General features: G+C 41.7%; 2 protein-coding genes across 2 annotated transcripts in view; both read right to left on the bottom strand.

Annotated features, from left to right (window-relative positions):
- The window catches only part of LOC111962705 (DDB1- and CUL4-associated factor 12), a 33,321-nt gene extending 16,185 nt beyond the window's left edge, over positions 1-17,136 (bottom strand). The window contains exons 1-4 of the mRNA XM_023985997.2: positions 16,224-17,136; positions 7,178-7,468; positions 6,727-6,999; positions 5,124-5,184 (exon numbers count right to left, since the gene is read on the bottom strand). Of these exons, the coding sequence (XP_023841765.1) occupies positions 5,124-5,184; positions 6,727-6,999; positions 7,178-7,468; positions 16,224-16,283 (685 nt within the window). The 5' untranslated portion in view covers positions 16,284-17,136. The remainder of the gene's footprint in view (positions 1-5,123; positions 5,185-6,726; positions 7,000-7,177; positions 7,469-16,223) is intronic.
- Positions 17,137-27,716: 10,580 nt separating this feature from the next.
- Positions 27,717-61,608, bottom strand: LOC111962696 (ubiquitin-associated protein 1). Its single transcript, XM_023985984.2, has 7 exons — positions 61,425-61,608; positions 39,510-39,550; positions 39,289-39,413; positions 35,903-36,679; positions 35,576-35,728; positions 28,365-28,466; positions 27,717-28,023 (listed from the first exon to the last, which is right to left on the bottom strand). Exons 2-7 carry the CDS (start codon positions 39,541-39,543, stop codon positions 27,883-27,885), a joined length of 1,332 nt encoding a protein of 443 aa, XP_023841752.1. The 5' UTR covers positions 39,544-39,550; positions 61,425-61,608; the 3' UTR covers positions 27,717-27,882.
- Positions 61,609-67,777: the final 6,169 nt, after the last annotated feature.

Below are 67,777 nucleotides of genomic sequence, written 5' to 3'. Positions count from 1 at the left end.
AATACTTGTGTACTATTGTTTGTACAGATGAACGTGGTACCTTCAAGCGTTTGGAAATTGCTCCCAAGGATGAACCAGACTTGTCAAGGTATACAATTTTTGCTTCTGAGGTCTTGGCTGATTTCTTTAGATTTTCCTATGATGTCAAGCAAAGATCCACTGAGTTTGAAGGTAGGCCTTGWAATACATCCACAGGTACACCTCCAATTGACTCAAATTATGTCAATTAGCCTATCAGAAGCGTCTAAAGCCATGATGACGTGGCACAGTCACAGAATGCCACCTCTCCAACAAGTCAGTTCGTCAAATTTCTACCCTGCTAGAGCTGCCCCAGTCAACTGTATGTGCTGTTATTGTGAAGTGGAAACCTCTAGGAGCAACAACGGCTCAGCAGTGAATTGATAGGCCACACAAGCTCACAGGACGGGTCCGCCAATCAACATTCAATAACAGTTCCAAAACTGCCTCTGAAGCAACTCAAGACAAGAACTTGTTAGTCGCGAGCTTCTAGAATGGTTTCCATGGCTGCACACTTCACACAGCCTAGAGATCATCATGTGCAATGCTAAGCGTTGGCTGGAGTGGTGCATCAACGCTTCACCATCTGGCCAGATCGGTGTTGGACGAACTTGACTGCCTGCACAAGCCCTGACCTCAAACTCCACATCAAACACCTTTGGATGAATTGGAACGCTGACTGGGAACCAGGCCCTATCGATAAACCTAAACTAATGCTCTTGTCCTGAATGGAAGCAAAGTCCCCGCAGCAATGTTCCATTCATCTAGTGGAAGCCTTCCCAGAGGAGTGGATGCCTGTTATAGCAGCAAAGGGGACCAACTCCATATTAATGCCCTTATTTTTTGCATGAGATTGTTGTATCGACTCAGGTGTCCCCATACTTTTGGTCATGTAGTGTAAGTGTTGTGAGTGTAGACTCACTGGCAAAGATAGGGTCAATGCAAATAGTCCATTGAACTATTTAGCAGTCTTTTGGCTTTCGGGGAGACAGCTGTCTCCGAGCCTGTGGCTCCGGAGCCGATGCTCCGGTACTGTTTTGCCAGACGTAGCAGAGTGACAGTCTGGTCTTGGTGGCGAAGTTCTTGGCAATTTTCCGGGCCTTCTCTTGAACCGGCCTAATAATGGAAGTCCGGGATGGCAAGAACTCGGGCCAAGTGATTTTGCTTTGAGGTTCGAGGGCAGTGCATTTGCCATACCAAGCGGTGATGCAGCCAGTCAGATGCTTCTTGATGGTGCAGTTAGAACTTTGAGGTCCGAGGGCCCATGCTCATTTTTCAGCCTCTGGGGGGGGGGGGGGGGGGGGGGGGCGGGGGGAGAGGCATTGTCGTGCGCGCTTTCATCAACAACCGTGCGGGTGTGTTGTGGACCATGTTAAGTCCTTAGTGATGTGGACGCCAAAGAACATGAAGCTCTCGACCCGCTCCTCTACAGCCCTGAATTTCTCTTGTTGTCCCCAATCAGCTMCAGGGTCTTACTCATGTTGAGGAGAGGTTGTTGTCCTGGCACCACACTTCCAAGTCTGACTACCTCCCTGTATACTGTTTCATGATCGGTGATCAGGCCTACCACCGCCGTGTCATCAGCAAAGTTGATGGTGTTGGAGTTGTGTGTGGCAACACAATCGTGGGTGAACAGGGAGTACAGGAGGGGACTAAGCACCCACCTCCTACCCTCACCAACTGGGGCCGGCCCGTCAGGTAGTCCAGGATCCAGTTGCAGAGGGAGGTGTTTAATCCCAGTGTCCCGAGCTTGGTGATGAGGTTGGAGGGGACTATGATGTTGAATGCTGAGCTTTAGTCTAWAAACAGCATTCTCACAAATACTGAACAAAAATATAAACGCAACATGTAAAGTGTTGGTCCCATGTTTTATCTATTTAACAGTCTGATTGCCTTGAGATAGAAGCCGTTTTTCAGTCTCTCGGTCCCAGCTTTGCTATACCTGTACTGACCTCGCCTTCTGGATGGTAGCAGGGTGAACAGGCTGTGGCTTGGGTGGCTGAGGTCCTTGATGATCTTCTTGGCKTTCCTGTTACACCGGGTCCAGTAGATGTCGTGGAGGGCAGGCAGTTTGCCACCAGTGATGAGTGGGCAGACCGCACCACCCTCTGGAGAGTCCTGCAGTTGCAGACGGTGCAGTTGCCGTACCAGGTGGTGACAGTCCGATAGGGTGCTCTCAATGGTGCATCTGTAAAATTTGTGGGTTTTAGGGGCCAAGACAAATTTCTTCAGCCTTCTTCACCGGGTGGACCATTTCAGATTGTCAGTGATGTGTATGCCAAGGAACTTTTCACCTTCTCCACTGTGGCCCTGTCAAAGTCCACGATCAGCTCTTTCGTTTTMTTGAGGGAGGTTATTTTCCTGGCACCACTCCACCAGGGTCCTCACCTCCTCCCTGTAGGCTGTCTCGTCGTTGTTGGTCATCAGACCTACCACTGTTGTGTCGTCTGCAAACTTGTCGATTGAGTTGGAGGCGTGCGTGGCCATGCAGTCATGGGTGAACAGGGAAAACAGTTGAGGGCTGAGCACACACCTTTTTTGAGCCCCTTGTGTTGAGGATCAGCATAGTGGAGGTGTTATTGCCCACCTTCACCACCTGGGGGCTGCCCGTGAGGAAGTCCAGGACCCAGTTGCACAGTTGGGGTTCAGACCCAGGGACCCAATGATACGCTTGGAGGGTACTATGGAGTTGAAGGCTGAGCTGTAGTAAATGAACAGCATTCTTACATAGGCAGTCCTCTTGTCCAGATGGGGTAGGGCAGCTTGCAGTGTGATTGCATCATCCGTGGACCTATTGGGGAGGTACTCAAACTGCAGTGGGCCTAGGGTGTCGGATAAGGTGAAGGTAATATGATCCTTAACTACCCTCTCAAAGCACTTCATGATGAAGTGAGTGCTATGAGGCGATAGTCATTTAGTTCAGTTACCAGGAACAACGGCGGACATCTTGAAGCAAGTGGGGACAGCAGACTGGGATAGGTAGAGATRGAATATCGCCTTAAATACTCCAGCCAGATGGTCTGCACATGCTCCGAGGACGCAGCTAGGGATGCCATGTTCTGGGATTGTCCCCTGGTATTCCATCTGGCCCGGAGGCCTTACGAGTGTTAACATGTTTAAAAGTTTTACTCACATTGTGATCTCGCTCTGTGGCCAGTCATTCGGATCAACKYGGGCTTTCATGCAGTACTCTGTGTTGTTTTCCTTGAGGCAAGTGTAAAAGGCATTTCACTCATTTGGGAGTTCTGTGCCACCGGGCATCTCACTGCTGAATTTCCCTTTGTAATCCGTTAAAGTCTTCAAGCCCTGCCACATCCGACAAGTGTCAGAGACGGTGTAATAGGATACCACCTTACTCCTGTATTTTTCTTTTGCATGTTTGATGTCTTGTCGGAGGTTGTAGCAGGCTTTCTTGTATGCGTCCATGTCTCGTTCTTTGTAAGTGGTAGCTCTAACCTTTAGCTCTAACCTGTTATGCAGGGTTTTTGGTTTGGATACGTTTGTTAAGTCACTGTGGGGACGACAGTCTCTGCACTTATTGAGGAAGCCMGTGACTGACGTGGTAAACTCCTCCATGCTATCAGATGAATCCCAAAACATATCCCAGTCTGTACTAGCAAAACAGTCTTTTAGCCTTGCATCTGCTTCATCGGACCACTTCCGTATTGAGCACATTACTGGTACTTCCTGTTTCAGCTTTTGTTTGTAAACAGGAAGCAGAACGATGGCGTTACGGTCTGATTTGCCGAATGGAGTGTGATGGCTTTCTATGCATTTCTGTGGGTAGAATAAAAGTGGTCTAGTTTTAGCACGCCTAGTGGCGCAGGAGGCATGTTGGTGGAAGTGAGGTAGAACGGTTTTAAGTCACCCCACGTTAAAGTCTCCGCCAACCAGAAATGCTGCCTCTGGGTGTGTGGTTTCTTGTTTGTTTATGGCCCCATACAGTTTGTTGAGTGACAAAGTGGTGTTGGCTTGTGGATGGATGTAGACAGCCATGATAATTATGGATGAGAACTCTCTTGGTAGATAATATGGTCTGCAGCTTACCATGAGGTATTCTATAATCAGGTGACTAAAAGCTTGAGTTCCTTCACACTGGAAGCAATGCACCAGTTGTTGTTTATGAAGAGGCACAGCCCTCCCCGCTTAGACTTGAGAATGGAGAAACCACTGAGTTTTATGTTCATAGATTGAGCCAGCCAAGTTTCTGCAAGGCATATAATATTGCAGTTTTTCAAGTCCCTCTGATAGGAGACTCTTGAACGAAGCTCATACATCTTATTCTTGAGTGACTGGACATTTGCCAATAAAATGGGAGTGCCGGTCGATCTTCTCTACGTCTCAGTCTCACAAGGATGCCAGCCTGTCTACGCCTGTGGCGTTTTGGTAGCCCATGAAGCAAAGGAATAGCGTCCTGTGTGAACAAGGGAACAGCTGAGTCTGAGTTGAAGTCAGATTTGAAGTCAAAATCGAGGATAGTAACTGTCGATGCGATGTCCAAAAGTTSTTGGTGGTCATACGTGATAATAGAATCAACTTTCTGTACAAAAAACATTAAGATAAACTTTTTTTAATGTCTCTAAATAGCATTTGCGTTGAAAATAGTAAGATGTCAGACTTCATTAAGCGCAATCTGTGCCATTTAAAGGCATAGTGTAGTCAACCAAGTCATTTTTACTGTGTMTCATATACATTTCCACACAGAGATTGGAGTAATAATGTGAAATTGTGAAAATTATGATAATGCCCTTTTAATTTWAGAGCTGTTCGAAAAGACCGCCTGAACCTACAGCCTGCTTTGGTGGGATGGAGTTTAGGCCTTCCATGGGAACATCACCATGCAGTAAATGAGTTAGACCAATAAGAAAGAAAATTCCAAACCTCTCTGGCAACAGCAGCTAATTTTCAGTTTTCCCCTGCCCAGTCAGACCACCCCCAGACAATCGTAGCAAAATTCTTGCTTGAGAAATTGCCCTTTGCTAAGAAGCTATTTGTTTATTATTTTTGACCATTTTAATTGAAAACAATCACAGTAAGGTACTTAATTACACAGAAAGTATTTGATATTGAGATAAAAACGGCTGCATTGGACCTTTAACACTTACCAGACACCGCCATGCTGTCGCTAATCCATGCAATGGAGAAGATCCAGTCATTATGGCCATCCTGAAAAATAGAGAACCCTCCCATGAAAAATATATATATATATGTTTTCATTGTATTCCAGGAATTGTATGACAGGGTCCAACATTAACTTTTTTRRCCCCTCACTGGTCCGTCAGGCCAGTTGGCCAAAAATCTACTAGCCKGAACAGAATTTCTACTGGCCAAGACATTGGGTGGTTTATAAATACATTCGTTGACATGCTTGTTTCATTCAGCTAGTAATAGGCTACATTTGGTTATTATGGTATATTAAAAAGCTGTGTAATATAATTTAGCAATGTAAGACATTACTCTATTCTTAAATAATTGTTGTATTAATTGGATTAACTTTTGTCTCTAAAGTATGTCATTTTAAAATAGGATGTTTCCCCTTTTAAGACAAGGGCTTTTCAAAAGAGATATCTGGCTAAATTACAGGGMTTTTTCTGGATCAAAAACGGGTTAGGTGGTGGGTGTGGCAATGAGCACGGTTGGACCGTCAAAATTTGAGAACATTTTAGAGGGCCCCATCTTGGCAGTGTAGAGAAATTGTAGCATGTTAAGCCAATTTCCTGCAATTCTACACATTTCTCCATGAAATGTTTGCTGTTTTAAAGCAAATTTCCTGCAATTTTACACAAATTTGCCTTGCAGCTGAGAGAAAATGTAGTAAATTTCCTGTGAGTCCATATTTTCCCATGGAGCTGAGAGAAAGTGTTGCCTTTTTAAAACTAGTTTCTGGCAATTCTATGCATTTTGCCATGGTGTTCTTTTGCTCAAACATAAAATGAATACTGCTAAATTGATTGTTTTTCTAATTTTAAATTCTCCCTGAAAGTCTAACATTTATTTTGGTGCTTGCTAGTTCTCAAAGATTATATTATTTAAAAACATAGGTCCATTATCTTTTCGGCATACTTTATATCTGGTTTTAGTCGTTTAAGTTTACACTCAAAGCATTTGTCCATCCAGAAAATTATTATAAWTWTWTWTWTTTTTTTTTTACACTGTTTGGATGTTGGCCCGGCCAAGGACTACAATGGCAGAAGAATCAATGCAATAGTCTCACCAAGAAGAATGCTAGGTGTCTTTTTTGTAGCTTATTTTTGCAGACTATCAACAGTAGCAACTCTTTTCTTTTTGTAAATCCCTTTCCATAAAATAAATAAGCTCAGCGAGTGGATTGATGAGCGCTTTTTATTTTATTTTTTACTCTGGACAGCTTGCGTATGCCGTGTGAATGCATCAATTCATGTAATGCTCAAGAAGGTGACTCGCGAGGAGTGTGGTTGAATAAACAGCCAATCATATTGCTCAAATACAAATAGCATGAGTTTTCCGCATTTAGTCTTCAATGTTTTTCATTGGCAGACTGCGACAGAGCAGGTAAATGTCGAACTGGAACGCCAAAATGCACTGAGAAATTACTGGCCCAATCGGGCCAGTGACTGACAAGATGGACTGCCCCAACATGTTTTTACTGGCCCCGGGCCAGCGGGCCATTGTTAATGTCGGACCCTGTATGATCAGACTTTCTTTTAGACTGTCTCAGCCACCACTCACATCTCCCACGCAGACMGGGTCCAGGGTGGGCAGCCGGTAGACAGCCAGGCTGTTGGGGTTGTCTCCACCCGTGGCCAGCAGAGTGCCTGAGGGGTTAAGCTCGATGGCGTGGATCCCACAGCCTTGCTGATCCAGCCCGGACACTGAGCCACTTCCGAGGAAGGGGGCCCCTATTGTCCCCCCAACACCCCCGGAGCCACCTCCTCGGCCCTGCCGGTCCTTCAGCATGGGGATGCGTGTAATCTGCCCTGTCAGAACATCTGCCACAAATAGCTGTGGATAGGAGGGAAGAAACCTTTCGTTAGAGAAATAACACAAGGTCTGGAATCATGTCCTTTTTTATTCATAATAGGTCAGTTCAAGGTTTTCCGGTTAACAGGAAATGTTTTTAAAGTTTGTCCATTTTGAAAGAAGAAAAAAAAGAGTAAAGTAAAAGAGGGCAGTCTCTCACCGTATTGCACTTGGTTCCACACACCACCTGGCGGTGGTTGAGCCACTGCGAGGCGAACACCTTGTTGAGGCGGCCCAGGGAGAACTCTCGCTCCTTCAGGATGCCCGGGAGGCGGCCGGCAGCAAAGCCCCGCAAGCTACGCTGGAGACGCCACTCATGCTGCTGCTGAGGCCGGATCTCCCGGCCCTGGAGTGCGTACACCACCGAGCGCAGACTACGCCACCACTGCTGGGCGTGCCGGGACGAGGAAGACACGCGTGTCCGCTTGCACGCAGACTGGCACCAGCCCACCTGACAGAGGAGAGAAAAAGATAAAAGGTTAACAAGGCTTAAATGAGACGAACAGCACCATGTAAATCAAGTACAGTAGCAAGATTTCCATCCAATTGGCGACAGATTTGTATCCATATTTTTCCCCCACCAGTGGTATGTTTCCACCAAATGGACTTGTTGCGGATTAAAATCAGTGCGAACGCTAGCGAACTGTTTCGGGTGGCAAGAATGCGGACGCCTTAAGATGAAGTTTTTTTGAAAACGGAGGAGACTGATTAGTTGCATTACTTCAGAGAATACAAACATCTTCCATAGTGAGCAAGAGACCGAGAGTGGAGGGGCACAGTATAGGCAGGTCGGCCACCATGCAGACAGTCAGAACTGTGCACTAGGCCTATCTATCGGCAATCAAAAACAGGAATCCCAATGTCTTGGCTTGTGATGTCTAGAAACTTCAGTAAAGCAGAAGCTTTCATCAATGAATAGGTTAGGATATTGAGATGAGCGAGATGCAACACTTATCTGCGCATGTGCATCGATTCAATTCAAGCTGTTCAGTGTGYTACCCAGGGTACCAAAACAGTGGAGAAGTTGTGGAAATTGACCCACTATTACTTTCTGAATCTATGTTTAAAAATATATAAAAACAATTCGGATACAGATTAAGGATCCCGAATCAGTTTATTATTTATTATTTATTTAAAAAAATATATAATAAAAAAAAAAAATTGCGTTCACACCCCTACTGGGAACTCTGAAATAAACAAGCTCCGACTGGGAAAAATATTTTTGAATGGTCATCCAACTAGGAATTACAAATCGGAAACTCGGCATGATCCTAGAGCTCCGACTTGTCAGTGATCTTCAGGTCTGAGGTCACGATTTTTCCCAGTCTGAGCTCGTTTTCTTCAGAGTTCGCAGATGTCTTGAACACACCAATAGGCCCTAGCTCAGCTGTCAGAAGACGATCAGGGAAGTGGAAGAAATTAGGCTCCAGCCTAGGTTAGGTTTATTTTTAATATAAAGAAATCAACTTAATGCGGTACATTTACCCTCTGCACCTTCTCGCGTTTAAAAAAAAAACGGAACCCTATCTCTCTGCCCAGTCTTAATCCCTCCTTACAATCATGACCCCCTCCCTCCCGCTGCACTCTCTCCCTTCCATGCACAGTACACTCATCCCCTTGAGGCTATGGTCATCACTCCCAGCCCACTGACCCAGATACAAGGAGYCAACTAGTTCAGGATCTAAGCGCACACACACCGTCAGAGACACTTTATAAAAAAGCAGGATCCGTACACACACACACCGATATTGTTTTTAAAAAGCCATTAAATAAATTGTTGCCGGCCAAATTCTCCGGGAGAAGAAAAAATAAAATCCATTGCAAAATAATGCTTTTTTATTAATTCATGGAAATACCAGTTGATGTGCTCCAACTTCAAAGGCAATTATATTTCATAAGCTAATAAATCCTCAAGCTGCCTGGAAATTAGTGTAGGGTGTGTGTTTCTATTTTTACTGACGCAAAATACTTAAATTGGTGTTTTGATTTTCCCCGTTTCCAGTGTGCCCGCTGAGAGGGGATTCTTTCTCCAAAACAGAGTAAAGACGGCCTCAAGATCACGCCTTCTTGAGGACAAAGTAACGAGGCTGATACGCATCGCAAGCAGCTCCAAGGAGTTGGACAGTTTTGACTTCCCAACAGTAGCAGCCACTTTGAGAAGGCCAAGGTCCGCCGCAAACGCTAGTAAATTAGAGGCAAACTGTGTTCGTCGGGCTCGGTCCTAGCAGTTCTGCTGCCGCCCTAGGCAATATCCACATATGCCGCCCGGGTGTCATGTACCCAATAAACAACATTTACTATAATCATCCAGTAGAACTGTAAAAAGAAAAAGAAAAAAAGAGTTTCGATATCATGTGAGCTTTGGAAACAAGTGCTTTTATAAATGCATGGCGAGGGCCTCGTTTCACAGGAGCAATGTAAAATAATCTCTCTCTCTCTTAATGAACCAGCCTTAATGAATTTTGTTTATTCACATATCAAATTTGACTGTCCAACATCAGTTTTACCAGTTCTTTATTTTGTGGCCGCCTAAAGTGGCCTTATTCCGCTGCTGTGGTGCTGAATCGCAGCGGGAATGGGGTGTGGGGAGGCCTGCCCTGGTGTTCGTAGACAGGCATGTTTTGTTATTTTTTAGGCCTAATTAAAATGTTCATGCCTAGGCTAAACTAAAGTTAGAGGCCTGGGTTGTATTTGAAAAGAGCTGTGTTTTCTTTATTAAAAATGTTCATACAAATAGCCTATAGGACAAGAGTTCACAAATATATTTTGAAGTTACTGTGTAGGCGACTTGCTCTTCTGGGTTAAATGTTTCTTAAATAAAAAATAAAAAAAGAGATTCATTTATGATTTATAGCAGGGATGAAGGCACAACTTTTCAATACAACCTGTCATGTTGGTATAGATCATTCTACTTTATTATTACAACTTTTAAGGCTAATTTCTATTCTGTTAAAATGAATTACAATAATCTAAATGTGATTTTGAGCACCGTAAGTGGATGCACCCAATGTGGATGCACGTAATGCTTTATGCACCCAATGTATATGCATGTCCGGTAAATTACAACAAAAAAAGTGTCTGAAAAGCTAGAGGAAAATGTTATGGATGTGACAGGGTCCCAAAAGACAGACAGCAAATGACACTGCACTCCATTTCAAATTTACAACGTTTTAGGAATTTCATTCCAGATCATTAATGACAGATGTTTCATTTCAAATATTAAATGTTATTATCAATCACTTGAGTAACAGAATAAACAAACAAGAACTCAAACTCAATTCCAAAAGTTTTTTTTATAAGCTCATGGCTTTGTATTCTCTCTCACCCTTTAATCTGCCAGCACAGGCTCTATGAAATGGTACCTCCTCCKCGTTGTCCACAAAAGGACCCAGAGTGTGGACAACTTGACCTGCAGCCACCCAAACCGTGTCTTCTTTGGCTGGCAAGATGTATTTAGGGGCGGCAGGTAGCCTAGTGGTTAGAGTGTTAAACCAGTAACCGAAAAGTTGCTGGACCAAATCCCCGAGCAGACAACGTAAAAATCTGTTGTCCTGGCCCTGAACAAGGCAGTTAACCCACTGTTCCCTGGTAGGCCGTCATTGTAAATAAGAATTTGTTCTTATATACATTTAACTTTTTTTTTTTTACACAAATCCTGTGTGGTTGGTTTCCCCTCAAGAACTGCATTTCAACAGCATCAGAGTCAGTTTTTATCTGTTACCAGTCCCACAAACTGCCTGTACTGTATATACACAGAGTATACCACAATCCATGTCTCAAGGCTTAAAAATCCTTCTTTAACCTTTCTCCCCTTCGTTCATCTACACTGATTTGAAGTCCATTTAATTAACAAGTTACATCAATAAGGGATCAAGGCTTTCACCTGGTCAGTGTGTCATGAAAATAGCTGGTGTTAATGTTTTGTAGACTCAGTGTGTACCTCTAGACTAACCCTAGACCCAGGGATTGATACACCCATTTGACTCCCTTGTTTATTTGAGCTAGCTGGACTCATTCCTCACTCATCCCTACAGTATATTTACCCGAAATAGATCACACACACAGATAAAAAATGGCCTGTTAACACTTCGGTGGCAGCAGGAAGGGCATGAACATTTTATCATGACCATGTTACGCAGTGATGCTGACTAATGATTACTGACAAAGAAAAGTGATATAGAATTGGTTTCCTAAGTCCTTGATGAAAGTTAGGTTGGCATAGAAAGTCTGCATACAATCATACTTGAAATGCGTCCACAATAAAAACCTTTAATCAAAAACTTTACGGATGTGACACTGCCTGTCCAAGTCAGCATTCTATCTTCACTAGATTGTAGAATTCTATACTAGCACTCAATGGACAAACATTTGAGGTAAATTAGCTAGCTAGCTTTCACTTACCAGTAGACAGAGCTGGCTTTCATGATTATTACCCAGTGTCCAGCATGCTGCTAGCACTGGTTGTGCTGAGAAGTCTGAAATATGGTCCAACTAGCAAAATGTTGCACTAGGAAGATATTCTCAATCCCTTGCTGAATGAAAATCGCCCACAATTCCAGTTCATTCAGAAGCTCAAGCTAGCAACATCAAAGCAAAATTAATGACAGACCCACAGGTGTTTCCAACTCTACACAAATGCATATCGTCAGCTGTCACACAGACAGACAACCAGGAATCAATTGTATTAACTGTTACGATATGCATTTGTCAGCTAAATTACACATTTATTCTATATCACTCAACTCTCATTTATGAGTCTTGTTTGTATTGAGAGGGATATAGCTAGGGATATAGATGTATTGTTGATGTGTTGCTGTAGTTGTGTATGGATCAGAGGGACAGATAAAGTGTGCGAGACAAATTATCAATAGGCATATGCGTCATAATTACCTGGTGAAATTTGACCTGCAATATGTAAACAAAGCTGCTGTACTTATAATTCATAAAACCTTAATGTGTATCACTTTGAAGTGATCCAAATGGCAAATTCATCTTTCATCTATATATACATACACACACACATACACAGTCCTWGTCAAAAGTTGACACACCTACTCATTCCAGGGTTTTTCATTAATTTTACTATTTTCTACGTTGTAGAATATTAGTGAAGACATCAAACCTACGAAATAACACATATGGCATCAGGTAATAACCAAAAAAGTGTTAAATTAAAATATATTTTTGATTCTTCAAACTTCGCCTTGATGACAGCTTTGCACACTCTTGGCATTCTCTCAACCAGCTTCATGAGGTAGTCACCTGGAATGCATTTCAATTAACAGGTGTGCCCTGTTAAAAGTTATTTTGTGTAATATATTTCCTTCTTAATGCGTTAGAGCCAATCAGTTGTGTTGTGACAAGGTAGGAATGGTATACAGAAGATGGTATTTTATCAAATAGGCTTTGTCCATATTATGGTATGAGCAGCTCAAATAAGCAGAGAAAACGACAGTCCATCATTACATTAAGACATGAAGGTCAGTCAATGCGGAACATTTATATATATTTATATATACACATATATATATATATACACACATACACGTATGTGGACACCCCGTCAACAAGTCAGTTCGTCAAATTTCTGCCCTGCCAGAGCTGCTCCGGCCAACTGTAAGTGCTGTTATTGTGAAGTGGAAAAATCTAGGTTCAACAATGGCTCAGCCACGAAGTGGTTGGCCACACAAGATCACAGAACGGGACCACCGAATGTTGAAGTGAGTATTGTGTAAAAATTGTCTGTCCTCGGTACCAACACTCACTACAGAGTTCCTAACTGCCTCTGGAAGCAACGTCAGCACAATAACTGTTCGTCGGGAGCTTCATAAAATGGGTTTCCATGGCCGAGCAGCCACACACATGCTAAGATCACCGTGCACAATACCGAGTGTCAGCGATGGTGGTGTAAAGTTCACCGCCATTGTACTCTGGAGCAGTGAAAATGCATTCTCTGGAGTGATGAATCACGCTCCACCATCTGGCAGTCCGATGGACAAATCTGGGTTTGGCGGATGCCAGGACAACACTACCTTCCCCCAATGCATAGTGCCAACTGTAAAGTTTGGTGGAGGAGGAATAATGGTCTGGGGCTGTTTTTCATGGTTTGTGCTAGGCCCTGTAGTTCCAGTGAAGGGAAATCTTAAAGTTACAGCATACAATGACAGTCTAGATGACTCTGCGCTTCCAACTTTATGGAAACAGTTTGGGAAAAGGCCCTTTCCTGTTTCAGCATGACCATGCCACAGTGCACAAAGTGAGGTCCATACAGAAATGGTTTGTCAAGATCAGTGTGGAAGAAGATGACTGGCCTGTAGAGAGCCCTGAACTCTACCCAATCAAACCCCTTTGGGATGAATTGGAATGACAAATGCGAGCCAGGCCTAATCGCCTAACATCAGTACCTAACCTCACTAACGCTCGTGACTAAATGGAAGCAAGTCCCTGCAGCAATGTTCTAACATCTAATGGAAAGCCTTCTACCAACTCCCATGATTTTGGAATGTGATGTTCGATGAGCAGGTGTCCACATACWTTTGGTCYTGTAGTGTATATTAAACCAGACCTAAAAAAAGTGACATTTTATTTGGGACTTARTCAGTGGCTTTAAAGGGCGAATTGGCTCTGGAAGCCAAAACAGCCAAATACTCCATCTAAATGTGAATCGATTCTTAATTGCAGTACGGTTCTAGAAACATAAATCCCTCTACTTTAATATGACAAAATACTTTCACAAATGCAAAATACACACTTAGGGTACACTGTTTTAACACAGTTTTTTCAATGACAACGTTTGTGGCCTCAGTCTTCCGTTTACACACAGGTGTTCGGAGACGCTGATAGCTTATTAGCACAAGTAGTCCACTGTCGTCCGTAACCAAGAGCTGTAACATGGAAATATGGCTTATAAGATCAACGTATCTTATTAAAAAAAAAATCAATCAATCATAATCACTAGTTATAACTACACATAGTTGATGATATTACTAGTTTATCTAGCTTGTCCTGCGTTGCATATAATCGATGCYGTGCGCCTTCGCGAAAAAGGACTGTCGTTGCTCCAACGTGTGTACCTAACCATAAACATCAATGCCTTTCTTAAAATCAATACACAGAAGTATATATTTTTAAACCTGCAAATTTAGCTAAAAGAAATCCAGGTTAGCAGGCAATATTAACCAGGTGAAATTGTGTCACTTCTCTTGCGTTCATTGCACGCAGAGTCAGGGTATATGCAACAGTTTGGGCCGCCTGGCTCATTGCGAACTAATTTGCCAGAATTTTACGTAATTATGACATAACATTGAAGGTTGTGCAATGTAACAGGAATATTTAGACTTATGGATGCCACCCGTTAAATAAAATACGGAACGGTTCCGTATTTCACTGAAAGAATAAACGTTTTGTTTCCGAGATGCTAGTTTCCAGATTTGACCATATTAATGACATAAGGCTCATATTTCTGTGTGTTATTATGTTATAATTAAGTCTATGATTTGATAGAGCAGTCTGACTGAGCGAATGGTAGGCACCAGCAGGCTCGTAAGCATTCATTCAAACAGCACTTTCGTGCGTTTTGCCAGCAGCTCTTCGCAATGCTTCAAGCATTGCGCTGTTATGACTTCAAGCTATCAACTCCGAGATTAGGCTGGTGTAACCGATGTGAAATGGGTAGCTAGTTAGCGGGATGCGCGCTATTAGCGTTTCAAACGTCACGTGTGGTCCCGTGTGGCTCAGTTGGTAGAGCATGGCGCTTGCAACGCCAGGGTTGTGGGTTCATTCCCCACGGGGGGACCAGGATGAATATGTATGAACTTTCCAATTTGTAAGTCGCTCTGGATAAGAGCGTCTGCTAAATGACTTAAATGTAAAATGTAAATGTCACTCGCTCTGAGACTTGGAGTAGTTGCTCCCCTTGCTCTGCATGGGTAACGCTGCTTCGAGGGTGTCTGTTGTCGATGTGTTCCTGTTTCGAGCCCAGGTAGCGGCGAGGAGAGGGATGGAAGCTATATTGTTACACTGGCAATACTAAAGTGCCTATAAGAACATCCAATAGTCAAAGGTATATGAAATACAAATCATATAGAGAGAAATAGTCCTATAATTCCTATAATAACTACAACCTAAAACATCTTGCCTGGGAATATTGAAGACTCATGTTAAAAGGAACCACCAGCTTTCATCTGTTCTCATGTTCTGAGCAAGGAACATAAACCTTAGGTTTCTTACATGGCACATATTGCACTTTTACTTTCTTCTCCAACACTTTGTTTTTAACAGCTTTAACAAAACCCACCCGCTACAAAATATGCCTTCCTCCAATGACTTACTTGTGTAATGTAATGGAACCAAGTCATGATCAAGGGCTAGAAAATACTCTGACTCTGGCTAGAAACTTGTTGCAGGTTTAGAAAAATCACTATTTTTATTACTTTTAATTCTACCCTGTGATGTCACAGAGAAGCATATTTTTTATCACTTTATCTTTTTATGACACTGGTATGGTGCTGGAGATTATGAAAATGACGTTTAAAAAGTGCCGGAATTGCCCATTAACATTACCATCCTAATAATAATTACAATAATACCTAACAACCTAGTCCAGTCTAAAATAATATAAGTTAGCTAACTAACTACAATAATTCCTATTATTTTACACTACTCTCAGATTTACTCTGGTATATCTCTATTGAATGACATGAAATCATATTTTTTCACCGTCCCCTACAACCCAATAGTTCATCCAATGCATAATTGCCTAATGTGGTACTGGTAGGCCTAACGCTAGGCCTAACCAACACGTCACAAGTATAGCTAAATGTATTGTTAAAAACAGTTAGTTAACAAGTTAGGGAAACTGTCAATGTAATAAAATAAAAAACAAAGGAGGGACAGTCAAAGGAAATCATGAAATACATACGCGAACTAACGTTAGCTAACTAGCCAGTGTGTGCTAGCTAGCTGTTACATTATTGGCTAACAAGCTAATTTAGCAACACAGATTGAGTTCCGGTAGCTACCTAGCTGTCTATGAAGCTACAGTTATTTTATTACATTTTCAAAAACAAATTGTGCATTTTAMCTGCGTGGCATGATCTATCAAGCTAGCTACCTTCCAACCTGTTAGCTAACGTTACTAAGTCAAACATTCAAAACAAAATGGTAACATTAGCTGGTTTGCCTGAATCGCCACTGTTTCCGCCTACCTGTTGTTGGTCCTTGGACTCCCCTGCCTTCCTTTTCCTGTTAACTGTTTTTCTCGCCATAATCTGACACACACAAGTCCCTCACCCACATGGAGGGTAATAATGACGCTAGGTACTGGGTCATATAATGGCGATTAGCTATTTTGTTGTCTGGCTCTGACCGTAACAGCATGCGGCGGGGAAGGAAGATCACATAGGGTGATGTTGACTAGCTAACGTTGGTTTCCCCTCCGGCTTCCAAAACTAAAACTATAGCTACGCGCGTAGGTTAGCTTTTAACCTAAGAAAATGTGCTTAAGTGGAGGGTAAATGTAAGGCTCTCCTCCATCTCTCTTTTTATATTTTCTCCACCCTTCTKTTTCTTTACAAATCGCGTCACCAACCGTAACAACATTGTGCCGCGCGCAACCGCAGTACAATTCAACAGCAACAAAAACGTCGAACGTGCACATACGCTAAAGCGTGCGCGTTCATGAACCATTTGTAATTGACGTCATACTTACGCTCCTCAGGTTTGAGGAGTTAGCGAGGTAACTTTGGTCAACTCTTAGTTCTTCTCAACTCAGGATAACCGCTCATTATATTGAGAACATTGACGTTTTTGTCATTTTTTTTATTTAATTTAACCTTGTTATCTAGATAAGTCAGTTAAGAACAACTTCTTATTTACAATGACAGCCTACCAAAAGGCCTCCTGCGGGTTAGGGCTGGGATTAAAAATATAGGACAAAACACACAACACGACAAGAGAGACACAAGATTCTCTCGTCTGATGAAACCAATATTGAACTCTTTGACCTGAATGCCAAGCGTCATGTCTGGAGGAAACCTTGCACCATCCCTACAGTGAAGCATGGTGGTGGCAGCATCATGCTGTGAGGATGTTTTTCAGCGGCAGGGACTGAGAGACAAGTCAGGGTCGAGGAAAAGATGAACGGAGCAAAGTACAGTGATATCCTTGATGAAAACCTGCTCCAGAGCGCTCAGGACATCAGACTAGGGCGAAGACATGACTACAACACCATTAAGTTTGCCGATGACACAACAGTCGTAGGCCTGATCACCGACAACGACGAGACAGCTATAGGGAGGAGGTCWGAGACCTGGTCGTGTGGTGCCAGGACAACAACCTCTCCCTCAACGTGATCAAGACAAAGGAGATGATTGTGGATTACAGGAAAAAGAGGACCGAGCACGCCCCCATTCTCATCGACGGGGCTGTAGTGGAGCAGGTTGAGAGCTTCAAGTTCCTTGGTGTCCACATCACCAACAAACTAACATGGTCCAAGCACACCAAGACAGCCGTGAAGAGAGCACGACAAAACCTATTCCCCCTCAGGAGACTGAAAAGATTTGGCATGGGTCCTCAGATCCTCAAAAGGTTCTAGAGCTGCACCATCGAGAGCATCCTGACTGGTTGCATCACTGCCTGGTATGGCAACTGCTCAGCCTGCGACGCAAGGCACTACAGAGGGTAGTGTGTAGGGCCTAGTACATCCCTGGGGCCAAGCTTCCTGCCATCCAGGACCTCTATACCAGGCGGTGTCAAGCCCTAAAAATTGTCAGACTCCAGCCACGCTAGTCATAGACTGTTCTCTCTGCTACTGCATGGCAAGTGGTACCGGAGCGCCAAGTCTAGGTCCAAGAGGCTTCTAAACAGCTTCTACCCCCAAGCCATAAGACTCCTGAACATCTAATCAAATGGCTACCCAGACTATTTGCATTTCCCCCCTCTTTTACACTGCTGCTACTCTCTTATCTAAGCATAGTCACTTTAATAACTCTACCTACATGTACATATTACCTCAACTAATCGCTGCCCCGGCACATTGACTCTGTACCGGTACCCCCGTATATAGCCTCGCTATTGTTATTTTACTACTGCTCTTTAATTATTTGTTACTTTAAAAAAAATCTTAAAACTACATTGTTGGTTAAGGGCTTGTAATTAAGTATTTCACTGTAAGATCTACACCTGTTGTGACAAATACAATTTGATTTGAGGTATACCTACCAACAGGACAATGACCCTAAGCACGCAGCCAAGACAACGCAGGAGTGGCTTTGGGACAAGTCTCTGAATGTCCTTGAGTGGCCCAGCCAGAGCCCGGACTTGAACCTGATTGAAAATCTTTGGAGAAACCTGAAAATAGCTGTGCAGCAACGCTCCCCATCCAACCTGACAGAGCTTGAGAGGATCTGCAGAGAAGAATGGGAGAAACTCCCCAAATACAGGTGTGCCAAGCTTGTAGCGTCCTACCCTAGAAAACTCAAGGCTGTAATCGCTGCCAAAGGTGCTTCAACAAAGTACTGAATAATTATGTAAATGTGTTTTTTTTTTGTTTAAAAAATAAATAATTTAGCAAACATTTCTAAAAACCTGTTTTTGCTTTGTCATTATGGGGTATTGTGTGTAGATTGAGGGGAAAAAAAACAATTTCATCAATTTTAGAATAAGGCTGCAACATAACAAAATGTGGAAAAAGCAAGTCAGTGTCCCAACCGCGGGACGGTTGAGCTAATGTGCGCTAATGCGATTAGCATGAGGTTGTAAGTAACAAGACCATTTCCCAGGACATAGACATATCTGATATTGGCAGGAAGCTTAAATTCTTGTTAATCTAACTGCACTGTCCAATTTACAGTAGCTATTACAGTGAAACAATACCATGCTATTGTTTGAGGAGAGTGCAGAGTTATGAACTTGAAAGTTATTAATAAACCAATTAGGCACATTTTGGCAGTCTTGATACAACATTTTGAACATAAATGCAATGGTTCATTGGATCAGTCTAAAGATTTACACATGCACTGCTGCCATCTAGTGGCCAATATCTAAATTGCGCATGGGCTGGAATAATACATTATGGCCTTTCTCTTGCATTTCAAAGATGGTCCAAAAAAATACCCAAAACTTTTTTTTCCCTTTGTTTTATCTTTTACCAGATCTAATGTGTTATTCTCCTACATTAATTTCACATTTCACAAACTTCAATGTGTATCAAGAATATGCATATTCTTGCTTCATGTCCTGAGCTACAGGCAGTTAGAAATGTCATTTCAGGCAAAAATTGGAAAAAGGGGCGGATCCTTAAGAGGTATTAAACAAATGTGGTTTCTACTGTCAATTATACTAACTATGGCATAAAGGAACGAGGAGCGGATAAGAGGCAATCCGGAATTTCGATTCAGACATGAATGAGCGAGCTAAGACAGACGCGGTCAATATAACTATTTGTTCAGCACTTTTGAAATGTACAGCGACAGAATTCAGAACATGGGCCGTCCTTACAGTATTCTCCCTGTACACCAAGTCAAAACCGTATAAAAAAATAAGGGGGGCATATAAGCAGACAGTAAAAGCTCTTACACTATTCAATGATTTCTCTAAAGCAGGCTACATGTGCACCACCAAGTCGAAACAGTAGTCTGAGCTATGAGGGCGAAAGGGACCAAATTATTAGAGCGAGGCACATGTGCTACTAACAGCTTACTACACAACATACACTTAGTATTACTTTCTTAGCTACAGTACAGTATACATATCTCCCTGGCATATTACATCATTTAACAATACAATACATGTTTTGCTCACTTGAACAGGAAGGTGGCGCCGCGGTCCTTCTTGTGGGCAAATTTTGTCATGAAACTTTGATTAAAGTGCTTTCAAGACAACTGGGAACTCAGAAGAAAATCATGACATCAGGGATCTTCAGGTCTGAGCTAGAAAGAGGTCTGAGTTCCCGACTTCCGAGTTGGATGATCGTTCAAAACTTATTTTCCCAGTTGGAGCTCGTTTTTTTTCTGAGTTATCAGTTGTCTTGAACTCACTGAAGTCTGAGATTTCCCACTTGTTTGACAGCATGGCCAACGTATTCAACCTTTTCTGGCACATGGRGTTGCGTGTGAATGTAAATCCTTTTAAGCTTGGAAAAGAAACCCTTAAACCCAGACTTGGACGACACACCCTCTCCACTGAATAGCAGGCAGGGGAAGTAAAATAGTGATTCCTTTGCAACACTTGCAGTTAGCCACAGATTCCTTCCAAATCTCTCATTGTTGAATTTGTGATTTCCAACATAATGTTTATGTTCAATAGCTGATGAGCACCGATACGTTTTCTCTATAATTTCTCTTCATATGACAAGGATTTGCTAGTAGAATGTCGACGTGATTCATGGTGATGGCTGCTTGTATAGTTTACTTGCTAAGATTTTGAAAGTATGACGTTGATATGATCAGTCCAATCAAAGCTACCGGTAGATATAACGTCATTTTATCTGTGGCGAATGACCTTGAGCCTTCTTGGATGGGCACTTCTAKTGTAAATCTATGGCAGCACCCAAGGGGGATTCAACTTTCTAGCTCTCCCTGTAGATTTTGCAGTGACCTAGTGTCCCCATGAGTGACAGTACACTGAGCTAATCGCGACGCAACTAGAGTAGATTACCAATCCCTACACTCTGTATTTTCGTCTGGTTTGCCCCTCCACCGCAGAACGCACTGGGCTAAACTGAAACGTCTACATTTTGGAGCTGGCTTAAGAAAGCAAAAGAGTGACCATGATTGTATMCGGGTTTATTAACACTTTATTTGTATTTTGTTTTACATTGTTTGCAAACGGATATTTGACACGTATTAAGGCTAAAATAACATGCAAAACAGGCAACAAAAAAAGGTGGGGCTAGCTAAATGGGGCTCAAAACAGGAGGGGTTCTGCCCCACCTGCCCTGAATGACGGGTGCTCCAATGCAGTCTTGTGACTTGATATCGAGTATTATGCATCCATTTCATGTTGCGCCATACAGGATGTGCCGTTCCACAAGTAAATTACTCAATTTATGAGGTTGAGTAGTGCTTTACGTCTTTGCACTTCTCCAAATACCATTTTAGAGATTTGAAATTGTGTAGAAATGCAATAAATGAGCTTCAACACCCCACCCCCAAATAAAATATCACCCACCCCACTTTGCCATACCCTAGGTTTAGCTGAACTGATGCCACTGACTTAATTGTCACGAGAATACATAAAACAGTTGCATTTGGTATGTTCGCTATGTAGCCCTAGTGAATTATTGTTGTATGTTCCTTGACTCACCTTATGTTCTAGGCGAGCCACTGTACCAGCCTGCTCTAAACAGTTGTTAGCTCACGTGCCGACAGTTGCAGGTAATACACGCTAGCAGTTTATAAAGAATTTAGCTAGTCTCGTTCTTTCTACACTGAACAAAAATATAAAGGCAATGTGTAAAATGTTGGTCCCAGGTTTCATGAGCTGAAATACAAGATCCCAGAAATGTTCCATACCCACAAAAGCTTCTCTCAAAATGTTGGGCACAGATTTGCTTACACCCATTTTAGTGAGCATTTCTCCTTTGCCAAGATAATCCATCCACCTGACAGGTGTGGCATATCAAGAAGATGATTAAACAGCATGATCATTACACAGGTGCCCCTTGTGCTGGGGACAATAAAATGCCACTCTAAAATGTGTAGTTGTGTCACACAACAAAATGCCATGGATATCTCAAGTTTATGGAGCGTGCAATTGGCATGCTGACTGTAGGAATGTCCACCAGGGCTGTTGCCAGAGAATTGAATGTTCATGTCTCTACCATTAGCCGCCTCCAATGTTTTAGAGAATATGGCAGTACGTCCAACCGGCCTCACAACCACAGACCATGTGTAACCACGCCAGCCCAAGATCTCTACATCCGGCTTCTTCACCTGGGAGATCGTCTGAGACCAGCCACCCGGACAGCTGAGGAAACTGTGGGTTTGCACAACAGAATAATTTCTGCAAACTGTCAGAAACCCTCTTAGGGAAGCTCATCTGCGTGCTCATCGTCCTCACCAGGGTCTTGACTTGACTGCAGTTTGGCGTTGTAACCGACTTCAGTGGAGAAATGCTCACCTTTGATGGCCACTGGCACACTGGAGAAGTGTGCTCTTCACGGATGAATCCCGTTTTCAACTCTACCGGGCAGATGGCAGACAGCGTCATATGGGCGAGCGGTTTTCTGATGTCAACATTGTGAACAGAGTGCCCCATGGTGGCGGTGGGGTTATGGTATGGGCAGGTATAAGCTACGGACAACAAACACAATTGCATTTTATCGATGGCTATTTGAATGCACAGAGATACCGTGATGAGATCCATTGCCCATTGTCGTGCCATTCATCCGCTGCCATCACCTGATATTAAAGTATGATAATGCACAGAGCCATGTCGCAAGGATCTGTACACAATTCCTGGAAGCTGAAAATGTCCCAGTTCTTTCATGGCCTGCATACTCACCAGACATGTCACCCATTGAGCATATTTGGAATGCTCTGGATCAACGTGTACGACAGGATGTTCCAGTTCCCYCCAATATCCAGCAACTTTGCACAGCCATTGAAGAGGAGTGGGACAACATTCCAAAAGGCCACAATCAACAGCCTGAACAACTCTATGCAAAGAATATGTGTCGTGCTGCATGAGCAAAATGGTCACTCCAGATACTGACTGGTTCTACCTTTTTTTTGAAGGTATCTGTGACCAACAAATGCATATCTGTATTCCCAGTACAGTATATTAGGGCCTAATGAATCTCTCAATTGACTGATTTCCTCATATGAACTGTAACTCAGTAAAATCTTTGAAATGATTGTGTTTATATTTTTGTTCATAACACAGTTCCTAGAGTTTCCCAGCCGTAGCCTGCCTWGGCTATAATACAATTTGATTTGATTTGTCTATGCCTGTGATCAAAATCACAGGTAGGCATAACGTATTTTTTTTCAAATATGTATTATTGGCTCTGGCAGTGTTATTATCAACACTAGACAGACACTTTTTAACTATACATATCAGAAGAAGGTAGTGGGAGGCCCCTAAATGGCAGGTAATCCAAAGAAAGACGAGTAGGCGYCCGGTACGTTGCAATAAACRTTTAGTTAACTATTAACAGAATATATTTACAAAGGAATAGATGTCGGAGTAGTCAGCATAGTACATCAAGATGCACAACTGCAACGCGTTTTGACTAGTCTTCCTCAAGCAGTGGAGATCCATAGCGCCCACTAGCGTTTACCCAGGCTAGCTAGCTTTATAAAAGCCTGATTAGATCTAGCTTCAATCGTAGTATACCACTCTGGTTTGAGTGCCAGTGTGCAGAATAATTGAAATTACAAACCTAGCACCAAGTTGTTATGACAGTAAACATTGGCTCAAAAACGGAAGTTGTTGCCAGTAACACAGTAACTTATTAACCATCGAGATAAACAGTATAGACAACTCTGCTAGGCCGAGTAAAATGATCGGAGTGAGGTGTTCTCTCATTTGTGTCTGAAAGTAACTAGCAAGCTAGCCAACGTTAMCCAGTTAATGGCAGTCAAGCGCCCAAGCTGAGGTCAGAAAGCTCAAATCAACCCTACTCCTCCGCCAGAGCATCCAGTGTGCGCTCTGAACGCTCCGAGAGCATATGGACAAACATTGGAGTTTGCAGCCAAGTGTACAAACAGATTTGAGGCCAGGCTACTTGTGGTGTTCACAGGTCCTAGAAGACTGGTTACTTAAGTAGTAGTAGGTGTAAGCAGCAGTGATGTAAAGTAACCAAGTAAACATACTTTTAAGTACTACTTAAGTCGTTTTGTGTGCTTTACTATTTATATTGGTTTACTTTTACTCCACTACATTCCTAAAGAAAATATATACTTTTACTACCATACATTTTCCAGAAGGTTGACATTTGTCATGAGTATTGTCCTGGAGGCAGAACGGAGCAATTTCCCCTTAGATAGGCCAGTTGCAATGTCAAAAATTGGCTATATTGTAAATATTCAGGAAAACTAAAAATGTGCTTTTTGGTCTTAATTCAAGGTTCGGGTTAGCAGTGTCGATAAGGTTAGGTTTTCAGATTTTATGACTTGGTGGCTGTGACAGATGGGGCAGCTCTGCAGTGGTCACTCACAACAAGATTCATGATGAAAAACGCTAACCTGCACATTTTCTCTGACACCCAAAAGTAATTGTTACATTTCAAATGCACAGGCAGAACAGCATTATGGTCCAATTTATGCACCTATCAATATAACGGGTTGTCACCCCTACTGCCTCCGATCTGGTGGACTCACTAAACACAAATACTGCGTTTGTAAATGTGGAGTGTTGGAGTTTGCCCCTGACCTGGCTGTCCTTAAAAAAAAGTAAACAAGAACATTGTGCCATCTGGTTTGCTTAATACAAGGAATTTGATGTATAGCATTTTTACTCAAGTATGAAAATGTAGTACTTTTCCCACCACTGTACTTAAGTACATTTTAAACCAGACACTTTTACTCAAGTAGTATTTGTCTTTTTTCCATTAAGGTATCTTTACTTTTGTTCAAGTATGACAACGGAGTACTTTTTCCACCACTGGTAAGCAGTGTGGTTATTGCTCTATGCAGCCCCTCAATAGGCAGCTGAGCTTCAATCATATTGCTTTCACCTATACAGCTCTTTGAGATCTGTGTGAACACAAAAAGGCATTTTTCACACTGGCAGTTTCAAAGGGTTCTAAAATGGAACTGGGCATGGAACAAAACGTAGGTAGATCATATAACAGTACAGGTCAGGCTCTGATGTCAAAGTTAGTAATAGAATATGAACAGAACAGCCCATCTGCTTTGACTCGGGCAGCAAAAAAAAAAAGGCACCAATTATTATTTTATTTTTTGCTGACCACTCCACAACACTGGAAGTTTCTCGCCTTTACCCACAATGCTCAGGGAACAATCATCTCTTTGCATGGTTGTTGATGTGTCTAACAATTGCTACCAAACCATTGTGCTGCTGTACAAACAAAGTGAAAAACATACCATAGCTAGAATTTGTATAATTATTTGTTTTCCAAACCATTGATAAAAACCACCAAGACACCTTATCAATAGTAACAGCCACACCATTGAAAAGATGTGCATGTTTAATCACATTGAAGAACTGCCAAATTATTCAGGAGGATACAGATAAAAATAAAAAAAATTATAAAAACTTTCAGGAGCTACCAGGAACACCACATATCATTAAGAAATCAAACTCCAGATTCGTCATATCAGACCAGCCCTTCCCAAGACTCTCATTGACTCACAAAAAAAAACAAAAAAAAATGTATTTTTGGGGGGTGGGGGGGGGGGGGGTTTAGACCCAATAATGTCCACAATGAAAAAAAGCAGGCTAGCACTTTTTGTTCTCCAACCATCAACGTGTTCTATGTGGCTTGGCTTCTTGTGCCCCCCTCCCCAAAGAAGTCTGTCGTGTTCAAAGGAAATGTACAAGTTATCAGGAGGCTGAAGTTCACCTTTAGTTCAGAACAAGGTCTGGAGGTGGCCTGGCGTTTAGACGCTATGCTCACAGTCTAATAACGCATAATGGGATCTGGGGTGTTTTAGTATCTGCAGGCAAGTGGATCCTTCTGGGTTAAGGGCACAGTCATATATGTATTGGCAATATACAATCAATAGAAAGATCAAACTCTACATATGTCCTCAATGCCAGATTGTTCTTACAATAGGCCGAAGTGATTTTTGTCAACCTGCAACAATTGTTCGTTCACGAACTAGAACTAGATACAACCTCTGAGCGAAGTGCCAATTTTCAGTCACGTTCCTATGTACTGCTTTTCAGACCATCTCATAATGTGTCACAAGAGCCACTTGATTACCCGAAGATCAAGAATGCATTCTAAAGAGATCTCCCCATGATTAACAGAGGAGATCAAGACTGTTGAATTCTATAAAAGAGATCTCCCCTTGATTACCAGAGCACGATCAAGACTGTTGTATTTTAAAGAAATCTTTTGTCATCTTCAAAAAGTAATCTTGAAGCGTGAATCGACTGGCTGCTTGGTTGGGAAAGGGCAGAGATACTTTTCTGTGCAAGATTCACACATGAAACGGAGAGCATCATCATGGCACTTCAAAAATACCTGTAGACTCATACACACAGATCAGTAGTCAAAAGGGTCGATGCAAGGTGAAAACATAGCTACAATGAAGTACAATTAGAACATAAAATATCACCATAACGAATTTGGTTCATATCTAACTGGTAAGACGTTTAATCTTCTGACCTGTTCTTGGAAGATTCCTATGCATGACACAAGGGGGAGGCCAAAACACACTCAGACCAGCATGAATGTGTGACGAGTCAGACAAACACTACTCATAGTTGATAGTGAAGCATGAACTCCAATAAATGAGGGGAGTAAAATGACCACAAACAACAAAATCAAATATTTTCTTCTACAGATTTCATCCTCCAGTGAGCCTGTCTCCAGCAAAGGCCATCCGTCATTTTGGGATTTGCTCATTGCTCAGGGACGCCAAAAGTACACTGGGTCTGAAAAAGGTGCCCATCTGTCACATAAAACATCTATTGCACAAACGTTTTGGTTGCAGAACAACCTAAAACTAACATTTCAATTTATCTCGTCTCTCTGTCCAGTCTATCGACCCCAATAGAGACCGTTTCAAAGCACCATCATTTTGCTTGCTTATAATTTTTTCTTCATATTGATCTCATTATTAAATATCACTGTACTTTTTAAATAAGTCAATATCTAATGTTGGTGTGTGTGCGTCTGTGCAGTTTGTCACATCTCTGTGCCATTGGGTGCTTGTATGCATTTGGACAGGTTTTATATTTCCTGCAAAATAATTTACAATCTCTTCTCCACTGGCCTTGCAGTCTGTTCCAGTGCAGGAGGAGCCAACAGGCAGTAGGAAGAGTTAATTACTGTTAATGCACTTCCTAAAACAGAAAGCAAAGAAAGAGAATTTTAAAAAAGCACACCAAGAAAAAATGAAATGAATGTGTGTCCTTTCTAACAGAGACAAATGAACAAGCAAAGTAACAGCATAGAAAATATGAGATCTGTGAAAGCCAGTCGCAGGAATAGGGCACTTCTTGGAGTCAGTTCTCTGTTCTGCGATGATGCGCATTTGCGTTTTTAGGTTCTGCCGCCGGTCGGTCAGTAAGTCACACATGGACCGCTTGGCATCCCCTCCCACCATTTTGTAGGCCTGCTCTAAATAGCAGATGATGGCAGCTTAGTTAGCTGGGAGCGTCAGTGTTAACTGTTAATCTGTAGAAAGTAGAGCCTGGCTAGTGGTTCCTTACAGTTCTGGGTCCATTGGTCCTTTGTCCCCTCCAAGTCCCACCCACAGAGTCACTGCACACTGCCAAAGTGCTGTTCAGCATCGAGTCACCTCTATATGTTCCTATGGGAAGTTCAAGCCTCCTTCAAACCACCACGGAGCACACACACACGGTGATCGACAGACAAGGTAAAACGGGCATGTGGTCAGCATAAACCAACCCCCTCAATTCACAGGTGCTCATTTGTGTCCATTTGCCCACTGCCCCACACTCTAGGAACACAAGGTCTTATTTCTCACTTATGGAAGTGTATGTGTTCACTATCTTTCTTGGAGTCTCTCTTTTGGAGTCACTGTGTGTGAGTGGGCCAGAGTGGGGTCATGAGCGGACGTCATAGCTACATTGGGAGGGGTGGGAGTTCTCCCCTCTGTGCTGTAACTAGGTTGGGGCATGGGGACTGTGTGTGTTTAGGGGTGGAGGGGCGGGTGGTACTGGAAGGAAGCAAGCCTGGGGCCAGAGGGTGGACGGTTGGGGGGCTCAACTGGCTGAGGCGTGGGACATGAGGTCCTCCAGAGCCTTGTCCTGGTCGTTGTTGTGCAGCAGCAGCACCTCCTTGATGGTGTCCTTCTCAAAGCCCATCTCACAGAACCGTGTCATCAGCGATAGGAACTCCAAGGCCTGAGGAAATCATGAAAAATATGCATTGTAATTGGGAATTCTTGTTACGGACTGTTTATGTACAATTTAACAAAAAAAAATCGAATAAACAAAGATTGTTAAAAACATTTCAAAAGAATGTTGGAGGAGGAGAGCAGTAGATGCTTGGTGTATCCAAGTTCAGAGAAAACTGGAAGTGAATCCTACCTTAGGCCACTCGACATTTGTGTTCAAACACATCACAGATAAGAGTCAATAGCTGGCTATCAGCATCTTTGTTTCTGCATGTTGAGTGCATCTGTATAAACATGCATATCTGTGTGTGTGTATGTGTGAGAGAGAGAGACTGTGGGTGGACTCACCTTCTCTTCAGAGTTCTGGAACATATCTAAGCACTCCTCTATGGCACTAGGATCAAATCCCCGCTCACAAAGACGCGCGTGAGTAAACAGGTACTCCAGCACCTGGGTCACAGGATGACAGATATTGTTGCTCTTTAGGTGTGGGCTTCCTGTGTAAGCCCAGACTTTATCTGCTAGCTAAGGGACGGATCGACATTTACAGAATGGTTACTTGAAGGAAAATGGGGGAGGGTCATGTAATTTGTAATTGATGAAATTTCTGTTTTAGGCTATATAGATGTGCGCCTGATTCCGCCCCTCATCTCTGATTCGCCGCTGGGTGCACAATACAAGTGTGCCTTTTGGCTATTTAATGTGGTCTCAATCAAATTATCCATAGCCTACTAGCTACAAAGTGTATGCTCAGAGAAGCACAGAACAAAGTTATAATATTTCTAAGATACAGTGCCTTCAGAAAGTATTCACACCCCTTGACTTATTTCACATTGTTGTTTTACAACCTAAATTGATTTTTTCCCCCTCACCCATCTACACACACAATATCCCGTAATGACAAAGTGAAAACATATTGAGAAATGTTTGCTAAATTAGAGAAAATTAAATACAGAAATGTCATTTAAATAAGCATTCAAACCCCTTTGCTATGACGCTCCAAATTGAGCTCAGGTGCATCCAATTTCCTTTGATGATCCTTGAGACGTCACTACAACTTGATTGGAATCCACCTGTGGCCAATTCAATTCTTTGGACATGATTTAGAAAGAAACACCTGTCTATTTAAGATCCCACAGTTGACAGTGCATGTCAGAGCAGAAACTATACCAAGTCCATACATATTCGAGATATAATTGTGATGAGGCATATTTGAGGAAGGGTATAAAACAATTGAGTGTTGAAAGTTTCAGTGGTCTCCATTTGGAAATGGGGAAAAAATATGGAACTACCCAGACTCTGCCAAGAGCTGGCCGTCTGACCAAACTGAGCAACTGTGCAAGGAGGACCTTGGTCAGCGAGGTGACCAAGAACCCAATGACCACTCTGACAGAACTACAGAGTTCCTTGGCTGAGATGTGAGAACCTGCCAGAAGAATGACAGTCTCTACAGCACTTCACCAATCTGGGCTTTATGGGAGTGGCCACTCATGAGAAAAAGACATATGACAGCACGCCTGGAGTTTGCAAAAAGGCACGTGGAAGACTCTGAGCATAAGACAAAAGATTGTGGTCTGATGAGACCAACATTTTACTCTTTGGCCTAAATGCAAAGCACTATGTCTGGACAAAACCAGGCACAGCTCATCACCTGTCTAACACCATCCCTATTGTGAAGCATGGTGGTGGCAGCATCATGCTATTGCAGGGTTTCCCATACTCTGTCCTCYGGACCCCAAGGGGTACTTTTTAGTATTTTTGTCCCAGGCATTTTTCTCACCCACGTACTATAAACCTTATTACTCACTTTTGAGACATGCTACTATTTAGCAATTTTTTCAGTGAACTTACATGCATTTGAAAAAAAGGACAGCCGAGTATAAAAAGTTGAATTGCCCATACCACTATTAAATATAAAAGGAACGTCAGTTTCACTCCTTTTAGTGGAATACTTATGGTTATCCCGAACCAAGTTAAAGTAGTTATAGGTACCATACTGTGGACAATCTTACGTACAAGACAATTTCATTTGAGAGACTCTCTCCTCCACTTTGAGCCATCTGAGGCATTCTAAGTGTGAATGGTCAAGAGTATGTGCTGGAAGTTTAAGAAGAATCCTGACTAATTTGATCGGAGAGATCTGAAGTTTATTTTTAATTATCTTGTGGGCACTATTGTACCAGAAAGAGCATGTATAGTTTTAGTGGCAATGAACAAGATCCACTGCCAATGCCACCATTACATTCTTATCCAGATATTTAGGTTCTTGGTTCTTGCCAAAAACCTAATTTTATGGTTCACTTTGGAGATAACCATCTGACAGTGGAGAGCATGGCACAAGAAGTTATTTAGCACACATCCAAGATAATTAACTGAGTATTTTGCTGTGACTATATCACCTACTACRCCCTGAAAATCAGGGGATTCCCTCAGTTTCACTTTGGACCCATACAAGATGGGTCCAATAAGTGACAGCTTATTGTAATATAGCCATTTACTGACATTCAGAAGTTAAGCACGGAGGGCTTCCTCAAACACATTTTTGTCAAACAGTGCAGAATCATCTGCATAGGGGAAAAGGTCACATGTACAAGCAGTTTTCAGATCATTTATATTGAACAGAAATGGACCCAGCACACTCCTTTCCGGCACACCGCAGTTCAAGATTTTGGGGTTTAGACAGGGTCCCATCCATATCCACCATCTGTTTTCTTCCTAGTAGAAACATATATCTACAATAACCATACCACAAAATTTCCAGCCAGATGTGGTCAGTTAGATACATTGCATTCGGACAGTATTCAGACCCCTTGACTTTTTCCACATTGTTACATTACAGCCTTATTCTAAAATATATGTTTTTATTCCCCTCAATCTACACACAATACCCCATAATGACAAAGCAAAAACAGGTTTAGAATTTTTTTGCAAATGTATTAAAAATGTAAAACTTAAATATCACATTTGCATAAGCATTCAGACCTTTTACTCTGTACTTCGTTGGAGAACCTTTGGCAGCGATTACAGCCTCAAGTCTTCTTGGGTATGACGCTACAAGCTTTGGACACCTGTATTTGGGGAGTTCCTCCCATTCTTCTCTCCAGATCCTCTCAATCTCTGTCAGGTTGGATGGGYAYKGTCGCTGCACASCTATTTTCAGGTCTCTGCAGAGATGTTTGATCGGGTTCAAGTCCGGGCTCTGGCTGGGCCGTTCAAGGACATTCAGAGACTTGTCCCGAAGCCACTCCTGCGTTGTCTTGGCTGTGTGCTTAGGGTCGTTGTACTGTTGGAACCGTCGCCCCAATCTGAGGTCCTTGGCCCCCTGGAGCAGGTTTTCATCAAGGATCTCTGTACTTTGCTCTGTTCATCTTTCCCTCAATCCTGACTAGTCTCCCAGTCTCCACAGCATGACGCTGCCACCATCATGCTTCACCGTAGGGATGGTGCTTGGTTTCCTGCAGACATGACGCTTGGCATTCAGGCCATAGAGTTCAATCTCTTCGGCCTGAATGTTTCATCAGTTTCATCAGACCAGAGAATCTTGTTGATCATGGTCTGAGAGTCTTTACCTGCCTTTTGACAAACTCCAAGTGGTCTGTCATATGCATTTTACTGAGGAGTGGCTTCCGTCTGGCCACTCTACCATAAAGGCCTGATTGGTGGAGTGCTGCAGCGATGATTGTGGAGATTGTACTTCTGGAAGATTCTCCAGAGGAACTCTGGAGCTCTGTCAAAGTGACCATCGGGTTCTTGGTCACCTCCCTGACCAAGGCCCTTCTCCCCCAATTGCTCAGTTTAGCTGGGCAGCCAGCTCTAGGAAGAGTCTTGGTGGTTCCAAACTTCTTCTATTTAAGAATGATGGAGGCACTGTGTTCTTGGGGACCTTCAATGCTGTTGAACATTTTTGCTACCCTTCCCCAGATATGTGCCGCTACACAATCCTGTCTCGGAGCTCTACGGACAATTCCTTTGACCTCATGGTTTGGTTTTTGCTCTGACATGCACTGTCAACTGTGGGACCTTATCTAGACAGTCTCATAGCAAAAYGTCTGAATAATTATGTAAATAAGGTTTGTTTTTTAATAGATTTTCAAATATTTCTAAAAAACTGTTTCCACTTTATGGGGATTTGTGTGTAGCATGATATTAAAAATATTTTTAAAAAAAAATCAATTTCAGAGTAAGGCTGTAACGTAGAAAAAGTCAAGGTGTATGAATACTTTCCGAATGCACTGTATAGTAGGCAAGTGTCGGTGGAATGGGATTTCCTGAAGCCAGATTGGAGCTCATATAGTAGGTATTGTAAAGAAATATGACTCAAATCTGCTCAAACAATCTTTTCCATGACCTTCGATAAAATACACAGGATTGAGACAGATCATAGGAACTAAAATCGGCCTAACTTACTCCCCAGAGAAGAATGACCCTTGCAAGTTTTAGTTCACTGGGGAAAATCCCTAGTTCAATAGACAGATTTACAAAATGTGAGTTACTCAGGGGATGATAATTACCATAGCATCCCTTAAATCTGTCAGGAATGTTGTCAAGGCTAGTTGCTTTGAAATAGTCAAGTTCTTTCAGCTTCTTTAGCACAGCTGACTCAGATGCTTTTTCATTTGAAAAAGTATCTACTTGAATCCCCTGCTGTGAGTAAAACTGCTGGACTTGACTCTCCCCATAACCGGATTGACTAGGTAACTTGCTAACTAATGTATTAGCTATACCCAAGACGACTCAAAGCGGTTATCACCGCCAAAGATGCTTCTTCAAAGTATTGACTCAGGGATGTGAATACTTACGTAAATTAGATATTTCTGTATTTCATTTTCAWTACATTTACAAAAATTTCTAAAAACAGTTTGCACTGTCATTATGGTGTAATGTGTGTGAATCCATTTAAGCCATTTGGAATTCAGGCTGTAACAAAATGTGGAATAAGTCGAGTATGAATACTTTCTGAAGGCACTGTATGTACTTAAAAAGGTAGGTATATAGTGACTAGGCAACACGATAGATGTGTGTTATTATTTACATTAGCCCAAAAACGTTTTTTTTTTGTGTGTTATTATATTACAGCCGGAAAGTATTTCGCTACACCCTCAATAACATCTGCTAAATATGTGACCAATAAAATTTGATTTGCATCTGTTATCCTGAAGTCTAAGAAGCAGCAGATCTGTTCTATGTACGCTATGCTTCCTGTTTTTAAGTTTTGTTTTTGCGTCTTTTACTTCCGGTCTTGTACATCAGGTCCAAACAGCTTAAAATACAATATTTTTGGTTAAGGAAAATATTTCCCACCGGTTTAGACTGTACAATGATTTTCTACACTATACTTGCTGTTTTCGTCACAAACTGAAATTAGGCAAACTATTAGAATTTTAGCAACCAGGAAATGGCGGCGCGATTTCTGCATAGTGCATCTTTAATCCATTTTGAATTCAGGCTGTAATACAACAAAATGTGGAATAAATCAAGGGGTGTGAATACTTTCTGAAGGCACTGTATGTGACTGAAACGTGCTTGTCCCACCTAGCCATCATAACTCCAGGTAAAAGAAAAACAATTAAACACCCTTCCAAACGTAAAAAATATATTTTCACATCACGATCCCCCCGGTACTGTAAAAAAAAGTGCACATTCTCCACCTACACTAAACTACCTCAACATGTTTATGACCACAAATAACAATAATTGTAGTGACCCTATGTTTATAAAACGCGGATATCGACTTTGCCCTTTTCAGCGTACTTTTGTGGCACAGTCGCAGGGCTACGGGCCAGAAAGTTGAGGGATTCGCAGACCACCAGACAAGCTCGCTGGCTCTCCCTGCTTGTCATTAAACTAGGATCAGAACCGGCTGCAGACAATGATCAGCTAGGGGGGGGGGGGGGGGGGAGGAATCACATTTTTGACCTTATAATGCTATATTTATATAACATCTATGCAACACATTTTCCACCAACAGGTTTCTGTGCCAATGCACCACACAACCAATAAGCAAAGCATACTGATTTCGGGTGCTTCAACATCAACGTTTTTTTCAACACCACAATCAAATAGATTACGTTAATCTCTACAGACAGAAAATACATCCCTCCCTACCTTGTATCCAGTATCGAAGGTTTGGCTAGAAAATTGTAACAGAGGTCCCTTTTCATTCATCAAATGGCATGACAGGTGCACAGTTTGGCTGCTGGAATTATATTTTGGACGAATGTGAGCAGATAGCCTACAGGAGACTTTTGAAATAGCCTAATCAGATTAAAACATTGTGACTGGTTGTGTTTATGACACATAAAAAGGTATACATTTTAAACATTAAAAATAAATATTTAGGCTATATTGAAGCGTTAGGTTCTAGGTGTGCGAGGAATAGCCGCTTGGATCGGAGGCAGAACAGAGAGTGCGTTGAGCTTTCCTGAATAATTGGGCATGCTGAGAGCATATGTGTCCACATTATTATAGGTTGACTTGGGAGAATAATCAGCTGCAACACAGCGGATCTCAGTATTAGAATTTAAAAAATAAACTGCCAAACTGGCCTGCTACTGTGCCTTTCCGTTATTCAAATGCAATTTCATTTCCGTTTACAGCTGTACTCACCTGAATACAACAACGCAACTATTCACTGCATTATGGTGTTGTAGGCTAGTCTACATAATTCTTTTGGGGGAAAAATAAAAGTATCAATGGGGGAGCTTTTTGAACTGCGCGTCTCATGTTTTCACTTTATATTGAAAATTGGTGCAGCTTTTAATGATTTTGTGTATAGTATGATTTCTAGTTAGCCTATTGCAGATCTGGACAACCGATCCACCTACACTATTGTCACTATGAATGGTGGATAGAGGGCAGGCTAAACCGTTAGACTACATTGAACTGTGGTATAGTTATAGCGCGCAGAAAAGTCAAACCTGCAAAAGGGCGAATGTAAACCATGGAAAAAAATGCACTATCCCATGCCCAATATATAAAGAAACACCACCCCCCCCCCCCCACCCAAAAAAGCTAAACAACCCTCTATTTTGGACCACTTCCCCCACCCGGTAATTTTCTGTACCTTAATATTCTTTGTTGATTAGAGGGATAGCTAAATCCACAATATTATACTCGAGTGATGCTTGAGGATGGGTATCCAAATAAAGCTAGCAGGAAAAGTACCATAAACATCCACTGCGTATATCATTACATTGTTAGCTAATGTTTATTCACCATTAACAAGCCCCTAACATGTCTGTTGTGTCTGATGCCATCATAGTGTTGAGGGTTGCATTAAACCAAGGTGGTGGATGGTGTCGAGACAAAAAATGCTACGTAAATTCAATTGATTTATTCACAACCACCATCCCCATTTTGTTGCCTGGTGGACTTCTAAAGCCACATGTTGTGAACACACACAATCACATAACGATAATGATTTCAGCGTCAACCATGGGCGCAATGGGCAGTGAGTGAGTGACATCAGAATCAAATAGAACATTTCTTTATAATAGATCTCTATGGAGAAATGGGCTTAGGCTGCTGTGGCCTGGAGGAGGGAGAGCGGAGGGGCGCACCTGCTCCACGTTCTGGCCTCGCCTCTGCATGGCCCGCAAGACCCCTTCGTAAGAGTAGCCCATGGCCACTATGGTCTCCACACATTGCCGTTCACTGGGGGACAGGCTGAGCAGCGCCCCGCTGCATGGGATAGGGGGAGGACCTGCATTTATCTATGGAGGGAGAGAGTTTTTGTAGCGTCATATCTGTATACGGGCAAAAAATATATATACACATCTTCCTCTTGTCCACAAAACCTTGAAGCCTTTGAGAAGTTTCAGAGAATTAAGCAAAGCATTCAGTAATTGAAACTAAGCAAGGCATGTGTGTGTGCGTGCAAAGCTCACCTGCTTTGGTGCCCCATTTTGGGTGTCTTGGGTATGACTGGGTGGCTCCTCCCTCTTCTGCTGGGGTGCCGGCGGGCTGCCGTTGGGTAGGCTACGTGGTACAGGGGCCAGACAGTAGGAGTCAAAGGTCGAGTCCCCGGGGTCTGACAGCTTGGGGAAAGTCAGCGAGCGGATGTTGCAGGGCCGGTCAGGGTCCATTGTCCGTCCCCGAGCCAGATCCCTGGCTCTGTCCATGTCCTGTAGCACCACAAGCCCGTTGGGTTTGTGGGCAAAGACCGTTTTGGCTGGAAGGCTAGTGGCGGGGAGCTGGGGTGGAGGGGTGCTGCCTCGAGATGCTGGCCTGGGTTGGGGTGCCTCAGGTGGGGATGGAGTTTGTGGCTGGGGCTGGCTCTGGAGGATGTTGCGTAGCTCTTCCCTATCGTCCAGTGTCTTGAGCTCCAGCTTGTCGAAGGGGTCCTCCTCGCGCTCAAAGTCAGCCAGGTTAAGGTACTGTGGGGTTGGGATGCTGGGAGCGGTCTGCCTGGCTGGAGCAGGCAGCGGGGTGAGAATAGCATTGTGGCGCAAGCTGGCCATCAGCGGGTTCATTGCGGGCGGGAGAGCGTCCTGCTCCTCGGCAGGGCATGGTCTCTTCCCCCCGCAGGCCGATCCCCCGTCAGGGTCCTGGGCAGGGGGCGAGTGCTCCCTGCTCTCTAGCTCCGCCCTGGCTGCCTCTGCAGCCCGGGCCTCAGCCAGCTCCACCCCCCAGCGCACGCTCCGCCTCTCCAGGGAGAAATCATACTGCAGTGCCCAGAGAAGAGGGAAGAGAGAACCGGCAGGACTAGTTAGTTGAGCAGCAGCAGACATGGGAGTTAAGGAATGGAGATTAATCAATCCAGCTGAATCTGGTCAAGTCATGAGCAGTGGTATAAAGTACTTAAGTAAAAATACTTTAAGGTACTACTTAAGTCGTTTTTGGGGTATCTGTACTTTACTATTTATATTTTTGCGAACTTCTACTTCACTACATTCCTAAAGAAAACAATGTACTTAACTCCATAGATTTCCCCTGACACACAAAAGTACTTGTTACATTTTGACAAGAAAATGGTCCAATTCACACACTTATCAAGAGAACATCCGTGGTCATCTACTACCTCTGATCTGGCGGACTCACCAAACACAAATGCTTAGTTTGTAAATTATGTCTGAGTGTTGGAGTGTGCCCCTGGCTATCTGTCAAAATTGTGCCGTCTGGTTTGCTTAATATAAGGAATTTGAAATGGTTTATTCTTTTACTTTTGATACTTAAGTACATTTTAGCAATTCCATTTAGTTTTGATACTTAAGTATATTTAAAACCAAACACTTTTACTCAAATAGTAGTTTACTGGGTGACCTTCACTCGAGTCATTTTTTATAAAGTTAACTTTACTTTTAAGTTTACTCAAGTATGACAATTGAGTACTTTCCACCCAATGGTGGAGTATGTGCACATAAGGAGCATGAGGAGTATGTGCACATTATTCAAATTATTGATGCAACCATGGTTTAAATGACACACTACCTTGAATTTTTGGAGAAATGTCCTCTGGTCTGATGAAACAAAAATAGAACTGTTTGGCCATAATGACCATCTATATATCTGGAGGAGAAAGGGGGAGGCTTGCAAGCCGAAGAACACCATCCCAACCGGGAAGCAAGGGGGTGGCAGCATCATGTTGTGGGGGTGCTTTGCTGCAGAAGGGACTGGTGCACTTCACAAAATAGATGGCATCATGAGGGAGGAAAATTATGTGGATATATTGAAGCAACATCTCAAGACATCAGTCAGGAAGTTAAAGCTTGGTCGCAAATGGGTCTTCCAAATGGACAATGACCCCAAGCATACTTCCAAAGTTGTGGCAAAATGGCTTTAAGGACAAAGTCAAGGTATTGGAATGGCCATCACAAAGCCCTGACCTCAATCCTATAGAACATTTGTGTGCATTACTGAAAAAGCCTACAAACCCGACTCAGTTACACCAGCTCTGTCAGGAGGAATGGGCCAAAATTCACCCAACTTATTGTGGGAAGCTTGTGGAAGGCTACCCAAAACGTTTGACCCAAGTTAAACAATTTAAAGGCAATGCTACCAAATACTAATTGAGTGTATGTAAACTTCTGACCCACTGGGAACGTGATGAAAGAAATAAAAGCTGAAATATATAATTCTCTACTATTATTCTGACATTTCACATTCTTAAAATAAAGTGGTGATCCTAACTGACCTAAGACAGAGAATTMTTACTAGGATAAAATGTCAGGAATTGTGAAAAACTGAGTTTATATGTATTTGGCTAAAGTGTATGTAAACTTCCGACTTCAACTGTATAAACTGGAAGTAGAAGCCTTAGTGTTATTGTCCATTAGGTTACTCCTATTAATGGAGGGGTGGTAGGGTTAGGGGGAAAATAAGAAAAGAAATGAGGATTGGAAATGATGCAGACAATTACATTGATAGAAGCCACAATCTATATGCAATATTAAAGCTGATCCACCCTCTTGCCTTTCTCTGCCATTTTTTAAACTGTTAACGACAATGACATAAGTGGTGGAGCATAGACTCCAAAATAATTGATTCGTTGACTCCCAATGTCGACTCCCATTTCTGAGTGTCAAGATTCCTAAGATTAAGTACTTTTGAAAACGGAGGAGACTAATTAGTTGCAGTACTTCCGAGAACAAAAACACTTGCATCTTTCATAGCGAACTAGCAAGGGACGGAGAGAAAGGGGCGGGGGCACAGACTGTCTGCCGCTAGGCAGACAGTCAGAACTGTGCACTAGTCCTATCTGCAATAGAATGCTGTATCTCACAATTTCTTGGCTTGCAATGTCTCGGAACTTCAGTAAAGCAGGGCATCATCAATGAATAGGTTAGGATATTGAGATGAGCGAGATGGAACACTTCGCTCTCACACAGTATCTGTGCATGTGCACGGGTACGCATCACGCTGTTCAGTGCGGTAGCGAGGTCACCAAAACGGCCTCGCGCTTCCAAAACGGCCTCGCGCTTCAAACGGCCTCGCTACTTGTTACGGAAATTGTCCCACTAGGCCTATGCTGTTTGTTTTCTGCATCTACAAGTCTACCTTTCAATTACCCAACTTTCCCCAGGCCTTTATAGCCTTTCGTCTAGTTAGGCTATAACACAGAAAATAATGTTTTGTGATAACTGCACTGTGATCGTATTTTTTAAATATTGTGTAATTTTTGTAATATTGCGTATTTTTTAAAGTGTTTCGGTTACGTATTTTTCTTAAAGTTAAGGATCCCAGACTAATATAAAGAGGGTGCGATACAAATCACCCCCAAGCATCCCAGTCATTGAAACCCTTGATGCAACAGTGCCAAAGTCGGAAGACTTACCTGCAGATTGGCGAGCACAGAGTCACAGTCCGGCAGGCAGATGCCAACGGGAAGCCCCACTTTGGCAGGGCAGCGGAACTTATCGTTGATTTTGAAGGGAACGTCATCAAGGTAGCTAATGGGTCCTGGAAAAACAGTTTGAGGCAGCAGCCTGAATGAAAATTACACCAAAATGAGCAGATGGATGGAGAAAATTAAGAGGCAGAAAGAGAGACACTCACCATTGTTGTGGGTATCAGACTTCCTCGCAGCCATTTAGAGTCTGAAACAAACACAGGGCTCATGAGTGGACGCAGTGAAACAAAACCAAGATATCAACAACACATCTACCATTACAACTGTATCCCTGCCTGTCCAGAGTTGCATCATGGTAAGGTTACAGGTTTTGGATACATAAAAAAATAAGCACATCATCACATTTTAACATTGCATTTAGGTCATTTAGCAGACACTTATCTAGAGCAATGCATTCAACTAAAGTTAGGTAACACCACATATCACAGTCATCTTTTTATTTTCTTTATTAAAACTGTAGATGTTTCAACCGTCATGTAGCCTACATCAGAATGACTATAAGGTGGCATGCTTCTGGTAAGCCCCCCCTCCCAAAAAGCTCAAAGACAGCTAAGCAAGCCCCCCTCTGTGCAGACAGTGGCATGTCCCCGGGTGCACAGGGCCAATTAAGGCTGTGCAATATAGCTAAAATACCACYTACTGTCAATTATATGAAAAATTGTGTGATGACATATTTAATGGTATTTTGTGTTTTTTTAAACCTGCAATATGTAACTTTTTGGGAAACCCAACCAAATTCACATAGAAATGAGAGTTATAGATGTGATTCTGATTGAAAGCAAGTCTAAGAAACTTAATCAAGCTAGTTGTCTTGATTACTTTCTCGGATCATCATATATAACTCTTACAGAATTTCCACGTGGGCAAGGATATTGGAAATTTAAATCAAGCCTACTGGATGATAACTTGTTTATAACTAGAACAGAATAACTTATAACTGACGTTTTCCCGACAACCTAGGTACAGCAGATCCTCTTATTATTTGAGACACTTTTAAATGTGCCTTGAGGCCATGCAATTCAGTACTCATCTATAAAACAAAAGCTATTTAGATCAAAAGAGTCCATATTAACAAAGGAAATTGAAGGACTAACAGTACAGTTAGATAGCAATAAAACCTGCACCATAGAGGCACAGAATAAGTTAGAGGTAAAACTAAAAGACATGGAGGAACTTATTCAAGAAAGATCCAGTGTAATATATTATACAAATAAAGCGAACTGAATGGAATATGGGGGAAAATGCACCAATCTTCAACATAGAAATGCTACCAAAAAAAATGTATTGAAACTTGTTACAAATGGAGTCACGCATGATTCACCAAATTATATTTTGAAAGAGGAAGTACTTTAAGAATATGTTTGTTTCAGTCTCCTCCATCTCCACTAACCGAAGCGAATTGAATGTATTTTGTTCCTATTAATAATGTAAAATTAACATCTGTACAGAAAGACTCATGTGAAGGCCAAATTACACAGGAGGAACTTCTTGATGCAATTAAAGCCTTTAAGACTGGGAAAACTCCAGGGCTGGATGGCATACCAGTGGAAGTATACCAAACCTTTTTTGATATACTCAGGAGGAGCATTATTAGCATATTTTAACCACCCCTATATAAACTGTAGGTTATCGGACACGCAACAAGGAGGTCTGATTTCATTATTACTGAAACAGGATCCAAGTGTGGTGTGTGTTTTATATATATATATATATATCCAGTCCATTGAAAAAATTGGAGGCCTTTTACACTGTTGTGATGCAAAATTTCTAGGTAAATGCTTGGCGCATAGAATTAAAAAAGGTATTGTCAGATATTATTCATCCTAAATCAGACAGGTTTTTACATGGACGATACATTGGAGATAATATAAGACAAGTACTGGAAACAATAGAATACTATGAAATATCGGGAAAACCAGGCCTGGTTTTCAAAGCTGATTTTGAAAAGGCTTTTGATAAAGTACGACTGGAGTTTATATATAAATGCCTAGAATATTTCAACTTTGGAGAATCTCTTATAAAATGGGTTAAAGATGTGTATAGTAACCCTAGGTGTAAAATAGTAAATAATGGCTACATCTCAGAAAGTATGAAACTGTCAAGAGGAGTAAAACAAGGTTGTCCACTATCGGCATATCTATTTATTATTGCCATTCAAATGTTAGCTGTTAAAATTAAACCCAACAATAACATTACGGGATTAGAAATCCATGGCTTTAAAACAAGTGTCATTGTACACTTTTGATTCATGTTGTTTTCTTTTAAAACCACAATTAGAATCCCTCCACAGCCTCATAGAGGATCTAGATACTTTTGCTATCCTCTCTGGATTAAAACCAAATTATGATAAGTGTACTATATTAGATCACTAAAAAACTTTTACATTACTGTGTAGTTTACCAATAAAATGGTCTGACAGGGATGTGGACATACTCGGTATACAAATCCCGGAAAAAAATGATCTCACTCCAGTAAATTTTTATAGAAAGTTACCATAAATAGACAAGATCTTGCTACCATGGAAAGGAAAATACCTATTTGTTGAAAAATCACCCTGATTAAGTCTTTAGTCATTTCACAGTTTACCCATTTGCTTATGCCTACACCTAGTGACCTGCTTTTTAAATTATATGAACAAAAACATATGATTTTTATTTGGGAAGGACCTATTTATATAACAAATATGAATTCGGAGGGCAGAAATGATTCAATATTAAAGCATTAGACCTCTCACTACAGGCATCAGTCATACAAATGTTATACTTAAATCCGAATTGGTTCTCTAGTAAATTAGTAAGAATGTCTCACCCAATGTTCAAGAATGGCCTTTTTCCTTTATTCAGATTACAACTGCTCACTTTAGGTTATTTCTCCAAAATATCGTTCTTTTTTAAACAAGCCTTATAAAGTTGGTTGCAATTTCAGTTTAATCCACCAGAAAATACAAAACAAATAATACAAAGTTAAAATCAAATATAGTAATTGATAAAAATAAATCGATAAAATGTTTAAAAAAGGTTTCATTTTTGTAAATGATATCATAAATAGGACTGGTGGAGTTGTGTCACACATGCAGCTAACACAGACATATGGAAATGTCTACTCTACCCAAACTTACAACCAACTAATTGCAGCATTACCACAACAATGGAAGAGGCAAGTAGAAGGGGGAAAAGTAAGGAACTTGTCTGTCGGCTCTTCATTAAAAACCATAAATGGTTAAAGAAAATTGTGATAAATAAAAGCATATACCAATTTAATTTAAGGACCAAAAAATGTACAGCTGTGCCATATAAATTGCAAAATAGTTGGGAAGAGATGTTCGATGTACCAATTCCATGGCACATGGTTTATGAATTGACACGCAAAATAACGCCAGATTCAAAACTTCAAATTTAAATTATTATACAAAATTCTTGCAACCAATAGAATAGAATAGAATAGAATATACACTGCTCAAAAAAATAAAGGGAACACTTAAACAACACAATGTAACTCCAAGTCAATCACACTTCTGTGAAATCAAACTGTCCACTTAGGAAGCAACACTGATTGACAATAAATGTCACATGCTGTTGTGCAAATGGAATAGACAAAAGGTGGAAATTATAGGCAATTAGCAAGACACCCCCAAAAAAGGAGTGATTCTGCAGGTGGTGACCACAGACCACTTCTCAGTTCCTATGCTTCCTGGCTGATGTTTTGGTCACTTTTGAATGCTGGCGGTGCTCTCACTCTAGTGGTAGCATGAGACGGAGTCTACAACCCACACAAGTGGCTCAGGTAGTGCAGTTCATCCAGGATGGCACATCAATGCGAGATGTGGCAAAAAGGTTTGCTGTGTCTGTCAGCGTAGTGTCCAGAGCATGGAGGCGCTACCAGGAGACAGGCCAGTACATCAGGAGACGTGGAGGAGGCCGTAGGAGGGCAACAACCCAGCAGCAGGACCGCTACCTCCGCCTTATGCAAGGAGGTGCACGGCCAGAGCCCTGCAAAATGACCTCCAGCAGGCCATAGGCTAATTGACATAATTTGAGTCAATTGGAGGTGTACCTGTGGATGTATTCAACGCCTCCCTTCAAACTCAGTGCGTCTTTGCTTGAAATCATGGGAAAATCACAAGAAATCAGCCAAGACCTCAGAAAACAAACTGTAGCCCTCCACAAGTCTGGTTCACCCTTGGGAGCAATTTCCAAACACCTGAAGGTACCACGTTAAACTGTACAAACAACAGTATGCAAGTATAAACACTATGGGACCACGCAGACGTCATAACGCTCAGGATGGAAACGCGTACTGTCTCCTAGAGATTAACGTACTTCGGTGTGAAAATTGCAAATCAATCCCAGAAAAACAGCAAAGGACCTTGTGAAGATGCTGGAGGAAACGGGTACAAAAGTATCTATAGCCACAGTAAAACGAGTCCTATGTCGATATAATCTGAAAGGCCGCTCAGCAGGGAAGAAGCCCTACAGCTCCAAAACCGCCATAAAAAAGCCAGATTACGGTTTGCAACTGCACATGGGGACAAAGATTGTACTTTTTGGAGAAATGTCCTCTGGTCTGATGAAACAAAAATAGAACCGTTTGGCCATAATGACCATCTATATATCTGGAGGAAAAAGAGGGAGGCTTGCAAGCCGAAAAACACCGTCCCAACCGGGAAGCACGGGTGTGGCAGCATCATGTTGTGGGGGTGCTTTGCTGCAGAAGGGACTGGTGCACTTCACAAAATAGATGCCATCATGAGGCAGGAACATTATGTGGATATATTGAAGCAACATCTCAAGACATCAGTCAGGAAGTTAAAGCTTGGTCGTGAATGGGTCTTCCAAATGGACAATGACCCCGAGGTCTCCCGGGTGGCGCAGTGGTCTAGGGCACTGCATCGCAGTGCTAGCTGCGCCACCAGAGTCTCTGGGTTCACGCCCAGGCTCTGTCGCAGCCGGCCGCAACCGGGAGGTCCGTGGGGCGACGCACAATTGGCATAGCGTCGTCCGGGTTAGGGAGGGTTTGGCCGGTAGGGATATCCTTGTCTCAGTATGTAAAATGTAATAAAATGTATGCACTCTACTGTAAGTCGCNGGGTTAGGGAGGGTTTGGCCGGTAGGGATATCCTTGTCTCAGTATGTAAAATGTAATAAAATGTATGCACTCTACTGTAAGTCGCTCTGGATAAGAGCGTCTGCTAAATGACTAAAAATGTAAATGTAAGTTTAAAGCTTGGTCGCAAATGGGTCTTTCAAATGGACAATGACCCCAAGCATACTTCCAAAGTTGTGGCAAAATGGCTTAAGGACAACAAAGTCAAGGTATTGGAGTGGCCATCACAAAACCCTGGCCTCAATCCTATAGAGCATTTGTGTGCAGAACTGAAAAGACGTGTGCGAGCAAGGAGGCCTACAAACCTGACTCAGTTACACCAGCTGTCAGGAGGAATGGGCCAAAATTCATCCAACTTATTGTGGGAAGCTTGTGGAGGCTACCCGAAATGTTTGACCCAAGTTAAACAATTTAAAAGCAATGCTACCAAATACTAATTGDGTGTATGTAAACTTCTGACCCACTGGGAATGTGATGAAAGAAATAAAAGCTGAAATATCATTCTCTACTATTATTCTGACATTTCACATTCTTAAAATAAAGTGGTGATCCTAACTGACCTAAGACAGGGAATTTTTACTAGGATTAAATGTCAGGAATTGTGAAAAACTGAGTCTAAATACATTTGGCTAAGGTGTATGTAAACTTCCGACGTCAAATGTATACACACACTATCGTTCAAAAGTTTGGCGTCACTTAGCAATGTCCTTGATTTTGAAAGAAAAGCAAATTTTTTGTCCATCAAAATAACATCAAGTTGATCAGAAATACAGTGTAGACATTGTTAATGTTGTAAATTACTATTGTAGCTGGAAACGGCAGATTTTAAAGTATGTACAGTTGAAGACCCACTATCAGCAACCATCTCTCCTGTGTTCCAATGGCACATTGTGTTATCTAATCCAAGTTTATGATTTTAAAAGGCTAATTGATTATTAGAAAACCCTTTTGCAATTATGGTAGCACAGCTGAAAACTGTTGTTTTGATTAAAGAAGCAATAAAACTGGCCTTCTTTAGACTAGTTGAGTATCTGGAGCATCAGCATTTGTGGGTTCAATTACAGGCTCAAAATGGCCAGAAACAAAGGCCTATCTTCTGAAACTCGTCAGTCTATTCTTGTTGAGAAATGAAGGTTATTCCATGTGAGAAATTTCCAAGAAACTGAAAATCCCGTACAAGGCTAGGTACTACTCCCTTCACAGAACAGCGCAAACTGGCTCTAACCAGAATAGAAAGGGGAGTGGGAGGTCCCGGTGCACAACTGAGCAAGAGGACAAGTACATTCTAGTTTGAGAAAGAGACGCCTCACAAGTCCTCAACTGGCAGCTTCATTAAATAGTAGCCACAAAACACCAGTCTCAACGTCAACAGCGAAGAGGCGACTTGGGGGACGACACACCATAGAGGTTAATAACAAACCATCTGTAAATACCATTAAAGTTGTTATATTACAAGGCAAGCTGGTTTAGCCACATAAGACAGGAACCTTACCGCTAACCATGATAGGCTGAGATAGTGAATGTGCTGGGCATGCCGAGAAATAAGTTTCGTATTGGTCTGCCGTGTAGCATCTTGTCTATAAAATGAGCTGCTTGTTGTCAGTAGATAATCCTTTCTAAAGATATAACGTTAGCCATGGAGAACGGCAAATGTGTTGCTACTGCTCTCAATAACATTGCTGCCCTGAATTTATCAGGTGCTATCGAACAAAGGTCAGTGGGAAAAAGTTGTGATGGACTACTTTCAGGAGGACAATCTTCCCATGCTGGCTCTCTCAGACTCTGAAAATGAATCAGACCATGTGAACCAGGGTGACTTGACACAATGGGCCAAGCAAGCTGTACAAACAAAAACGACACAGGACGTCTTGTTCAATAAAAGGGGTTTCAGTCTGCCGTGAAGTGTTCATCCATGTATACGGGTAAGAGTCTAWCTACAGTTTCAGACATTATGAGTTTCTAATTTTGTCAGAAGGTTGTTTTCATTGCAAGTTAAAGCTTACTGATAGCTAGCTAGCTGACGTTAGGTGTCTGGCTCGCTAGCTAACATTACGTGTATGATCTGTGGAGTAGTATCTCAAAGCCATTTGCATTGCTAGTTATAGCCTAATGTTAGCTAGCTAACATTGGACCCATTTGGTTAACTTTAGCTAGCTATGACAAAATGGTTTGTATTGCTAGTACTCTATGGATTGGGATGATGGTTCATTGTTTAGCTAGCGAGCTACAAGTCTAAATAAAAGACTCCACTTGATGATTACATGACCCCTCAAATTAGCCAGGTGTGTCCGACGGCGATTACGGCCATCTATTGCATCTGGAATCTGTCTTTCAGCATCAGAAGAACACATCTGACTATCCACCAGTCATACAAGGAGAATGGTCTAATGCCTCCCATCAAAAAGAGAGCTGGCCCAAGCAAGCACTTGTTCATCGTGAGCGGTCTGTCTACCTGAAGATGGTTGCTGACTGCAAGACCACCTGTCAAGACCTACAGTTGTCTCTGGGGGGCCCTACTGAACCAGCAAGGAAAGACATCAGGATGCATTTACAGCTTTGATTTTCCTCAAGCAATATGTCCTCCTTTATACTGATTAACAGCATTGCTGGATAGATGCACACAAAATATAAACTCAGCAACGTCCTCTCACTGTCAACTGCATTTATTTTCAGCAAACTTAACGTGTAAGTTAAGTTTGCAAGTCTCAACAACTGAGACAAACTGAACAAGTTCCACAGACATGTGACTAACATAAATGGAATAATGTGACCCTAAACAAAAGGGGGGGGGGGGGGGTAAAAAAACAAAAAAAAGTTACATTCAGTATCTGGTGTGGCCACCAGTATCTGGTGTGGCCATTCTCTCATGGACTGCACCAGATTTGCCAGTTATTTGCTGTGAGATGTTACCACACTCTTCCACCAAGGCACCTGCAAGTTCCAGGACATTTCTAGGGGAATGGCCATAGCCCTCACCCCCGAATCCAACAGGTCCCAGACGTGCTCAATGGGATTGAGATCCGGGATCTTCGCTGGCCATGGCAGAACACTGACATTCCTGTCTTGCAGGAAATCACGCACAGAACAAGCAGTATGGCTGGTGGCATTGTCATGCTGGAGGGTCATGTCAGGATGAGCCTGCAGGAAGGGTACCACATGAGGGAGGAGGATGTCTTCCCTGTAACGCACAGCGTTGAGATTGCCTGCAATGACAAGCTCTGGCCGATGATGCTGTGACACACCGCCCCAGACCATGACGGACCCTCCACTTCCAAATCAATCCCGCTCCAGAGTACAGGCCTCAGTGTAACACTCATTCCTTCGACGATTAACGCAAATTCGACCATCACCGCCGGTGAAACAAAACTGCGACTCGTCAGTGAAGAGCACTTTTTGCCAGTCCTGTCTGGTCCAGCGACGGTGGGTTTGTGCCCATAGGCGACGTTGTTGCCGTTGATGTCTGGTGAGGACCTTCCTTACAACAGGCCTACAAGCCCTCAGTCCAGCCTCTCTCAGCCTATTGCGGACAGTCTGAGCACTGATGGAGGGATTGTGCGTTCCTGGTGTAACTTTGGCAGTTGTTGCTGCCATCCTGTACCTGTCCCGCAGGTGTGATGTTTGGATGTACTGATCCTGTGCAGGTGTTGTTACACGTGGTCTGCCACTGCGAGGATGATCATGACCATGCACAAGCTCCAGCAGTCTGGACCTTCACTTCCTGATCACAAGCCACACCAAGTTTGCCCCCCGACTGGTGCATCGGCCTCATCAAGCAGCACTTCAGAAATACCAGAGTTAACACTGAGATTGCTGGTGTTGTGAAGGACAGCACTGACAGGGTTCAAAATCCCACAGCTGATTGGACTGGAGGATGGTAGGGTGCTGGTGGAAAGCTATGGCTGGCAACAACACCTCACTCTGTACTTCAGGATGCTGCCACAGATCAAGCAGTACCAGCACTTCAGGTGAATATAATTTTCATTGCATGAGGTTATTCTTCTCATCTTAACTTGGGAGGTGAATTGATGTTATGTAAAGTTGTAATTTCACATTTTAAGGGGGGGTTTCCTGTTTTACAGCTTCGATGCACTGGAGCATGGTGTTGTCTCCAAGGAGCGTTCGGACTCAGTCGGGACCAGGTTTCAGCTGCTGCGCAACGCGGACATCCTTCCTGCCATAGATGGTCTGCATGTACAAGCACCACCTGGACTGGTCACAGCTAGACAAACGTGTCTTTGAGAAGATCATGGAATTTTACGACAAAGAGGCGATGGACATCACATGCCCTGTACCAAAGTCAAAGTCAAGGGCAGGACAGAAACAGGATCTCCGAATATAGATTCCTTGTTCATGTGTGGTTCAGACAGACCAGTTCATCACTGTGGGCGAGTTCCCAGTCATCATCACTTTATGCAGTGCCTCTATTCACATGGCTCTCTCCTAACACACGGCATGCTACAATTTTGTTTTTGTCCTGCTGCTCAGCCACTTTACCCCTGATATAACAGTACAAACTGTATATTATGTTCTCTACTGGCATTGACACTATCTATTTTTGATATTGCTACTATGCAAGTAACCAGTTCGCTGTACCGTTTACACCTTCTGTAGAGACCCATCCACTTAGCAAGATGCGGCTGTGGGATATAGCATATCTTTCACATGACCCATCAATTTAGACAAGTGTGTCACCTAATATTTATAAAACATTTTTATCTGGACACTTTGTTTACCTGAAATTTTTCCTTATTGTACTTTTACCACTTTACCATCTTTACTACACTACTCATTGTTTAGCACATGACCTCACAATCCTTATAGAGATGGGTGGGGCTGGCTTAAGAGGCTGTGAAGAATGCTGAATGGGAACAATGCTGTGAGGAATGCTGAATGGGAACAATGCTGAATGGGTGTAGACAAAGAAGAACTCTACAGTAGGTGTACCAAAACATTCAAGAGCCAAAGTGGAGGTTACAAGTTTATCAACTTTTGAAGCAGAATAACTTTCCCATTGTTCCTCAAATGCAGTGTATGATTTACCATTGTGTAGCTCTGTGTCTCTGCTTTTATCCAATGTAGAAAACACCATTTCAAATTTTGCTACATAAGACCGAATCAAGGCGGTCGGTCACATATAGTAGGCAGCACTATGAATACATTGTTGTTTGACATGACAAATGAATAAGCCAGATAGYTATTATTGTAGAAGGGTAGGTATTATTGTAGAAGGGTAGGACTAAAAAGGTGTTGGTCAGCATTTCCCAGGGGACCCTATACAATGTTAAATACCCCTTCATCGTGTAGCTAGCTAGCTAACAGTCATGCTTCGTCTATTCCTCTTTTATTTAGAAGATACTGTACCAAAAACATGCTGATCGAGGCCGACACCAGCACTCATTTCAGGCTGATATCAGATAGCTAAATGTATTAAGTCAGATCAAACCTAGCTAACTAGCTAGCCATCCAACTAASTAGCAATAAGCATTAGAGGCTAACATGATTTATTGTCAGTCACAACTTGCTAAGAAAAGACGATACAAACTGTGTCATTATAGAACGCTTTGAAAGCAGCATCATTGTCACTAACATCTTGTTGCGTTTGACCATGCAGACTAAGTGCTCTTTACTCTGAGGTCGAGCAACACCAACAACTGCTCTCCTTTAGTAAAATGGGTTAGGGCTTGTTGTGGGAAGTGGCATGCAGGCAATGATGTATACAGTGCATTCGACTTCTTCCACATTTTATTACGTTACAACKTTATTCTAAAATGTATTAAATAAAAAGGTCCTCAATCTACACACAAAACCGAATAATGACAAAGCGGAAACAGGTTTTTAGAAATTTTAGCAAATGTATTAAAAAATAAACAGATGATAAACAGACATGATTTGAAAAGGCACACACCTGTCTATATAAAAAGGGCCCACAGTTGACAGTCCATGTCAGAGCAAAAACCAAGGATTGTGTCGAGGCAAAGATCTGGGGAAGGGTTCCAAAACATTTCTGCAGCATTGAAGGTCCCCAAGAACAAAGTGGCCTCCATCATTCTGAAATGGAAGAAGTTTGGAACCACCAAGACTCTTCCTAGAGCTGGCCGCCCGGCCAAACTGAGAAAAATCGGCATGACAGCCGACAGCCGCTTGGAGTTATCCAAAAGGCACCTAAAGGACTCAGACCATGAGAAACAAGATTCTCTGGTCTGATGAAACSAAGATTGAACTCTTTGGCCTGGAGGAAACCTAGCACCATCCCTATGGTGAAGCATTGTGGCAGCATCATGCTGTGGGGAGGTTTTTCAGCGGCAGGGACTGGGAGACTAGTCAGGATCGAGGTGAAGATGAAGGGAGCAAAGTACAGAGAGATCCTTGATGAAAARCTGCTCCAGAGCACTCAGGACCTCAGACTGGGGCGAAGGTTCACCTTCCAACAGGACAACAACCCTAAGCACACAGCCAAGACAATGCAGGAGTGGCTTTGGACACACAAATGTATCAATTTTAGAATAAGGCTGTAAAGTGGTTCGTCCTTTAAAAGTTGCAGCGTACTGCGGCGCAGCTTGCATGGTGCCGCAGAATTCTATGGCAGGTTATTTAAGTGTGAACCACCGGTACCATTAATGCTAGTTAGACTACTGGAGGGCATCTTTGAGAAGTATTTTATAGCCTTCAATAGTGTCTGTACTAGAGAATTTAAAACCTTTTTTGTAAGAACATAGTATARGGGGCTGATAAAGAAATGTTGCTTAATTCATTTGATTAATATTATATTGTTTCTATTCCAGGAAAAACGAAAAGCCCTCTGTTTACGTTAGGATGGAAAGGAAAATATGGAGSTGTACAACGTGACAGTCGGGAGTAGGCTACAGTACTTGGCTTTTTAGCTAAACAATCCCCGTGTCGTGCGGGCATGCGGGAGACCGGGGCTCAATTCCCCAACGGGGAAGGAGTAGGCTGTCCTTATAAATAAGAATTTGTTCTTGGCTGACTTGCCTAGTTAAATCAAGTTTACACTAAGAGCATAACATTTCAACACCATAATAGCAGTCTAACCAATACCCAAATMGAGATTCAGTGAAAATCTCTTTGATTTATCAAGACCAGTCYCCATGCTTGTCTRAAAGCAGCGCGYAACTGTGCTAAAATAGTTGTAGGCTATTGCTTCAAATCCTATTGRTTCTAAAAAATATGCTCTTTAAATAAATAAGACCTACACCACTTTTAACAGCACATTACTCAACACTAGTGAGACTCATGTCGCCTACGGTAGGCCTACAGTATATCGAAAAATACGACGTGACTCGTCGCCATCAATTGCATAGAGTATTGGAGAATTCTAAATTAAAACCAAAAGCCGCCTCACGGGTCTCCCGGTTTCGGCCGGCACGGGTATAGAACCTGCATCTGTTTGTACTGCGGGAGCCCCCATCCACTCTGGAGCACCTATCCAAAGTATCAAAATACAGAGAGGTGTTGTTAAAGGTAAATTGTCCTGCTAATAGGCCATTATGGGCTATTATAATACTGTACATGGTGTCCAGGTCAGGATACCCAAAACATTTCAGAAAGAATGCTGGTACTTATTTTGATCCAAAGCCATGAATGAGCGAATCACACAGCTTTATGTAGGTGCTGGGTATATGACTGTGCCATCAACTTGATTATATGAGGTTATTTTGTTTTAAAAAATACGAAAGTGAGCGATTGTAATCTGAATAAAGGCCAAAATAATATTTGTAAAGGCCAATACATTTATTTCTGTTTTTAGAGGAAGAGAAACGCTGGGTCAATTGTGTGCCACCCTATGGGACTCCCAATCACGGTCTGATGTGATACATAATAATACTTTTTGTTGTATTATTTGTTTTGTCTTTTCTGGTGGATTAAACTGAAATTGCAACCAATCACGGCCGGTTGTGATACAGCCAACTTATTGTCAAATGTATTTCTAAGTTAGAATTCTCCCCCTACCCTCCTAGGCAAGTCTATTGTCCAGCTACCTGCTAATAGCCATAATGGCGTTGTACAACGTGAACGTGTGTGTTTGAAAGAGTATTTTCCAGTAAGCAACAATTTGTTTACCATCATTAGACAACTTTGTTCTAATATTTCTGTATTCAGTGATATTTATTCCCATAGTAATTCGTTATGGATCCATAACAAAATAAATATCTGCATTTTGAAAGTATTTATTATTTTATTAACGAAAGCATAAAGATGCCATTATTAGTTACATTGTTTTAGTTTGGACGTGCAGACTGGCACTAAGAACAGCGGGAACGTTTCCCGAGTCAGTGGCATTATTTGTGCAATGCCCCTTAGTGTTGCTCTGTGCTACCCAGTGTGGCTGTCTACCTCCCCTCCATCATGGGCTAGGTCCGTCTTCTGTACGCGGCTCTGCGGCCCATCCCCTGCCCTCGTACCTTGAACCTTGCGCGCTTTCAGTGGATACAGCTGGAGAACTGCAAGGCAATCCCATTGTGCACCACCCGGGAGCCATGACAATATATTGTCCTGCTAATAACATATGTGAGAATTTCCAAGGGGCTTTTACATAATTCTAAACTAATAAATAATACATTTGGGAGTTATTTATTTTTTCATAACGTAAAACGAGCGAGAAAAAAGCCATTCTTGAACATGGAGTGAGACATTGTTAGTAATTTGTAAATAAAGCCAGTTTGTTATTTTAGAATTATTTATTTATGTTTTAGAGGGAGAGATACCAAAATGCTACAGTCATCTCATGGTCTCCCAGTCGAGGCCGCACAGGTATTGAACAGCATCTGTAGCAACACAGCTGTCTTAGACCATTGCGTATCCTACAGTACTACAGCAAGAGCAAAATAATCCTAACAAAATAAAAGAATAAAAACCTTCAGTAAGTAATACTGAAGTCGTGCACAATTATGAGTTTCTATTTCGGTTTATGTCACCCATTCATTCTCAGTTACACAGTAGGACCCAAAAGCATAATCAGTGCTCCAACTCCCCCTGCGCTGGTCTGGAGCAATGAAGTGGTGACGCAGGGTACCGTACTAAACCCACAGCATAATCGAAAAATTTTAGTGAAGCAACCACTGTATATATACAGCTGAAGTCGTAGTTTACATACACATAGGCTGGAGTCATTAACCCCGTTTTAGAACCACTCCACACATTTCTTGTTACAAACTAGTTTTGGCAAGTCGGTTAGACATCTACTTTGTGCATGACAAGTCATTTTTCCAATGTCTTTGTTGTTTACAGAGAAATAATTTCACAATATAATTCACTGTATCACAATTCCAGTTGGTCAGAAGTTCACATACGCTAAGTTGACTGTGCCTTTAACAGCTTGGAAAATTCCAGAAAATTATGTTATGGCTTTAGAAGCTTCTGATAGGCTAATTGACATAATTTGAGTCAATTGGAGTGTACCTGTGGATTTATTTCAAGGCCTACTGGGAAATCTAAAGAAATCAGCCAAGACCTCAGAAAAAAAAATTGTAGACCTCCACAAGTCTGGTTCATCCTTGGGAGCAATTTCCAAACACCTGAAGGTACCACGTTCATCTGTACAAACAATAGAACACAAGTATAAACACCATGGGACACTGTAGCCGTCATTCCGCTCAGGAAGGAGACGCGTTCTGTCTACCAGAGATGATCGTACTTTGGTGCGAAAATTGCAAATCAATCCCAGAACAGCAGCAAGGACCTTGTGAAGATGCTGGAGGAAACAGGTACAAAAGTATCTATATCCACAGTAAAAACGAGTCCTATATCGACATAACCTGAAAGGCCACTCAGCAGGGAAGAAGCCACTGCTCCAAATCCGCCATAAAAAAGCCAGACAACGGTTTGCAACTGCACATGGGGACAAAGATCGTACTTTTTGGAGAAATGTCCTCTGGTCTGATGAAGAAAAAAAATAGAAACAGTTTGGCCGTAATGACCATCGTTATATTTGGAGGAAAAAGGGGGACGCTTGCAAGCCAAAAGAACACCATCCCAACCGTGGATCACGGGGGTGACAGCATCATGTTGTGGGGGTGCTTTGCTGCAGGAGGGACTGGTGTACTTCACAAAATAGATGGCACCATGAGGCAGGAAAATGATGTGGATATATTGAAGCACCATCTCAAGACATCAGTCAGGAAGTTAAAGCTTGGTCGTGAATGGGTCTTCCAAATGGACAATGACCCCAAGCATACTTCCAAAGTTGTGGCAAAATGGCAACAAAGTCAAGGTATTCTGGAGTGGCCATCACAAAGCCCTGACCTCAATCCTGTAGAACATTTGTGTGCAGAACTGAAAAATCATGTGCGAGCAAGGAGGCCTACAAACCTGACTCAGTTACACCAGCTCTATCAGGAGGAATGAGCCAAAATTCACCCAACTTATTGTGGGAAGCTTGTGGAAGGCTACCCGAAATGTTTGACCCAAGTTAAACAATTTAAAGGCAATGCTACCAAATACACTCAATTAGTATGTAAACTTCTGACCCACTGGGAATGTGATGAAAGAAATAAAAGCTGAAATAAATCTCTACTATTATTCTGACATTTCATTCTTAAAATAAAGTGGTGATCCTAACTGACCTAAAACAGGGAATTTTTACTAGGATTAATGTCAGGAACTGTGAAAAACAGAGTTTAAATAGATTTGGCTAAGGTGTATGTAAACTTCCAACTTCAACTGTACATCATTGCATGCAGGAGAGAGACGACTTGAAAGTAGCTAACAGTAAAATAAAAAAATTGACATTACACACGCACGAGTTGCGCATCACATTTAACAAACCAAACATTGAAATTCCATTATAGAAGGTAAAGTAAAAACCCAAACCAGTCCATGTATCAATACCAGTATATAGTAAAACAGTCAATTACCTTGACAAACATTCTTATTTTACAACATGATCGGCATCTACTTGAACTTGCCAACATTATCACTTCAATATGGACAAATCAACTCCTTTACAAGGAAGGAAGAAAATACCCAGAAAACATGTTTTCTGAAGGAAATTGGAACCTTCACGAAGATGCAACTGAGCAGGAAACGTGCATTTCTCATTGAGATATGCACATTTCAAGCCCAAATCCACATTTTAAAAAAGGTAGGGGTGGTGAGCAATGAGGCTTTGTTTCATCTGACAGAACTCCCCTTAGGACATTAGTGCTCCTTTGACATCCTGGGGAATAGCCTAGTCTTTCAGTCCCCAAGAAAATTGGTTGTAATCAGTGAAGTCATGGGCTTTCTTTTTTTTTTTTWTCTGCATGACCAGAGCATAACAAGGACAGTGTGCTACTGAAGAATCATATCTACAATAGTAATTACATATTCCTCTTTCTGTTCCTGATGTTCTTTTTCTGTGAAAATGTGTGTTGATTTGCATCTGAAGTCACAAACCGGTAAATTGGTTATTCTGCCGCACGCCACGCCACAATCCCTGGCATTATAAATAGAGGCGTGTGTGTTAGTGTTCAGATTTGATTGGAGTTTGCGTTGGGTGCTGCTTCGGCTGTATTCTAAGTAGGCTATAGCATTACAGATGTCAACGTGCAATCGATACTGGGATATAAAACTAACAGAAGCAACTGCTCCAATGAATGCTTCTGCCACATACCGAGGTAAAAAGGTTATATCAGACGTTCAATAGAAATTTGCCGTTAGCCTATTTAAACGTTGTAAATGTTCATTCCTCTGATTACTACGAAGGATCTTTCACAAGCAAATGCTTTTGTTAGGGACCGGGCAGATTGCACTTTCATCCTAGTCAAAAAGAACAATCACTATGAGGGCCCTTGAGTGTCTCAGTGATGAGGTTAATTCCACCAACTCATTTTTTTTAAATATATGTACCTTTTAACTGTAAGATCTCTTTGAATGATTGTTACATAAACCTCAAATGTTTTTGAAAAAGCCTGGCCCACTTCTTCAACTAAGTTTTGATTTGATAGAAATGATCAAATCATAACAATATGGCTAAGATAGTAAATCATTGAACATTAATGGATTGAATGGACCTGTTAAACGAAAACGAGACCTTATGTACTTGAAAAGGCTAAAGACTGATGTTGCGTTTATACAAGAAACACAACTAACAGGGGCAGAACAATAAAGTTAGAGGGAATGGGTTGGACAGGTATTTGCCTCTTCATATAAAACAAAGACACAGGGAGTAGCTGTGTTGATTAATAAGAATTTACCCTTCTGTGTAACGAAAACAATTATTGAGCCACTGGGACGTTAAGTAGTGGTCCATGGAAGAATGTATTCTGAATCTTGGACCTTGCTTAATGTATATGCACCTAATTATGATGATAATTTTTATTCAAGATATATTCCTCAAGGTAGTGGAATTTCAGGGAACACTTAGTTTGGGGCGACTTYCATTTGTCTGGATCTGATTCTGGATAGATCCTCAACTAAAGCAACTTTATTGACTAAGTCAGCCAAATGTATTATCATTTATAAAAGACTTCAATTTGAAAGGCACATGGAGACAGCTCCACCCCCAAGATAGGGATTACTCATTCTACTCCTGCCCGCATAACCCAGATTGATTATTTTCTCCTATCAGCAGAGGTAACCCATAGAGTTGTGGAAACTGAGTATTTATCCAGAACTATCTCAGATCAAACAGAAAGTGTGAGGGGAGCTTGGATGCCAGATGGAGTTCAAGGGACCTATATATGCCGCCTAAACCCAAGTATTTTGAAGTAGGCAGAATWTGTCAATTTATCAAAGACCAAATAAAGTTTCTGTAAAAACTGTCCATCCTCTCCCTCTATAGTTTTGTACTCGGTGATACATTAAAGGCCTTTCTTAGGGGTCAAATAATTTCCTATAGCAAAAGGTCAAAAAGAAAATGCACTGCTGAATTAGAGAATTAAATCCTTTCACTACAAAGGAGTGTGTGACCCTAGGGTGGCAACACATATTTTCAAAATTATTTCAAATGGGTCTTTCTCCATTCGGATTGTTTTATACTGTTCAATTCATGCCAGCTAACTAGCGATTAGCATTAGTGGCTAACACGATTTAGCTTAACTTCCTAAGAAAATACAAACTAGCTGTTTCCAAATGTAAGAAACACAAACTAATATTGTAATTATAGAACGCATGTGGATTTATATTAAGATCAAAGTAGAAACAACATTATTGTCATCAACATTGTTGTATGTGCTGCATTGACCATGCAGACTGCACGAAAGTGTCTCGTGGTCAAGCAACAACAAACGAGCTCCTTGAGTGACAGGGGGTGGGACTAGGTCTGTGTGGAAAGCGGCATGGAGAGAGAGCGGAGAGGGATGACCCAAGCAGCAGAGTAAACTATAAAAATTGACGTTATACACAGCGTATCACATTTAACAAATCAAACATTAAAATACCGTTATAGAAGGTAAAGTAAAAACCCAAACCGGTCCATGAATAAATACCGGTATATAGTAAAATATGGTATAGCGCCCAGCCCTAGCCTGGCAGAAAAAAAGCTGAGGAGAATTTGAGAACCATCAACACAGAACGGTCAAGTGTCTCACAACCCGGAAGAGATTATTCATTCATTTAAACAATACACTTGATGGAACGGAACCAGCAATGATAGCCACATTTCTGTCTACTATTGAACTACCTCACACATGAAGAGAAAGCAATACCCTCTCTACAATCTGGCAAATCCCCAGGAGACAATGGCTTTCCCCCCCAGGAGTTTTATAAAGAGTTTAATGATTCGCTTATTCCTCTTGATGGATGTTCTAAAATAAGCTGCTGAGATGCAGAGCCTACCAGACTCCTTTTCCACTGGCATTATAACAATTATACAAAAAAGAAAATCCTCTACAATGCTCTTTCTATAGGCCAACCTCGCTCCTCAATGCTGACTATAAATCCATTTCTAAGGCGATGGGCTAGTAGATGAGCACAATATTTGCCAAACCTGATTAACACCGATCAAACGGACTTCATTCAGAAAAGATCCTCCACCAATAATTTCCGTGGGTTATTCAACGTAATGTACATGGCCAGTGTAAGGAGTGATCATAGTATAGCGGTATCGCTAGATGCTGAAAAGACATTTGATAGGCTGGAGTGGCCATACCTGTTCAAGGTCCTTGTTAAATTTAACTTTGGTCCTTCGTTTGTCAACTGGGTGAACACTTTATACCATAAACCGCAAGCCAAGATATCCACTAATGGAATGATGTCAGCCATATTCCCACTCTTTATAGGTAGACAGGGCTGTTCACTTTCTCCACTCCTTTTCGTGCTAGCCATAGAACCCCTGGCGGAGGCCATAATGGATCCTGGCATAAAGAGCTTTCAGGTAGGCCAGATAACGCACAAGATCATTGTTCGCAGACAACATTATTTTGTTCCTCTGACTCGACCCCTCTCAAGACTTCAGATGCTTTTGGGTACATAAAGGTCTATATCAGGTTACAAAGTCAACATGGACAAAAGTGAAATGCTTTGCCTACAGCATCTGTGAACAAACAGGTCCCTTCAGATGTTCGCCACAGGGGTTCAAATATCTAGGAATCATAGGTGATAAAGACTTAGGTGTACAACCTTAAATACACTGTCTTGGTTCAGAAGGTYGTGGATGACTTGACTAGGTGGATAGATCTGCCTCTTATATTATTTGCGAGAATTAGCTGTACTAAGATGAACGTTCTGAGTAAGATTATGTACCTATTTGAATCTTTACCCATAKAACTCCAAGGGTGAGCCTGGACAAATTAACATGGGATTATAGTCTAGGAGGTCTCCGGCAACCAAATTTTAAGATGTATTACTGGGCAGCAGATATTAGATTCATTTCATTCTCAACTGAAACAGAACCAGCCCCTTTGTGGACTCAGATGGAAATGTATGCTCTTAATGATGTCAGGAGTAATACTATATTAACAAAAACGACCAATCCCTGTACCATCAATTTAGTAAGATCTTGGTATGAAATTCATAAGTTATTTGGTCTGAAACAAGACTTGTCCCCCAAAACACGCCTGTGGCAAAACAGACTCCTGGAATGAACAACTACTCACATGATAACCATGACTCATAGATTTATATCCAGAGTGTTCTCATTGTTAAAGCAACAATGCCCAAAACCAGTTGTATATAAGTCAAGAGAGCGATGGGAATCCAATTTGAATACTACAATTGATGAGGGGCTATGGGTCGGACCTATGCCAAGATAGTGTGTCAGCGACCATCAACTCTAGATAGACTTATACATTACAACTTCCTCCACCAACTCTGACACCTCAGATGTTACACAGATATAAAGTGTGAAACAAATCAAAATATATGTTATATTCTTCAAAGAAGCCACCCTTTGCCTTGATGACAGCTTTGCACACTTCAACCAGCAACATGATTCCATGTGTTATTTCATAGTTTTGATGTCTTCACTATTATTCTACAATGTAGAAAATAGTAAAAAAGAAAAGAAAAGGAATGAGTAAACTTTTGACGGGTACTGTATATATTTTTGTATTATTAGTGTAATTAATCACATCACTGAGAGGGCCTGTATAGTGACTGCACTTTCACCCCAGTCAAAAAAACCTAAACAAGAAATCTGCCGGTCCCAAACAACAACAAAAAATATTGTGAAAGATCCTTTGTAGTAATCATAAAGTAATGGAAATTGTTGTCAATGTTTACATAGGCTACCAGCAAATGTCTGTTATAAAACCTACTTTACCTCGGTCTGCCACAAACCTTCCTAATAGTTTGAGCTTCCATCCCCTTGACAACAATTTGTGGACTTAAAATGTACTTTTTGCAGCAGGAGGCTACTATGAACTAAAATAGGCTCCCAGAGAAGACAGTAATGTGTGTTACTCAGCAAAATAGCTGTAGCCTATATCTTGAGGTTTAAGGGCCTGTGTCTATTGGCTACAGAGTAGTTTTTCAATATTGACAAGGCAATGTATTGGATGGGTTGAGTAAAAACCTGCACGCACATAAGCAGAAATCAACACACAAAGTTCAGTAAGTGAGAGTGGCAAGACTAATTGCATAACTCACACCACTGTTCAGCAAGCACAGACCCATCGCCTTTATTATACTGTTACATAAGGCGGCCCCCAGGTACAGTTTCTCATGAGAGGACTCATTGGCGTACCATGGAGTGAGATCTAGCTCGACCAGCCAGAATGTTCTATCTATAAACAGTCAATGCAATGTCACCACAGCAACATAGCTTAGTTTACTCAAACCCTAAACAACAAAAACACCTGAAAATTTGAAGTAGATAGCTAACTGTGTTAGCTCATCGGGGAAACATTTAACGAGTCATAACGTTACTTGCATGACTCGCCACCTGCATCAGAGGTTAGCAAGAGTATCTACAACTTTAAGGTGACAGTTAGGTAATTCATTATAGACATCTGCAGTGTAAAGTTAGCAAGGTAGTAGAAAACGTAGATATGTTGTAGGCTACAGTGCAGTAAGGGCTAACCCGCTAGCCACTTTGACAGCTAACTTGCTAGATGTCGCTCCGCCTGGCCTGGTTAGCTACTGGTAGCGTTAGCTAGTTTTGAATGAGTGATTCAACGTAATGCGACCAAGGCAAGAGGGACCTGGCGGGTATGTTTGGAAAACAATTAATTGCTGAGTAGATTAACATAGAGGACGACATATAGCTAGTTAGCAAGTCGGGATGTTAACAGTTTCATGACCAGTTAACGTTAGCTAGCAAACGAGTAACGACGTTAAATGGATGACATGAAATAACCAAGCTAACGCGCAGGCCTTAACGTTACTTGGCCAAAAGACTGGCACATAGCTAACTAAGTACATAACTAGGTTACGAATACAATCAGACATACAGAATATCGAATGTCTACATCTTAGCTAAATAGTTAGTTACTTAACTAGCTGGCCTGCTGCTGACTCGTTCACTCCCCCTGCCACCGCCCCTGAAAGAAAACGGACATAACATCTTCCATGAATCTTCTTACCAGTATCTGCTCCGTCTTGCGTCTCCAAAAACGTATTTACACCCCCCGGCAAAACACTGTCTTTAAACTTTCTCTAGACAGAAGTACGTTTTTATTGGAATCGAAATCTCTTTCCTGCATCATCGTGGGACGCCATCTTGATTTGTCAGCCTTCCTATGGTTCCTGTTTGATGTCACATTTTCACATCATGACGACACAGCCGTAGATAAATATTACTGCGTTCAAACCTACTGGGAACTCGGAAATCCGAGTTTTCAAAACAACTGGGAACTCCGACTGGGAAAAATCGATGTGAACGGTCATCCAACTCGGAATTCCAACTCGGGAACTTGGGCCTAATTCAAGAGCTTCGACTTCCCGACCTGAAGATCACTGACATCCTGATTTGACCTCGTATTTTCTGAGTTCCCAGTTGTTTTGAACGCGGCATATGGTGCTTTCGCGACAACTGGGAACTCTGGGGATAATCATTTTGGTCAAATCATGAAGTCGGTGATAATCAGGTTGGAAAGTCGGAGCTCTTGAAAGATGCCAGAGTTTCCGACTTGAAATTCCTAGTTGAATGACTGTTCACAACGATTTTTTCCCAGTCTGAACTCTTTTTTCCCGAGTTCCCAGTGGTCTTGAATGTTGTGTTGCTTCCATGCTGTGTTGTCATGTGTTGCTGCCTTGCTATGTTGTTGTCTTAGATCTTCTTTATGTACTGTTGTGTTGTCTCTCTTGTCATGATGTGTGTTTTGTCCTATATTTTTATTTAATTCATTTTTATTTTTAATCCCAGCACCGGTCCCCACAGGAGGCCTTTTGCCTTTTGGTAGGCTGTCATTGTAAATAAGAATTTGTTCTTAACTGTCTTGCTGACTAGTTAAATAAAGGTTAAATAAAATAACTAAAATAACAACAAAAAAACACTGAACTCGGAAGTAGGAGATTTGCCCTGCAATATTGAAGAGGAAATTATAAGTAATTTATTCTTTGAATGTATTTGTACTAAGATCTTTTTTAGATCAACTGGTGCTAGGGTTCGGCTCGATGGTAAAAATGTTTGACTTTTGTTTGATGATAAGGATGTAGATCAGAACAAAGTATATACACTATATATACAAAAGTACCGCTTCAAATTAGTGGATTCGGCTATTTCAGCCACAACCATTGCTGACAGATGTATAAAATCGAGCACACAGCCATGCAATCTCCATAGACAAACAGTGGCAGTAGAATGGCCTTACTGAAGAGCTCAGTGACTTTCAACGTGGCACTGTCATATGATGACACCTTACCATAAAGGCTGTTCGTCAAATTTCTGCCCTGCTAGAGCTTCCCTGGTCAAGTGTAAGTGCCGTTATTGTGAAGTGGAAACGTCTAGGAGCAACACCGGCTCAGCCGTGAAGTGGTAGGCCACACAATCTCACAGAACGGGACCCCAGAGTGCTGAAAAATCGTCTTTCCTCGATTGCAACACTCACTACCAAGTTCCAAAACGGCCTCTGAAAGCAACGTCAGCACAATAACTGTTCGTCAGGAGCTTCATGAAATGGGTTTCCATGGCAGAGCAGCCGCACACAAGCATAAGATCACCATGTGCAATGCCAAGCGTCGGCTTGAATGGTGTAAAGCTCGCCGCCATTGGACTCTGGAGCAGTGGAAACACGTTCTCTGGAGTGATGAATCACGCTCCACCATCTGGCAGTCCGACGGACGAATATGGGTTTGGCGGATGCCAGGAGAATGCTACGTGCCTCAATGTATAATGCCAACTGTAAAGTTTGGTGGAGGAAGAATAATGGTCTGGGGCTGTTTTTCATGGTTCGGGCTAGGCCCCTTAGTTCCAGTGAAGGGAAATCTTAACGCTACAGCATACAACTACATTCTAGACGATTCTGTGCTTCCAACATTGTGGCAACAGTTTGGGGAAGGCCCTTTCCTGTTTCAGCATGACAATGCCACAGTGCACAAAGCGAGGTCCATACAGAAATGATCTGTRTAGATCGGTGTGGAAGAACTTTACTGCCCTGCACAGAGCCCTGACCTCAACCCCATCGAACACCTTTGGGATGAATTGGAACACTGACTGCAAGACAAGTCTAATCGCCCAACATCAGTGCCCGACCTCGTTAATGCGCTTGTGGCTGAATGGAAGCAAGCACCAGCTGCAATGTTCCAACATCTAGTTAAAAGCCTTCCCAGAAGAGTGGAGGCTGTTATAGCAGCAAAGGGGGGACCAACTCCATATTAATGCCCATGATTTAGGAAGGACATGTTCGACAAGCAGATGTCCACATACTTTTGGTCATGTAGTGTATAACGAATCTCTTCATCATGTAAGGAAAATATTACATACATACATAAATGCAAGTAGGCAAAAGAAAGCAAAATATTTTTTATTATTGAATTTGATCTGAAAATGCTGCAAAGTCTGAAAAACAGTAAAGCAAAGCAAACCCTGTATTTTTGTTTAAATGTGTATACCCCTGTGTATACATTTTGTCTCTGTTATTTGGTATACTGTTTTGTAAGATATGTTTCTATATTGTGTTATATGCTATTTGTTGTTGATAAAAAAATAAACAAAAATAAAAAAGGATGGCATGCAATTTTTTTCATCGTAATCTCTCTGATAAAAATGATAAAACATTAAATTGAATTGCACATAATAGTTGGGCATGTTTATTTTCTAAATTATAATAAAAAGATAGGAAATGCTACACTTTTGGATTACACAAACATGACTGAAATTGGACAAAAAATGTAATTCTCTCAGAAAATACAAAATGTTATTTAAAAAATCATAAAACAAATAAACAAAAAAAATTCACATCCRAGTGCAATGTATAGTATTTTTTTTGGTCCATCATCCGTGGGCTACACTGAAGCGATGTTCCCAAACATTTTCTTTATAGGATTTGTGTCACCCTAACCTGGATTCTGTCACGTTCCTGACCTTATTTTTCCTTTGTTTAACTTTGTTTAGTTGGTCAGGACGTGAGCTGGGTGGGTAGTCTATGTTTTGTGTTTCTATGTTGGGGTTAATGTGTTGCCTGATATGGTTCTCAATTAGAGGCAGGTGTTTGACGTTTCCTCTGATTGAGAACCATATTAAGGTAGGGTGTTCTCACTGTTTGTTTGTGGGTGGTTGTCTTCCGTGTCTGTGTATGTTGCACCACACGGGACTGTTTCGTTTGTCGTTCGTGTATGTAGTCTGTTCCTGTTCGTGCGTTCTTCGTAGTTTGTAAGTTCTCAAGTCAGGTCTGTCTACATCGTTTATTTGTTTTGTAGTTTGTTAAAGTGTTTGTGTTTTGTTCTATCATTTAAATAAATTATTATGTCAAACTATCACGCTGCGCTTTGGTCCAATCCCTACTCCTCCTCTTCAGACGAAGAGGAGGAGAACGACCGTTACAGATTCATTACTTATTTAAGCCCCGTGAAATATATTCTGAACTGGGGTCAAGAGAATATGATGGCTAGTCAAGTGTTTCCGTGGACCACTATAGGCCGGGAAAGAACAGCTAGTTTTCTCTTGAGCGCCCATTGCCAACGTCGTTGAGTTTATTGATAATTTTCATAAAACAGAGACTAGATTATAAACCCAAGCTTGGGGATCCAATGTGGGTAGGAGATTGCGCAAAAGCATATCTCCATGAGATCGTTCAGCATTATGCATGATGACCTTTTCAGAACAAAATAGCACATGCGACAAAGCATATATCTTCATCTGATCCTGACTACAAATTTCTTTAAAGCCACAGTCCTTGACTTTGTGTTTCAGCCCAACGGCAGCCCCACCACTTGGTTTGTTATAAAGTTAAGGGATGGGGCTGAGGAAATTTAACTACTCTCAAATCCAAACCCAAGTCCCTGCGACTGTTAGTCCAATAGCTTAACCGTTACACAAAGAGGTCCAGGTTAGGTGTTGTCAAGACTTRCGCCGGAGTCGGTCCCTCTCCTTGTTCGAGCGGCATTCGGCGGTCGACGTCACCGGCCTTCTAGCCATCACCGATCCACTTTTCATTTTCCATTTGTTTTGTCTTTGTTTTTTACACACCTGGTTTCAATTCCTCCATTACATGTTCATTATTTAACCCTCTGGTTTCCCCCATGTTTGTGTGCGTGTTTGTTTTATTGTTAAGCTGTATCTGACGGCTGGTATATTGTTACCGGGTTTTGTTATTACGCCCGTTTATTTCGTGCACCATTGTATTGTGTTTATACGGGTGTTTTTTCTTGAATTAAATACCTTGTCCACGCATCTCAGCTCTCCTTCGCCTGACTCCTTTCACCAGTTACCCACAGCCTTGACAGTTGTACTAACATGTCCCTTTAATTCACTCTCACAAGTCCCTTGTGCCCATACCTTTGGGACACACTTTACCAGGGTGAAAGTCCCACTTCGAACACCAATATAGTGAATTCATGGGGTATCTCAACTCAATCTGAGTCTCTTAACGAGATTGCTGGGTGTTGATGTAAGCCCGCTACATCATCAGCTAATTGAAATTACCATTGAAGAACAGGAAATATCCCAGATTGTGCCTTTAATAGTACTATCAGCCAAACTGGACTTCCTTTCCTTCCAATGCTTTGATCAAGGAGGGGGGAGATGCAGAATAAAAAATAATAATAGTGAAGACATCAAAACTATGAAATAACACACAAAAGTTAAACAAATCAAAATGTATTTTAGATTATTCCATATGTGTTATTTCATAGATTTGATGTCTTCACTATTATTCTACAGTGTAGAAAATAGTAAAAATAAATACCCTGGAATGAGTAGGTGTGTCCAAACTTTTGACTGGTACTGTATATATWTTTTTTTCCCGGCACTCCTACTTCCTGCGGCTATGTGGTTGGTATGGTTTACAAACTTGGGAACCAAGCTCGAGTGTAGCCCTGTTATCGCCTGGACATGTTGAAATATCTTCACGCCTAGAAAAGTCTCCCATAGTTTCAAAGTACTGTAACACTTGAATCAAAGTGGGATCTGTTAAACTCTATCAATCACGTTTTATACAAGTCTCTTTAAAAAAACATGGTTATTTTTAAATTAAAGTGTTAAGATAAGGAATATTTAGAGATAGGGTACTTACTGGGATGTAGTTCCAGTCAGGATTTTGTCTGTATGGCTTCCCAGAGGAATAACTCTTACTTATACTGTAGAGAGAGAGACACACCTCCACACCTCACCTCRTTKAACGCAATAAACTTAATAGACAGCTGCGTTTCGTGTGTGCGTGTGTGTGAGAGAGAATAAAATAATCTGCCAATATTTCTTGACATTCTTTCATTTTACAAACAAATCGAATTAAATAGTGCATATTGTCCATTGGGTTTTATAAAATGTGTTATACTGTAATTCATTCTTTATATGTACAGTATGTGCGATTTACAGTACCAGTCAAAAGTTTGGACACACCTAAGCATTCAAGGGTTTTTCTTTATTTTTACTATTTTCTACATTGTAGAATAATAGTGAAGACATCAAAACTATGAAATAACACATGGAATCATGTAATAACCAAAAAAGTYCTAAACAAATCAAAATATATTTTATAATTTASATTCTTCAAAGTAGCCACCCTTTGCCTTGATGACAGCTTTGCACATTRTTGGCATTCTCTCAAACAGCTTCACCTGAAATGCTTATCCAACAGTCTTGAAGGAGTTCCCACATATGCTGAGCACTTGTTGGCTGCTATTCCTTCACTCTGCTGTCCAACTCATCCCAAACCATCTCAATTGGGTTGAGGTCTGGTGATTGTGGAGGCCAGGTCATCTGATGCAGCACTCCATCACTCCTTCTTGGTCAAATAGACCTTACACAGCCTGGAGGTGTGCAAAGAGTGTGCAAAGCTGTCATCAAGGCGAAGGGTGGCTACTTTGAAGAATCTCAAATATAAAATATAMTTTGATTTGTTTAACACTTTTTTGGTTACTACATGATTCCATATGTGTTATTTCATAGTTTTGATATCTTCACTATTATTCTACAATGTAGAAAATAGTAAAAATCAAGAAAAACTCTGGAATGAGTAGGTGTGTCCAAACTTTTGACTGGTACTGTATATACTGCAATTCAGCTTTTAGATGAAATATTCTCTTCTCAGGTAGGCCTATTAATAATTTATGAAGCAATATGAGAAATACAAGCAATAAGCATGAGGATTAAAGACAGATAAAAATAAATATCCGGGACACACGAAAACAGCGTAAGTTATGTTGAATTCACCAATGGAAGCCATCAGGCTGTAATTTCATAAAGTAGATGGCTTAACTGTTGTCTCATTTATACTAGCTTGTGTGTCCTATTGTACTTTAGTAGTAATTTACACCCGTGTGTGAATCCTTTATC

This window comes from Salvelinus sp. IW2-2015, linkage group LG1, assembly GCF_002910315.2.
Source record: "Salvelinus sp. IW2-2015 linkage group LG1, ASM291031v2, whole genome shotgun sequence".
Taxonomy (NCBI): domain Eukaryota; kingdom Metazoa; phylum Chordata; class Actinopteri; order Salmoniformes; family Salmonidae; genus Salvelinus; species Salvelinus sp. IW2-2015.
Note: the sequence above shows the minus strand (reverse complement) of the source record. Positions and strands in the feature narration are given on the sequence as shown.

Bases quoted from the DNA above. Each gene is read 5' to 3' on its own strand.
- LOC111962696 (XM_023985984.2), bottom strand. From the start codon at position 39,543: ATGGCTGCGAGGAAGTCTGATACCCACAACAATG. The intron at 35,729-35,902 runs GTGAGCTTTGCA...CTCCCTCCATAG, and splicing joins AAAATGGGGCACCAAAGCAG to ATAAATGCAGGTCCTCCCCC. The intron at 28,024-28,364 runs GTGAGTCCACCC...TGATTTCCTCAG, and splicing joins TCCAGAACTCTGAAGAGAAG to GCCTTGGAGTTCCTATCGCT.